Genomic DNA, 72,089 nt, shown 5'->3' with positions numbered 1-72,089 from the left:
GAAATAAATTCCTTCTTGACCCCAGAATGGCAGCCAAATTTATCCATGGATCAAGAAGCTATTACCCTACATTGAAAAATTATGTCCTTGAATACTGTTTTTGCAAGAATGCATCCAGTTGCTGTTTGAACATCTGTATGGAAACTGATAAAAACCACTTCTTCATGCAGAGAATTCCACATACTTACTCTTCTAACAGTAAAAAAAAAGTTGTATCAGGACAAATTATGCTTGCTTCCAGCACAATTATATCAATATAAGGCACATTAAATTAAAAAGTGAAAAAACTGATGAGTATGAAGACGACAGTCAGCTTATGCTTTTACTGTGAAAAGTCTCAATGTGTGACAAGTGCAGATCAGGAGAGCTTACTCCATATCATCCATTAAGTCTACTCCTCTAGCTCCAGACCTCTATGAGTACGTTGACACAGTGTCCACTGAACCTTTTAACCAAGTCAAGTTCCCGGGAAGACCCTGTTATAGGGAATTCTCCCGGATGCGTGAATGGTGACCAACTTGTATAATCCCCGCCAGTGGATGTGTGTTGTCTATCTTTATCCTATGGATGATGTTCCAGAGATAACTTTAGAAGCTTTCAGTAAGTGTGGTAGTTCACATTAGGCATGTGCATGGGGAAAATTTTCGGTTCGGTTCGGCAAATTTGAAATTCTGAATTTTCGCAATTCAGGACTTCGGCAATTCAACACTTCGGAACTTCGGCAGTTCGACACTTCGGAACTTCAGCACTTCGGAACTTTGGAATTTCGGGACTTCTATTGCAGCGGCTTAGTAGATAACTCCCTAATTCCCACGGTATTAGGGAGTTATCTACCAAAACGCTGAAAGACCTAAATTGGTCTTTCAGACAAATTTACTAATACTAAGTAAAAATGACTTAGTATTAGTAAATTTTGCCTGTGGCTGCTCACTGCGGGTGAGGGCCCTTAAGTAAAATGATGGGGGGTCCTATTGTTCTCCCCCCCGCCACCACCCCTGAGCGGTGGGTGGGGGCCCTAAATACTAATAAGGGAGGGGACCTAATGTCCTCCCCCCTGGTCCCCACCCCTGAGTGGCGGGTGGGGGCCCTAAATACTAAGGGGGGGACCTAATGTCCTCCCCCCTGGCCCCCACCCCTGAGCGGCGGGTGGGGGCCCTAAATGCTAATAAGGGGGGGGACACCTAATGTCCTCCCCCCTGGCCCCCACCCCTGAGCGGCGGGTGGGGGCCCTAAATGATAATAAGGGGGGGGACCTAATGTCCTCCCTCTTGGCCCACACCCCTGAGCGGTGGGTGGGGGCCCTAAATACTAAAAAGGGAGGGGACCTAATGTCCTCCCCCCTGGCCCCCAACCCTGAGCGGCGGGTGGCGGCCCTAAATACCAATAGGGGGGAGGACCTATTGTCCTCCCCCCGGCCCCACCCCTGAGCGGCCGGTGGGGGCCCTAAAAAAGTCCCCCCCAGGTGACTAGGGGTCCACAAACTCCTAGTCACCCCCTCCCCCCCGAAAAAAAATGATCTCCCTACCTACCTCCTCACCCTAAAAATAATGAGGGGGGGGGGGGCTTTAACTAAGAACCTCTAAAAAAATAAAAATAATAAATAACTTACATTCAATGTTTTCTTTCTTCTAAAATCTTCTTTTTTCAGCCCCAAAAAAGGGCAAATAAAAATCCATAATAACCGACGCAATAAAAAAAAAAAAAAAAAAATCCTTCTTCACCCATGGAGGGCTCCGCGCAGACTGAGTGGGGGGAGGCTTATAAAGGCTGCAATTAGGCTCAGAGCACTCTGGTGGGTTTAAGCCATCCAATCAGAGTGGTCTGACAGGTAAATGAAGAGACTGACACGCTGTGCAAAATGACACAGAGCACTCTGATTGGTGGATTTCAAACCAACCAATCAGAGTGCTGTGACAGGTAAATGTAGAGACTTACCTGTGAGTCTCTTTACCTGTCAGAGCACTCTGATTGGATGGCTTAAACCCACCAATCAGAGTGCTCTGAGCCTAACTGCAGGGCGGGGCAAGGCTTTATAAGCCTTGCCCCGCCCCGCAGAGTTCAGTCTGCGCGGAGCCCTCCATGGGTGAAGAAGGATTTTTTGGGGGCGCTCGTTTTTTTTTTTATTGCGTCGGTTATTATGGTTTTTTATTTGGCCTTTTTTGGGGCTGAAAAAAGATTTTAGAAGAAAGAAATGGTAAGTATTTTTTTTTTTTTTTACAGGTTCTTAGTTAATGGTACCCCCCTCATTATTTTTAGAGTGAGGGGGGTAGGTAGGGGGCTCATTTTTTTTCGGGAGGGGGAGGGGGTGACTAGGGGTTTGGGGACCCCTAGTCACCTGGGGGGAGGGGGAAATTTTTTTTAAGGGCCCCCACACGCCGCTCAGGGGTGGAGGACATTAGGTCCCCCCTTATTAGTATTTAGGGCCCCCACCCACCTCTCAGGGGTGGGGGCCAGGGGGGAGGACATTATGCCCCCCCCCCTTTATTAGTATTTAGGGCCCCCACCCACTGCTCAGGGGTGAGGGCCAGGGGGGAGGACATTAGCCCCCCCCTTTTAATAATTTAGGGCCCCCACCCGCCGCTCAGGGGTGGGAGTGCGGGGGGGGGAAATTTGACTTTTTTTTTTTTTTTTAACGGTGAGCAGCCACAGGCGGTATAGCGAGTAGGGGCATAATTTACTAATACTAAGTAATCTTTACTTAGTATTAGTAAATTTGGCTGAAAGACCAATTTAGGTCTTTCAGCCTTTTAGTAGATAGCTCCCTATTACCGTGGGAATTAGGGAGTTATCTACTTATTCATTCCTGTCATTACACTGACTGGCTAAGAAACTTATATTTTATATGAATGTATGTTACTTGATTGTTGTAAGTGTTGCAAATGCTTACAGGTGAATCCTGGCTATGTTTGTATACTTTTTATTTAAAATTGTATACAATGTAACATTCTTCTTCTTTCACTGGGACCTCGGCAATTCGGCAATTCGGCCATTCGGAAGTCCCAGAATGTCCGAATTGCCCGAAATTCGTCCGAATACATATTCGGACTGAAACGAATTGTCACAATTCGGGAACCTAACACGCTAACAGGTCACAGAAAGTAAAGGGTGCAATACCGGTCCTTAGAATGGCCGTGTTAAGCACACTAAGAATAGTCAGGAGTCAAGCCAAGTAAAGGGAGCCAGAAAACAGGAGAACGAGAAAGAAGCCGAGGTCAAAGGAATGAAGAATACAGGAAAATCGGAATAACAAGCCAAATAATCGGTAACCAGAGAGACGCACGAACAGACTGCAATACAGGTATCACAAGACCACAACAGGGCACTGAGAGACAGGAAAGGTAAGTATATAAATCCTATGGTTAATTCTGATTGGATAACTTCCAATCAGAATTAACAATCACACGTGGGAGATATTTACACCTCCCACCAGGGCCGTCTTTAATATGGATTGGACCCTGGGCAAACATTTGCTTGGGCCCCCTGAACCCTGTCGTCCCCTCCCTGGCATGCAATCATGTCCCCCACCCCAACGCAGAGGCGGACGTAAAGTAGTGTGGTGGAATCTCAGTAAAAATAAATTTACTAGGACAAGATTGCCACATGGTATGTGCACTTGCATATGTTGATGTATCGGTCGGTTGGTTGCACGTAGCTAAGATACAATCAACAGGGTACTGAGCAACTGTAGGAATACAGGATATACGAGTATTTCCCCTCCTCCATTGTGCTGGGCAAGCCATGTGGTCAAACAGGAATTTAGTCTCTATTCAGTTGATTAGATAAGAGTATGTGTAGGTTGAACTGATTATGGGAGGAGCTACATGCCTATATAAGGGACCTACACTGTATGATCAGGACTCAGACTTTGCTGTTTTTTGGTGACATTAGTCCCTCTGAGTCCCGGTCGGTGAATCGAATAAAGAATCTCTTCCTTCCTGAAGAAACCTGTGTCCATCTCTCTGTGCTTGGCTTCCGTAAGTTTCTCCTGTATCATTTGGTGCAATTGGCCGGGAAGCTCATCGTTCAACGGTAGCTGAGAAGCAGAGGCGTGAGACGGTCTATCTTTGCCCACGCTCTCTACGGCTGCACCCCTGAACTTCTGCGTGGACCTCCCTTCCTCTCGGCGCCACTGGTCTGTTGTCCAGGAGATCATCGGCCTCTACGTAGTAAGTGCTGGGGTGTCCCCGTCGATGAGTGTGAACCCAGGTTCAGGAACGAGGAGGTAAGACGACCACTGTTTTAGACGGTGGACCCACTAGGGGTATTGGATACCGATTGTGCGGTAGGCCCATAAGGGGTTATTTGTGTATGGAATCTGCCCCCTCCAGTGGAGGGAAGGAGCGAAGGCGCACCGCTCAATTAAACGCCCTGTAGTCAGCCCGTTTAATTTTGGTTTGGAGTCAGGCTGGGTTCTGTGGAACGAGGAAAGGACACGGATAAACCAAGCGGATAAACCAAGCCGGACACCGGTGTCTTGTCTAGACTAGCGTTCTAGGGTGTATATTACGTTCGCTAGGTCGGAGGGACCGGGAGACTAAGCGGCGTCTGTGTAAATTCGGTCCGCTAGATCTCAACCTATCTTGGCTAAGTGGGAAGGCGTGTAAATTTGGAACCCACTAGATTTTTGATAGAGTATATAGACTAAGAGGGTGCTGTTGTAAATTCCGCCCTCTAGTTCGCTATATGTGGTGCTTGGGCAGCGTGGCTAACCAAAACGGATGTAAATAGTTTTAGGTAGTCCATCGAGGTACTGGCCAATAGATTAGTTGGGAATTGTAAATGTGTTAAAGATTGTTGTAGTAGCGTGTATATCTTGCTAGATAGCGTGAGCTCTGCCGTCTAGCGAGAGTGTGAATAGTGTGTAACTGTATTATAGCGCACGGTACCATAACCATGTATAATTACTGATACTGTAAATAACTACTAATAACTGTCGTCTATGTTGTATGTTTAACACCATAACCACTACTAATTGAACTGTGACTTTAAATTGTACTCTAACCAATGCTAACCGTACTATAACTACTGTTTGTAAAGACGATGTTACTGGGGTATGTTATAGACGGGTAATTCAGATATAGGGAATTATAGCGTGGGTGACTGTATAGTTTCGCCAAAAGGCACAGTAATAGTTATTTAGTGACTGGTGTAACAGCTGTGTGTGTACGGGAATTCCCTGAGTGTTTTGTTGTGTGCGTTTCGCTTAGTAACTGTACCACGTGGTGCTGTTGCCAAGGGAACGGGTGTGACCGTTGGAAGTGTGTTTGTTTAGTTTCTGTTGGAGACGACGCTTCATTGTTGGTATGGGTGCGTCAGATTCAACGGTTATGGATCCCTTAGGATGTATGTTAAAAAACTTTAAAAAGGGATACACTGTGTATGATTTTGGGGTAAAGATGTCTCCAACACGCCTGACTACTTTATGTAGTAGGGAATGGCCTACTTTGGTGGCTGCATGGCCACCACGTGGCAGTTTGGATCCTAATCTGGTACAGCGTGTACACGTGGCTGTATCAGGTAGGCCTGAACTTTACGGCCAGTTTCCGTATATTGATTGTTGGAAGCAGGCCGTAAATGACTTGCCAAAATGGATCCAGGTATGCCACGAGGAACAATGCCGCCTCATGGTGGCCAGAACTCGCTTGTCCACTAAGGCCGTAATTACGCCCATTTTGGACACGCCTCCTGAATCCGAGATCCCCATGCCGCCCCCTTACTCCTCCTCCACAGGAAGAGGAAGAGGAGGTGCTGTTGGTAACGCTACTCCCCTTGCCCCGTTGTCCCCACCTACCCCTCCTCTAGCTCAGAGCCCAGCCCTCTTGTTTTAAACCCTCCCCTTCCGGTACCTACCTCCGTTAACCCCACCTATCCAGATTTGATGTCATATCTAGTTCCTGGTCAGGCTCCTCCTAGCCCGGCCCGGAATATTTTACTCACTGATCTCCCCCTCAGTAAAGCGTCCCCTTCCCCTCATCTTACTACCCCTCGACCGGAACCCCTAACTGACGTTTCTAAACGAAGCCCCATACTAACCCGACAACTGACCGGTACCCTCCAACCCCGACATTATAAAATGCCTCTCCGACTAACACCAGGCCCGACACACATTAACGGTGACGGCCAGTTACAACAGGCTGATCCTGTATTCGTCTATGTTCCCTTCACTACTACTGATCTATTTAACTGGAAGACGCATAACTCCTCATACACCGATAAACCTCAAGCCATGACGGATTTGTTTACCTCCATAGTCCAGACACATAATCCCACTTGGGCTGATTGCCAGCAACTGCTTATGACATTGTTTAACAACGAGGAAAGGACACGGATAAACCAAGCGGCAATTAAAGCGCTGGAAGAAGTGGCCCGTACACAAAATCAGGCCAACCCAGCAGCATGGGCCGCAGCACATTATCCAAATACTGATCCGGAGTGGAATGTCAATGGCGCAGATATGGCCCATTTAAAAGCATACAGGGACGCTATTATTGTTGGCATGAAAGCCGGAGGAAAAAAGGCGATTAATATGTCTAAGACGGCTGAGGTATTGCAGAAATGTGATGAATCGCCCAGTGCCTTTTATGACCGATTATTGGAGGCATACCGTTTGTATACCCCCTTTAATCCAGAGGCTCCTGAGAATTCCCGAATGGTTAACTCTGCCTTTGTCAAGCTTACAGAGATATAAAGCGCAAGCTACAGAAGTTAGAAGGGTTTGTAGGGATGTCCATAACCCAACTAATGGAAATAGCAAATAAGGTCTATATGAATAGGGAGACAGAGACGAAGAAGGAGGAAGAGCGAAAGATGCGAAGGAAAGCAGATATGCTAGCAGTAGCTATCGCAGGCGTAGATAGAAGGGAAAAGGAAGTATATAGGGGAACGGATAAAGGTGAGAATAAGTGGAATGGGGAACCTTTGAGTAGGAATCAATGTGCGTACTGTAGGGAAGAAGGGCATTGGAGAAGTGAGTGTCCACGAAGGGAACAGTATGAGAGAGACAGACCTAGGGCAGGATATAGCAGTAATTATAGAGGTAGAGCGAGATGTAGAGGAGGTCCTGTAGGAAATAGTGGGAATAATAGAGGAAGTGTTAGTGGAGATAGATATTACCCAGCAACGCAGAGACCCCGAAAGAGAGAGGATAGGGACTTTGTGGGTTTGGCTGACACAGTCATGGAGGACTATTGATATCGACCGGGCTCCATCCCCCTTGGCCGAGCGGAGCCTATGGTCGATGTAGCAATAGGGGGAAAAAGGAGTTCTTTCATGATTGACACTGGTGCTGAACATTTGGTGGTGACTGACCTAGTCGCTCCTCCTTCAGGAAGAACTATCACCGTAATAGGAGCAACTGGAAGGAGTGCCGCTAAACCGGTTCTTAAAAGTCGACTCTGTACATTGGGAGGCCACATAGTGAAACACCAGTTCCTTTATATGCCTGAATGTCCAGTCCAACTGCTAGGACGTGATTTGTTGTCGAAATTACAAGCACAGATAACATTTCTACCTAACGGAACAACATCTTTGAAGTTCAATGGACCCTCAGGTATAATGACAATATCTGTACCAAAGGAAGAAGAGTGGCGACTTTATACAGTGTTGACTAGCCAAAACCCTAAGAGTGATGAATCCTTGTTCAATATACCAGGAGTGTGGGCAGAGAATAACCCACTAGGACTTGCTCGTAATATCCCACCAATTCGTATCGAACTAAAGCTTGGGGTTTATCCAGTAAGCCTGAGACAATATCACATTCCACAAAAGGCCAAGAAGAACATACAATCTTATTTGGATAAGTTCATAAGGTATGGTATCCTAAAATTCTGTACTTCCCCTGGAACACCCCATTGTTGCCTGTTCAAAAGCCCGGTACAGATGAGTATCGCCATGTGCAGGACTTGAGAGCAGTCAATGATGCGGTAGTAAGTATACATCCAGTTGTGCCCAATCCATATAACCTGCTTGCTTTAATTCCGGGCGGGGCTACCTATTTCACTGTTTTGGATCTCAAAGATGCCTTCTTTTGCCTACGAATTGCTGCGGAAAGCCAGTGTATCTTTGCATTCCAATGGGAAAATGCTGTAACGGGCTCGAAACGCCAGATGACATGGACAAGATTGCCCCAAGGGTTTAAGAATTCACCTACCCTATTTGGATCAGCTTTAAGTCAAGACTTACTGGATTTCAAGTCCATCCCAGGAGAATGTGTACTATTACAATACGTAGATGATTTGTTGATAGCGGCAGTTACAAGAGAGATATGTCAGCAAGCAACACATGATCTACTGCACATTCTTTGGAAGGCAGGATACAAGGTGTCCAGGAAGAAAGCCCAGTTGTGTCAGCCAACTGTCAAGTATCTGGGATTCCATATCTCTGAAGGTCAAAGGATAATGGGGCCAGAGAGAAAAGAAGCTGTATGCCAAATACCAATACCCAAGAATAGAAGACAAGTGCGAGAGTTCTTGGGGGCAGCAGGCTTCTGTAGGATATGGATTCCCAGTTATGCGATATTGGAGAAACCTCTTCATGTGGCTATAAAAGATACAGAACACGATCCCTTCCTGTGGACCCCCGAAAAGCAAAAGGCATTTGAAGATGTGACGAAGGCATTGATGAGCGCCCCAGCATTAGGTCTACCTGATCATACACGCCCATTCTACTTATATGTACACAAGCAAAGAAGAATGGCTGTGGGAGTATTGACCCAGTACTTGGGATCATGGAAACGACCTGTTGAATATATGTCCATACAATTGGATGCAGTGGCCAGTGGTCTTCCACCTTGTCTAAGAGCCGTAGCTGCCGCCGCCCTGCTGGTAGCCGAAGCTGATAAGCTTACTCTGCGTCAGGAACTCTACGTGCGAGTCCCACACGCAGTACAGACGTTGCTAGACTATAAAGGCAATCATTGGTTTAGTAATAGCCGCATGACTAAGTATCAAGCTATGTTATGTGAAAACCCGAGAGTGCATCTAGAGACTGTTAATACCTTGAATCCAGCTACCCTTTTGCCACAACCTACTGAGAGTCAACATGATTGCCTGGAGGTGATGGATGAAGTGTTTTCAAGTAGGCCGGACCTTCGTGATTTTCCCATCCAGAACCCTGATGTCCAGTACTATACGGACGGCAGTAGTTATGTGAAAGAAGAGATTCGCTATGCAGGATATGCAGTGACAACCATAGACAAGGTGATAGAAGCTCGGCCATTGTCAAAAGGAACATCGGCACAGAAGGCAGAACTTATCGCACTCACACGAGCGTTACAATTGGCTGAAGGTTTGAGGGTGAACATCTACACGGACTCCAAGTATGCGTTTTTAACCACTCATGCCCATGGAGCTTTGTATAAAGAAAGAGGACTACTGAACTCAGAGGATAAAGAAATCAAGTACGCAGCTGAGATATTACAACTACTGGAAGCCGTGTGGGAACCGAAAGAAGTTGGTATCATACATTGTCGAGCGCATCTGAAAGGTGATGGTGATGTAACAAAAGGAAATCGGATGGCAGATAATGCAGCCAAGCGTGTCGCTGAATCAGGAAAACAGGAGTATGTGGAATGTATAGCTGCTCTCATACCGACCCCTCTGTCTCAATGGACTCCAGTTTATACAGCTCAAGAAGAAGAGTGGTTAAAGACTGAAGCTGGGAAGTACCTGGAGAACAATTGGTATCAGTTAGAAGATGGAAGAATAGTTATTCCAGCATCGCTAGCCGTAGAAATTGTCCAGAATTATCATAACGGGACACATTTCGGAAGAGATAGCATGGAAGAATCTCTCAGAAAACATTTCTACATACCAAGATTGTCCAACTTAACTCAAGCCATTGTACGAAGATGTGTAATATGTGCTAGGAATAATGCAAGGCAAGGACCAGTTAAACCACCAGGAGTTCAGTATATGGGGGGACTCACTATGTCCGATCTACAAATTGACTATACAGTTATGCCTAAATCTGGTGGACATCGCTACCTACTAGTAGTTGTGTGCACCTATTCAGGCTGGGTAGAAGCATGTCCTACTCGTACAGAGAAAGCAGGAGAAGTTGTGCGATTCCTGCTACGAGAAATAATACCCCGATATGGACTACCATGCTCTATAGGATCGGATAATAGTCCAGCCTTTGTTCACCAGTGCCTACAACAACTGACTCATATGCTTGGTATTAAGTGGAAGCTTCATACGGCATATAGACCTCAGAGCTCTGGGAAAGTGGAAAGGATGAACAGAACTATTAAGAACCAATTGGCAAAGATGTGTCAAACTCAACTTAAGTGGAATGTTCTTTTGCCAATAGCTCTGTTGCGCATTCGTAGTACACCTACCAGAAGGATGGGTCTCTCACCTTTTGAAATTATGTATGGGCGTCCACCTCCTGTACTTGGTAACTTAAGGGGGGATTTAAGTCAGTTAGGAGAAGGAATTACCCGGCAGCAGGTTGTAGAGTTGGGTAAAACTATGGAGGAGGTACAGAAATGGGTACAAGATAGATTACCTGTGAATATTTATCCACCTGTCCATTGTTATCATCCAGGAGATCAAGTTTGGATAAAGGAGTGGAACAGTGTACCGTTGGGGCCAAAGTGGAGGGGTCCTTATGTTGTTCTTTTGTCTACCCCTACAGCTATAAAGGTGGCTGAAGTGACTCCGTGGATTCATCACTCTAGGGTTAAACCAGCAGCAGTAGATTCTTGGCAAGCTACACCAGATCCAGAGAATCCCTGCAAGATCCGGTAAAAGCGTGTAACTCAGTCGGAGTGACGAGGAGATATTGGGACTTCTAGAGTAAACAAAGAGATCAGCAAGTAGGTGTTTTGACGGCCATAATAAAGCCTGACCACCTACCCACGATACATAGCCAGAGTGTCTTGAAGGGACCTCTGTGAAGGGAAGAGAGGACTTGAAGGACTCCATTCCTTGCAGCCCTTACATCCTGGAAGCTGAGGTGCCATCACACGGTCGAAGAATGAGGACAAAGATGTCAGGAGTGATGTGTTTTATGATGTATATATGTGTGTTTTTAATTATTCAGGAAGGTAGAGGTACCGACACACCTGGTTGTGAGGTTTGCATTAAGACTACAAAAACAGGTAATCATATTTCCCAGACCCTTATTTGGCATTCACAATATGAGTGTAAAGGATATGTATCTAAGTGTAGATACTTAGGTATAGATTATAGTTTATGCCATTTAGGAGTAGGAGAACCTAAGTGTTTTAGTCCAGAGTATCAACCCCGTACAATTTGGTTGACCCTTCGGAATGGAATCTCACAGGGGACCCTAATAAATAAGACAATACTAGAAACCGTACATTCTTCGGGTGTTCTGCTATTTGATGCATGTAAGGCGATATCAAGTGGTAGAAATCCGTGGAATGTATGCAAGGATCTTAAATGGGAAAGAACGTATGGGTCTAATGATAAGTATATTTGCCCCAGTAGTAAGAACAAGTATATAGATCCAAAATGCCCAAATAAGAATTACAATTATTGTCCATATTGGTCTTGTGTAGGGTGGGCAACTTGGGGACAGACAGTAGATAAGGATATGATTGTTACGAAGTTGCCTACCAAACCATATTGTAAGTCTATGGAGTGTAACCCAGTCCATATACTTATTAATAATCCTGAACAGTTTATAGATAGGTTCGGAAACTTATTTGGGTTCCAGATATATGGGACAGGTTTGGATCCTGGGACAATATTATTTATAGGGATAGAGACCGATACTGTGGCAGCCCAGACTCATCAGGTTTTCCAATCTTTCTACGAGGAGATGAGTGTAGAGAATAAGATCCCCCATAATGCTAAGAACTTGTTTATTGATCTAGCCGAGAGTATTGCCGGTAGTCTTAATGTAACCAACTGCTATGTGTGTGGAGGTACTAATATAGGAGACCAATGGCCCTGGGAAGCAAAGGAGGTAATGTATTCCGGTTCTGAGACAGATAACATCTTCTCAAGCTGATTATCAAATGAGTGTTAGAGCTAAATCTGAGTGGCGATTAAAGACCTCCATTATAGGTTATGTTTGCATAGCAAGGAAAGGAATAATGTTTAATACATCTGTAGGAGAATTGACTTGTCTAGGGCAAAAAGCTTATGATGATGATACAAAGAATACAACTTGGTGGTCAGCTTCGAATGTCTCAGAACCACCTAACCCGTTTGCAAGTTATACCAATTTAAAGGATGTGTGGTTTGACCTATCTGCTACATCTAGTTGGAAAGCCCTAGCAAATTTGTACTGGATCTGTGGTAAGAAAGCCTATTCGGAGTTACCACAGGACTGGGAAGGGGCATGTGTGTTAGGTATGCTTAAACCATCCTTCTTCTTGTTGCCTATTGAAACAGGAGAGACTTTGGGAGTTAAGGTATATGATGTGAATCATAGAAAGAAAAGGGGACCCCTAGAGATAGGTACCTGGGAAGATAATGAGTGGCCTCCCCAGCGTATTATAGATTATTATGGGCCAGCTACGTGGGCAGAGGATGGTACTTTTGGATATAGAACCCCAATATATATGCTCAACCGTATTATAAGGTTACAGGCAGTGGTTGAGATAATTACCAATGAAACATCGCAAGCGCTCAATCTCCTAGCGAAACATAATACTAGGATGAGGACAGCCGTTTACCAAAATAGATTAGCCTTGGATTACCTATTGGCAGTAGAGGGAGGTGTATGTGGGAAGTTTAACCTATGCAATTGTTGTCTTCAAATAGATGATGAAGGGCAAGCAATAGCTGAGCTTACTAGCCATATGGTTAAACTAGCGCATGTGCCTACCCAGGTATGGAAAGGGTATAATCCAAGTAGTTGGTTTGGTAACTGGTATGAGCAGTTTGGAGGACTTAAGGCATTGGTAGGTGGAGTCATGCTAATTTTGATGCTGTGCCTTCTCCTACCATGTCTGATTCCTTTGGTAGTTAGGTCTGTGCAGAGCATTATAGAGAATATAGCAGAGAGAAAGGCTGCTGCACAGATAATGGCTATATATAGGTATGAGGCTCTAAATCAGGGAGAACTAGTACAGGAAGAGGAATGTTGAGGGATTCATATCGTTAGGGAGTCGCAAAGTCTGGTCTGGTTCATAGCAACCTGAGGTGTAAGCAAACTATGGTTAAGTGATGCATCTGGAATTGTGAAATATCAGAAGCATCAAAGGGGGGAATGTGGTGGAATCTCAGTAAAAATAAATTTACTAGGACAAGATTGCCACATGGTATGTGCACTTGCATATGTTGATGTATCGGTCGGTTGGTTGCACGTAGCTAAGATACAATCAACAGAGTACTGAGCAACTGTAGGAATACAGGATATACGAGTATTTCCCCTCCTCCATTGTGCTGGGCAAGCCATGTGGTCAAACAGGAATTTAGTCTCTATTCAGTTGATTAGATAAGAGTATGTGTAGGTTGAACTGATTATGGGAGGAGCTACATGCCTATATAAGGGACCTACACTGTATGATCAGGACTCAGACTTTGCTGTTTTTTGGTGACATTAGTCCCTCTGAGTCCCGGTCGGTGAATCGAATAAATAATCTCTTCCTTCCTGAAGAAACCTGTGTCCATCTCTCTGTGCTTGGCTTCCGTCAGTTTCTCCGGTATCAGTAGAGAGGGCTCTGGTGCATAAATTATTTTGGGCAAGAGGGGGCAAAAGGTAGATCCCCATCTGTCATGCAACTCCAACAATGCTTTGACAGCTGGGGCGCTACCATTTTCCCATGCATGCAGGGTTGTATTTAGCACTGAGCAGTATTTGTGTATTTGAGTGTAAGCATGTTTTTGTATGGAGTATGTTTGTGTGAATGTAGGGGTGTGTTTGTATGTGGAGATGGCATTTAAATGCAAGTATGCATTTATGTGTAGTGTTGGTTTATGAATACACTGGTGTGTTTATATATAATTTTGTTGTCTAAAAAAAGAGGTATGTGTATATGTAGTGTTGAAGTTTGAATGCAGGTGTGTATTTGCATGTAGTGTTGAATGCTGAGATGTATGCACAAATACACATGCACTGTCACAAACACACACACACACGGATACACATACACACACAGAAACACTTGCAGATACACAGATATACACAATCATGCAGATGCAGCTATACAGACACATTTACACACACTGACACACACACATACAGACACACAACCTGGCACACATGCAGACACACAGATGCACACACTGACACACACGCAGATACAATGACAACATACAGACACACAGATACATAACCTGACAAATGCAGATACAAACACTGACACACATGCAGATACACACATTGGCTACATACAGATACATGCACAGGTAAACACACTGGCACACACAAAGATACATACATACATACTGACAACATACAGATACACACTGACACACACACACACAGACACTGTGACAGACATACATACTGGCACATACACAGACATACTGACTGGCACACCGACATACATACTGACACACAAACTGACACACACTGACACACACAGACATACTGACACACACACAGACATACATACTGACACACAGACATATACTGACTGACACATACATACTGACACACACATACATACATACTGACACACACACACATACATACATACATACTGACACACACAAAGACATACATACTGACACACACAGACATACAAACTGACACACAGACATATACTGACTGACACATACATACTGACACACACATACATACATACATACTGACACACACACACAGACATACATACATACATACTGACACACACAAAAACATACATACTGACACACACAGACATACAAACTGACACACAGACATATACTGACTGACACATACATACATACATACTGACACCCACAAAGACATACATACTGACACACACAAAGACATACATACTGACACACTCAATTATGTAACTGAGATATAGAATTTTTACGCGGTCTGGGTATTTCAGGCTAAACTTTGCAATTTATTCTCAGTTTCCCCAGTTTCCTGGTTTGGTAAATCCGTGTTTCTCATCTGATTGTCAGAAAAATAAACCATTTATAACATAGCAAAGAATGCATTAACATGGAAAGCCTCCAACTCCCCTTATATTTTACTTTATGTGAAACTGTGGCGGTGTGGGGTGACAGTGGCGGTGTGGGGTGACAGTGACATTGTGGGGTGACAGTGGCGGTGAGTTGTGGTGGTGTTGCATTCAACACACACACAGACATAATGACACACACACAGGCATACTGACACACAGACATACTGAAACACACACAGACATACATACTGGCACACAGACATACATACTGACACACACACAGACAGACATACTGACACACACACAGACAGACATACTGACACACACACAGACAGACATACTGACACACACACACAGACAGACATACTGACACACACACACAGACAGACATACTGACACACACACACAGACAGACATACTGGCACACACACAGACAGACATACTGACACACACAGACATACTGACACAGACAGACACTGACACACAGACAGACAGACATACTGAGACACACAGAAAGACATACTGACACACACAGACATACTGACACACACAGACAGACATACTGACACACACAGAAAGACATACTGACACACACACAGACAGACATACTGACACACACACACAGACATACATACTGACACACACAGACAGACATACTGACACACACACACAGACATACATACTGACACACACACACAGACATACATACTGACACACACACACAGACATACATACTGACACACACAGATATACTGACACACACACAGACATACATACTGACACAGATAGACAGACAGACATACTGACACACAGACAGACATACTGACACACACAGACAGACATACTGACACAGACAGACAGACATACTGACACACACACAGAAAAACATACTGACACACACAGACACTCTTCAGTTTCCTACCTTTGCAAGAGGCTTCCTTCCCTGGGGTCCAGTGTGCTGGCTGGGGTAGTTGGGAGTTGGGGGTCTGGCTCTGCTTGCTCCCCCTCCTCACTGGATGCTGGCTCAGCACCCTCCCGCGCGTCCCGATGTCTGTGAGGTGGGAGGAAGTGATTCGCAGACGTCACTTCCTCCCATGCAGCCGTTAAGCAAGGGCCCGGTCGCGATGTTAAAGGGCCACAGCGCCGACCGGACCCCTGCTGGAACATGCTCACTGGGTGGCCCTAAGTGTATGGGCCACCTGGTGGGCCCCCTTAGTGTGCGGGCCCCGGTGCAGCCGCAATACTAGCACCGCGGGCCCATTAGGTAGAGAAATGTTTTTTTTTTTTAATTTTTAATGCAGGCAGCGGGGCCCACAGGGCAGCTGCTTTGGGCCCCCCATGAGTAAAGGGCCCAGGGCAGCTGCCCCGTTTGCCCCTCCTTAAAGACGGCCCTGCCTCCCACTGTGATTATGGTACTGTGACTTTAACGCCGGGTCGCGTGACCGACCCTGGCGTTCGCATAAATGCGCGGGCGCCCAGCGTGCAGCGTTATACTTGCTGCCGCTGGGAGGCGAGGAAGACGCGAGCGGCGCCTGGAGCAGAGAGGACACCACTCGCTGACAGGTAGGGGAAGGGGAGACCGCGGGCGGCGAGGGACAGAGGATGAGTGCTGCAAGTGGATTGCAGCCTCCACTTATAGCCACATACCTCCGGTATCAATTGCACCCACAAGGACGGTGCGCCCTAGCTTGCTGCCTTATGGTAGCGCTGGCCCTGCCCCCACTCTCTTCATCTAGCAGCTGATAAGCTGCAGTGCTTGGCTCCTCTTCAGCAGGCTGGACAGGAGATTAAGGTAAACATTGCATCAGCCAATCTTCTATGAGTCTAGGTCACCTGAAGCCGGTGTTGGAATCTGGCTAAAAACTCTTCCATAGTGTAGCAAGAAGCAAATGATCCAGGGGTTCTCAACCCAGGATTTGGGGATTACCTGGGTGTGTCTAAGGTGTTTAGAAAAAAGGGGGAAAAAACAGCTTAGACTCTAAGGCGCTTTTTCTTTTCTTTTTCTAAACACCTTAGACACACCCAGGTAATCCCTAAACCCTGGACTGGTAGGGGGTCCTTGAGGACCAGGTTGAGAACCACTGTGTTGAGGTACCTTAAGGGAGCTGAACTTGCGGAGGTACTGAAATTATTTAATTCTATTTGACGGTCCAATAGAATGACCTCACAGACCGTAGTATAGCTAGAGCAAATGTCTGCGCAAAATTCGCAACAAAGTATTCGGGACCAATCAAAAACTGTTAAGGCGGCGCACTACTAATACGTGCCTTGCGCTGCACAACAAGCCTGGCACCTGGCAGAGAGGAGGAATGGAGGGGTGAACTACTGATCCCTCAGTTCCTTCCATACACATACAGACAAGGGACTAGGTGCAGTATGTAGCATTCAAATGCTGCAGAAAAAGGACGCTAATTTAATAAAGTTAGAACCGAACGAGAAACAATAAGACATCAATGGTGGACCCATGATAAGGCAAATTGCTTGCCAAACTGCCTCACTAAGGGGTTAAGGCTATTACTGCATACAACATATGTGCGTGTTATGAATAATGGAGGTAGCCATTCTAGCGCTGATGTCTTAGTGAACACCGGATATCAATAAAGTTATGTTAAAAAAAATCAATCTTTTTTTTTTTCCTGTTCAGCATCACACACCGCCCGTGTCTCCGCTGCACCTGACCCGGAAGTGACGTGTCTGAGCCGAGCTGCTGATCATGTGAATGGGATTTCAGGTAGCAGAGCGATTTATTGGTGTATTTTATAAGCAGGTATTAGAGGCAGTGATGGGGAATGGACTCGCTAAGGGCGATATCTGGGGACTGGCAGCTGGAACTTGTTACCACTGAACCATATGCAGTGTGTGTGTGTGACATGGCCATTATTATAAGAGGGCACATTGATGGGAAATGCGTTTATTTGTTTCAAGTGCTTAGCTTTCATGGTGTGTGGTTTATGGTGTATATGGTGATTTCTTATGTCTCGTTATTTCCTGTAAGTTAAGCTGGCATTCCTAGCATGGATAGTGTATTGCTAAAAGTAAAACCAAACATTACAGTGAAAAGGCAGACTTCAAACCTGGATTTCTTGTATGGGGACCAGGAAGGGGCTTATCCTCGTTGTAAATCAAATATATATATATATATATATATATATATATATATATATATTATATACACAAATACCCCCCCATTTGATTTACAAAGGGTGGATAAGCCACTTCCTGGTCCCCATACAAGAAATTCAGGTTTGAATACTGTATTTAAACTGTAATTTTGTGTGTAGCATGAATTTTAATTTCTTAAATGAACCTATATAGTATCAAAATAAGTTATTTTCAGAACTATCAGCTCCCTTCTGTCCACCCCCTATGCTCAGTAAAACAAAGATAAATAATGACTCATCTCAATGGGTCCATGCTGACATTACCCGCAAATCTCCTCCAATCCATTGCATCTCATAATGAAGCATTGGATTGGAGTTGCGCATCTCCATCTCCACATGCCACACTCCAATCAAGTAGAGCTATCCGCAATGTTTCGAGTCCCACACCGATTTTACTCAGTCTCGTTAAGGAAGTGCCTTTAGTTTTTTTTCCAGGAAAAAACATTTTGTGTTATGGGATTATTGAATAAAGCCTCACCCTAATTTATACTCTAGGATTACCAGCCTGTAGAGAAATACATTTCTTTGCCAGAAGCCACTAGTTACTGCTAAAATTCCTGTAAATTTGGTGAAAATATAAGCTCACCCCCCTGCTTTCAAACAGCACAGGAAGTTTCAATGGGTTATAGTTTTCCTGCAGTCGAGGATAATTGAGGAATGAATTGAGGACCTACTCTTTTACTGTCTGTGTTACATTGGCATGCTAGATTATTTACTGTATGTATGAATTATGCCCAAATGAAGACATTATGTTGCAATTTTTAGTAAGCTGTACTGCTAGTAATGCCCAAATGAAGACATTCACCACACCCACGATTTAAAAATAAATTTAAGAAAGTGCTCTTTAGTGAAGGGGAATAATAAACATTGTATTTTTTATGGATTAAGCCTCCCTCTCCATTACTACCCTTCACTTGTGGGATTGGGAGGGACATGCACCAAGAGGAGAACTTAGGTGGCACAGAGGGTGGTGGTGTGTGCCATCGGTCGACTTTCTCTAGCCCAATATGCATAGACTTAACATATTTTACCAGAAGGGACTGTTTCTATGTTGGTAATAGAGAAACACCTGGTATCATTAGATACCTGAAGTTCCTACCTATCAGCAAAGGCATTTTTAGTGGCATGAGGCAGACAGGTGAGCTGCATGCAGTAAATAAAATAAGGATTTAAATCCCTATAGACAGCAATGCAGTGTGACAAGGGTTAAATCCCTTCTCACACCAGGAAGACCAAGGTGTCAATCAATACAAGGTATTAATTGATACCTGGGTATCCTCCATGTCAGCAAGGGCCACAATTATTGCCTCCAGACTGACAGATGAGCTGTAGGCAGTGCCACTGCATGCTGTCTTTTAAATGCATTGAGAACACCGCAGCTGAGTGATCAAACTCTGCTATGGTGATTCTCTTTGAGTACCGTATATACTCGAGTATAAGCCGACCCGAATATAAGCCGAGGCCCCTAATTTTACCCCAAAAAACTGGGAAAACTTATTGACTCGAGTATAAGACTAGGGTGGGAAATGCAGCAGCTACTGGTAAATTTCTAAATAAAATTAGATCCTAAAAAAATTATATTAATTAAATATTTATTTCCAGTGTGTGTGTATAATGAGTGCAGTGTGTGTATAATGAGTGCAGCGTGTGTGTGTATGAGTGCAGCGTGTGTGTGTATGAGTGCAGCGTGTGTGTATGAGTGCAGCGTGTGTGTGTATGAGTGCAGCGTGTGTGTGCATGAGTGCAGCGTGTGTGTGCATGAGTGCAGCGTGTGTGTGTATGTGTGTGTTGCAGAGCCTTGGGGGGGAGGGGGGGGGCAATTTTATTATTTTTTTACATTATTTTAATTTTTTTTCATTATTTTTTTTATTTACTTATTTTTTTTTAATTATTTTCATATTTTTTAATTATTTATAATGTTATTTTTTTTATTATTATTATTATTATTTTATTATTAATTTATTTTTGTTTCGTCCCCCCTCCCTGCTTGCTAGCTGGCCAGGGGGGGGGGCTCCTTCCCTGGTGGTCCAGTGGGGTTGGTAGTTCAGTGGGGGGGCTGTGGGGGCTGCAGAGATGTTGCTTACCTGTCCTGCAGCTCCTGTCAGCTCTCTCCTCCTCCGCGCGGTCTGTGCAGCTCCCTCTGTCAGCTCCCACTGTAAGTCTCGCGAGAGCCGCGGCTCTCGCAAGATTTACACTGGGAGCTGACCGAGGTGCTGAACGGACGGCGCAGAGGAGGAGGGAGCTGACAGGAGCTGCAGGAGAGGTAAGTAACATCTCTGCAGCCCCCAGTCTGTATTATGGCAATGAAAATTGCCATAATACAGACTATTGACTCGAGTATAAGCCGAGTTGGGGTTTTTCAGCAGAAAAAATGTGCTGAAAAACTCGGCTTATACTTGAGTATATACGGTACCTTGTTTGTGGGAAATCCCCATTTAATTCGGAGCAGTACATAACTTTTTTTTTTTCCATACGACCGGGATCTAACATGCTGAAAACTGCCTCTGTTTTAGCTTAGAATTCCCTTTGCTAATATCAGTACTGATATTAGCAGAGGGGAATCCATTGGGTTTTGGATTATATTTATGTTTAGAATTGGATTTATAACTATGTTTTGGATTAGGGCAATCATTGGGGCCATTAATCCATCCAGATTTAATGGGACACTATATGCACCCAGACCACTTAAATTCCTTTAGTTGCTAAGACAGTGTTGCTTCCAATGAAAGCTTTGTTTTTATCAGATGGTCTCAGTGATGCGATTTACCTGTGATTATGTCATTGCATGCAATAATTTTCTATGGCAAACGGTGACAACACTGCACATACGCTCAGATGTCATGGAATGCTAGGGTATGAAAGTTGGAAAGTAACATCCCATGTATCTTACCCAGAGGACTTGGAGGTGTGGTTTCATGCCTTCTATTAAAATAAAGTCACTTGGGGCCATTAAAGAGGAATGAAAATACTGTAGGCATAATAACGTCATTATGATGATGTTATAGTGAGTACCGTGTTCTTTCAACTCAGACTGTTGTGTTTCAAACTCAGACTGGAACTGCTGCAAAGCCACTGCCGCAGAGACATACTAGGAATGGCAGATGGATTACTGTAGGATCTGGTAGACTTGGAGTTGTGGATAAAAGGCATATTGCACAGTCTGTTGCTCTACATAATTCATTTTCTGCACTTTCAGAGTGTAGTGGTGTTGTGCAGAGAGGCACTGAGGCTAGTGGTGTTGTGCAGAGAGGCACTGAGGCTAGTGGTGTTGTGCAGAGAGGCACTGAGGCTAGTGGTGTTGTGCAGAGAGGCACTGAGGCTAGTGGTGTTGTGCAGAGAGGCACTGAGGCTAGTGGTGTTGTGCAGAGAGGCACTGAGGCTAGTGGTGTTGTGCAGAGAGGCACTGAGGCTAGTGGTGTTGTGCAGAGAGGCACTGAGGCTAGTGGTGTTGTGCAGAGAGGCACTGAGGCTAGTGGTGTTGTGCAGAGAGGCACTGAGGCTAGTGGTGTTGTGCAGAGAGGCACTGAGGCTAGTGGTGTTGTGCAGAGAGGCACTGAGGCTAGTGGTGTTGTGCAGAGAGGCACTGAGGCTAGTGGTGTTGTGCAGAGAGGCACTGAGGCTAGTGGTGTTGTGCAGAGAGGCACTGAGGCTAGTGGTGTTGTGCAGAGAGGCACTGAGGCTAGTGGTGTTGTGCAGAGAGGCACTGAGGCTAGTGGTGTTGTGCAGAGAGGCACTGAGGCTAGTGGTGTTGTGCAGAGAGGCACTGAGGCTAGTGGTGTTGTGCAGAGAGGCACTGAGGCTAGTGGTGTTGTGCAGAGAGGCACTGAGGCTAGTGGTGTTGTGCAGAGAGGCACTGAGGCTAGTGGTGTTGTGCAGAGAGGCACTGAGGCTAGTGGTGTTGTGCAGAGCGGCACTGAGGCTAGTGGTGTTGTGCAGAGCGGCACTGAGGCTAGTGGTGTTGTGCAGAGCGGCACTGAGGCTAGTGGTGTTGTGCAGAGCGGCACTGAGGCTAGTGGTGTTGTGCAGAGCGGCACTGAGGCTAGTGGTGTTGTGCAGAGCGGCACTGAGGCTAGTGGTGTTGTGCAGAGCGGCACTGAGGCTAGTGGTGTTGTGCAGAGCGGCACTGAGGCTAGTGGTGTTGTGCAGAGCGGCACTGAGGCTAGTGGTGTTGTGCAGAGCGGCACTGAGGCTAGTGGTGTTGTGCAGAGCGGCACTGAGGCTAGTGGTGTTGTGCAGAGCGGCACTGAGGCTAGTGGTGTTGTGCAGAGCGGCACTGAGGCTAGTGGTGTTGTGCAGAGCGGCACTGAGGCTAGTGGTGTTGTGCAGAGAGGCACTGAGGCTAGTGGTGTTGTGCAGAGAGGCACTGAGGCTAGTGGTGTTGTGCAGAGAGGCACTGAGGCTAGTGGTGTTGTGCAGAGAGGCACTGAGGCTAGTGGTGTTGTGCAGAGAGGCTTGAAGACTATGGTGAGGCCTAATAGAAAGCAGTTGTTGTTGGGGGATTCCATCATAAGAGGTGTGGAGATGGACAATGGTGGTCTTGTGAGGTGTCTTCCCGGAGCTACTGCTCACAGAGACAGGAGACGTATCTGTAATATTGTTAAGCAAGCAAAGCAGGAAGGGGAATTGGATGTACTTGTCCATTTAGGGACAAATGACTTGGCTTGCAATGAGGTTTCAGAGGTTAAGGAAGTTTTTAGTGTTTTTGCCAATGATATACGGCAGGTTGCTTCCACACTGTCATTCTCTGAAGTTCTGCCTGTGCATAACACTCAGAACGACAGGCGGATGCTTATTAGGGACTTTAACTTGTGGCTTGGTGAATGGTGTCGGGAGCAAGGAATTGGCTTTATTGCTCATGGTAGCTCTGTTTGGAATGGAAATAAACTGTACAAAAAAGATGGTTTGCATCTTTCTCAAAAGGGAACAAATGTTCTCAGTGAGCAGTTCAGAGGTTTTGCTAGGATGTATGTAAACTAGGAAGGGGGGGGGGGGCAAAAGGGTGATAAAACATCAATCCAATTGTCCCCCAAAACAAGGACAGAAGGTGCCTGTAGCAAGTGTGTTAAAAAATGATAAACTTAGAGTCATGTCTACAAATGCTCGCAGTTTAGGGAATAAGATCCATGAACTTGTGGCAATAATGGCAACTGATAGTGTAGATTTAGTCGCTGTTACTGAGACATGGTATAATGAGAAAAATGACTGGGACATAGCAATACCAGGGTACTCTTTATATAGAAAAGACAGGGAAGGCAAGAAAGGGGGAGGGGTGGCCCTGTATGTAAAGGATAGCATAAAATCTAGCCTAATAAAGGTTAGTGAGGCGAACATAGAGTCTGTTTGGGTTACGTTAGAATTTGGTAATCACACAGTAACTCGTGTAGGTGTGATTTATAGGCCCCCAGGACAAATTGAAGAGTTAGATAATCTACTAGTTGAAGAAATAGCTAAAATGACAATGAAGGGGGAAGTTATCATCATGGGTGACTTTAATCTTCCTGATGTGAATTGGAAAACAAAAATAGCTACTTGTGCCAGGAGCACACACATTCTAAACTCCCTACTGGGATTGTCTCTAAAACAAGTCGTTGAGGAGCCAACTCGTAAAGAGGCCATACTAGATTTAGTGTTAACAAATGGAGATTTGGTATCAGATATAACTGTAGGTGAACGTTTAGGATCCAGTGATCATCAGTCAGTGTGGTTTAATATAAGAACAGTGACTGAGTCACACCACACAAAAACAAAAGTTTTAGACTTTAGAAAAACAGACTTTTCTAAAATTAGAATATGTGTAAAAGAGTCATTATTAGACTGGAGCAATTTAAATGGAGTCCAAAAGAAATGGGATTATTTAAAAGTCGCACTACTGAAGGCAACAGGAAATTGCATTAGGCTTGTCAGTAAAAGCAAAAAATTCAAGAAACCACTGTGGTACTCCGCAGATGTGGCCAAAATAGTAAAAAACAAGAAGTTAGCATTTAGTAATTATAAAAAAAAACCAGAGTGAGGAAGACAGAATGACCTAAAAGATTAGGCAGAAAGAGGTTAAGTTATACGGGCTTCCAAAGCACACACAGAAGAGAAAATAGCACAGTCAGTAAAAAAGGGGGACAAAACTTTTTTTAGATACATAAATGAGAAAAGAAAAGTAAAACAAGGATTAGTTAGATTAAAAACAAAAGAAGGAAGGTATGTAGATGAGGATAAAGGTCTAGCTGACTGCCTCAATTAATATTTTTGTTAGGTATTTACAGATGAAAATGAAGGAAAGGGACCTCAGTTAAGAAAAAGGATAAATGAGTCATTTATTACACGTGAGTTTACAGAGGAAGAGGTTCTATTTCAACTCTCAAAAGTAAAGACGAATAAGTCAATGGGACCTGATGGAATACACCCAAAGCTATTAAAAGAGCTTAGTGGTGTACTAGCAAAACCATTAACAGATTTATTTAACCAATCATTGATAACAGGAGTAGTCCCAGAAGATTGGAAGTTAGCGAATGTTGTGCCCATTCACAAGAAAGGTAATAGGGAGGAGTCGGGCAACTATAGGCCAGTAAGCCTTACTTCAGTAGTGGGGAAAGTGATGGAAACCATGTTAAAGGATAGGATTGTTGAACATCTAAAAACACATGGATTTCAAGATCAGAGGCAACATGGGTTTACTTCAGGGAGATCATGCCAAACTAATCTTATTGATTTTTTTGATTGGGTAACTAAAATTATAGATCAGGGTGGTGCAGTAGACATTGCTTACCTAGATTTCAGTAAGGCTTTTGACACTGTTGCACATAGAAGGCTTATCAATAAACTACAATCTTTGAGTTTGGATTCCAATATTGTTGAATGGGTAAGGCAGTGGCTGAGTGACAGGCAACAGAGGGTTGTAGTCAATGGAGTATATTCGAAGCTTGAGCTTGTCACCAGTGGGGTACCTCAGGGATCTGTACTTGGACCCATTCTCTTTAATATTTTTATTAGTGATATTGCAGAAGGTCTTGATGGTAAGGTGTGTCTTTTTGCGGATGATACTAAGATATGTACAGGGTTGATGTTCCAGGAGGGATAAGCCAAATGGAAAATGATTTAGGTAAACTAGAAAAATGGTCAGAGTTGTGGCAACTGACATTTAATGTGGATAAGTGCAAGATAATGCATCTTGGACGTAAAAACCCAAGGGCAGAGTACAGAATATTTGATAGAGTCCTAACCTCAACATCTGAGGAAAGGGATTTAGGGGTGATTATTTCTGATGACTTAAAGGTAGGCAGACAATGTAATAGAGCAGCAGGAAATGCTAGCAGAATGCTTGGTTGTATAGGGAGAGGTATTAGCAGTAGAAAGAGGGAAGTGCTCATGCCATTGTACAGAACACTGGTGAGACCTCACTTGGAGTACTGTACACAGTACTGGAGACCCTATCTTCAGAAGGATATTGATACCTTAGAGAGAGAGTTCAAAGAAGGGCTACTAAACTGGTTAATGGATTGCAGGATAAAACTTACCAGGAAAGGTTAAAGGATCTTAACATGTACAGCTTGGAGGAAAGACGAGACAGGGGGGATATGATAGAAACATTTAAATACATAAAGGGAATCAACACAGTAAAGGAGGAGACTATATTTAAAAGAAGAAAAACTACCACAACAAGAGGACATAGTCTTAAATTAGAGGGACAAAGGTTTAAAAATAATATCAGAAAGTATTACTTTACTGAGAGGGTAGTGGATGCATGGAATAGCCTTCCAGCTGAAGTGGTAGAGGTTAACACAGTAAAGGAGTTCAAGCAGCATCCTAACTATAAGATAAGGCCAGGGACTAATGAAAGTATTTAGAAAACTGGGCAGACTAGATGGGCCGAATGGTTCTTATCTGCTGTCACATTCTATGTTTCTATGTTTATTTCAAGACAAATATACAAAATTCTAAAATCGTTCCACATTGAAATTTTATTTCACTCCATGTATTTTTACCAAAAGAAAAAAGAGGGTTGCACTCAATCATGAAAATTTACAGGGTGCTAACTGAGCATGGGTAAGCATACCCTATCAATCAAATATCAAAAGAAAAAAGTCTCAGGCACCCACTGTTATATCTTCAAGCAGTTTTAATGGACCTGTAACTACTGAAAATAAACTGAAATCCTGGACGAAATCTTTATATTTATATATTTTTATATTAATTTATTTTTGGTAGTGTTTTATAATGAGGATTTATGTGTATATGTCACGTCAAATCCCCTTTTGTCCTTTAAAAACAGGGTATAAAATGTGTTGGTGCAATAAATGAACATACACATAGCAAAAATGCCTAAATTGCTTGCGTCATTAAGTGAAATCTGTGTCCTTAAGGACTTAAAGGCTTTTATATTTTTATGTTTAACCTTGCAACGCAAACAGAAAATTTGGAGGGAATAAACAGGTAGTGCTATCTTTATTATGTTTCTCTGGATGTCCTCTCCTTCTAATGCTGGTTGCATTGTAGTTCAGCTCATTCAGTATTGTTAGTGACTGAGCTGTGTGCATACATTTGATACGGAAGTATTTTTCTTGAGTCATGGAGTGTGGCTAAAGGGACACTGTAGGCACCCAGACCACATCAGCTCATTGAAGTGGTCTGGGTGCACTGTCCCAGGTCCCTTAACCCTACAGTGGTAATTATAATTACCTGCTAGGGTTAACTCCTTCTCTAGTGGCATTCTACCAGACCATCACTAGAGGGACTACCGGGTGCTTAGACGACCTTTGGACTTCCTCACGCTATGCATTAGGACTTCCAGCGTCACTGGAATCCCCATAAGAAAGCATTGTGCCACGCATGCGCATTAGGTCTCCCCCGCCGGCTGATGGTGGAGGAGGAGCCTGACCCAGCACCGAAGGAGATTAGCGCTGGATTCAGGTAAGTGACTGAAGGGGTTTCAACCCCTTCAGCAACGCGGGAGGGGGACACTGTAGGAACCTATAGTGCCAAAAAAACGGCTTTGTTTTCCTGGCACTATAGAATCCCTTTAAAGAGGCCAGCTTATGGTGCAACATTTTTTTTTTTGTGTGCAAAACCTTTAAAGATTTGAGTATGCTAACAAACTACACTATATTAATAAAGCCAAAACCAATCAAATGCATTAAATTTATATTAATAAATGCCCAAAATTTGTATGCGAGGTTGGAGAGAAGGCTCTGACCAAACCAGTACAAGATACTTGCACCTAGATTTACCACTATGGATATTTTTGCAACTTATTGCTGCTATAGTGAATAGGTGACTTTGAGCTAATTGCACCAAGGTATGCAACCTACTCCATTCTGGTGCTTGGAATGCTGCTTTAACCAGCTTTGTAGTGCAGGAATACTTGACCTGTAACTCTGAGACAATTTTGCATTTTTTTCTGTTCTGAAATACTTAATTGTTGGTAAGCCTTAAAGGAGCACTAAAGCATTAGGTGTCCCCTCCCACCCCCCACTATTTGCCATGTAAATAATAAAACAATTTATATACCTTTTTCCAGCACTGAAGCTCCATTAACACTGCTTATTTCCTGGCTCCTGCATCACAGAAGAGTGGCCTCCTCCGCAAATGTGCATCCAAGTTTGCATTAAATCAATGTTTTCCTATGGGGTCTTCCGTGTCAAATGACCAAGTTTTACTTGGTCAGTGCTATGGAAGAACCTTTAGAGGTTGTCAGTATGACAGACGCTAGAGGAGAATTTTATTCTGCAGTGCAAACATTGCAGTTTCCTAAAGAGACCCTATAGTCACCAAAACCATTACAGCTTAATGTATTTATTGTGGTGTCTATAGTGTATCCCAGCAGGCTTAGCACTGTAAACACTGCCTTTTTATAGAAAAGGCAGGGTTTATGTGGCTGTCTCTCAGCCAGTAGAAGTACTTCCTGGGTTTGGTCTTGCAATGTTTGCAGGACCTACTTTCAGATTTACACTCCCCCAAAGAGATGCTAAAGTTGCATTCATATGCAGTAGCCTCCCAACTCCTGAACAGCTAGCACGTCACCAGGACGTCAGTAATGCATGTTTGTATTCCTAAAGCTATAGTGTTCCTTTAAAAACTGTAATGTTTTACATTGCAGATGGTCCCGTAACTGCCTGTGTTTTAGTCCATTTGGAATTAACCTATTTCTTTATAGTATAAATAAGATTGAGTGGCGTGTTTGTTTTAGATCAGAGAAAGTATGATGGTGAGCACAATATTACCCTCTGAAGTAATGTGGGTGAGGACACTGTTTAATCAAAATTAAATTTAAAAAGTATTATTTTTGTGCAATCTATTTTAAGAGTGCTACTACTTTGACTGGATTTAGATTAAAAATTAATCACATTGTAATCAACATCAAGCAAAAGCATATTTAAGCTCACAAACATTACATTTCTACTGTAATCATAACTGACTTAACCCCTTAAGGACCGCTGACGGTTCAGGACCGTCAGCGGTAAAACGTGCGTTTGGACCGCTGACGGTCCTGAACCGTCATAACGGTTTTGGGCAACTTACCTGATCGCCGTCGGTCCCACGGCGGCGATCAGCTCTCCTCCCGGTCCAGGGGGACTGCCTGTCTGCCCGGGCAGTCCCCCCTCGGCAGATCAGGACTCCACGGCCATGTGATCACTCGATCACATGACCGCAATAGGGGTCTTTGTATCTGCCTGCAGGGGGACTGTCTGTGCTGACAGGCAGTCTCCCTGCAAGTAAAAAATCATAAAATAAAGTGTAAAAAAAAAAGAAATCAGTGTAAAAAAAATATGTGTATATATATATATGATATATATACATGTATTATATCTATATATACCTATATATAATATATGTATATATATAATATATATAATGTCACACTAAGTGTATTTTTATATTTATATATACGTATATTAATATAAAAATACACTTATATTTAAATTACACACGAATATATACAATATATATAATAACTATATATATGGTATATATATATTATAAAATACAAATAATATGTTAATAAAAATAAATAACAAAAAATAAAAATAATTTTTAATAATTTAAAAAAAATTATATATATATATTCAATTTTATTCTAACAGTATTTTGATATTGATATATATATATATTTATATCAAAATACACTTAGAATGTAATGATATATATATCTATGTATAAATAAATTAAAAATAATACGAAAATACATATGTCCACATACAAAATTACATTAATAATTTCATAAATATACACGTAGACGTCAAATATATAAATATGTATATATATTAAAATTCTACGTGCATATTTATGTAATATTTTTACCTAATTAAGTAATTTTAACGATTGCAATTTGAGGGACCTGCCTGCCAACCCAGGCCAAAAGTCCAGATAATTTAATTTGCTAGCACTGTGCTTAACCCTGTAACTTTCTATGACACCCTAAATCCTGTACATGGGGGTACTGTTTTACTCGGGAGACTTCGCTGAACACAAATATTAGTGTTTCAAAACAGTAAAACATATCACAGCGATGATATTGTCAGTGAAAGTGAAGTTTTTTGCATTTTTCACACACAAACAGCTCTTTCACTGAGGATATTATTGCTGTGATATATTTTACTGTTCTGATACACTGATATTTGTGTTCAGCGAAGTCTCCTGAGTATAACAGTACCCCACATGTAGAGGTTTTATAGTGTTTGTGAAAGTTACAGGGTCAAATATAAGGCTTGATTTTACTTTTTTTTTTTTTATTGAAATTTGTCAGATTGGTTAGGTTGCCTTTGAGAGCGTATGGTAGCCAAGGAATGAGAATTAGCCCCATGATTGCATACCATTTGCAAAAGAAGACAACCCAAGGTATTGCAAATGGGGTATGTTCAGCCTTTTTTAGTAGCCACTTAGTCACAAACACCGGCCAAAGTTAGCGTTTTTTGCATTTTTAACACACAAACAAATATAAATGCTAACTTTGGCCAGTGTTTGTGACTAGGTGGCTACTAAAAAAGACTGGACATACCCCATTTTAAATACCCTGGGTTGTCTACTTTAAAAAATATGTACATGTTAGGTGTGTTTCGGGGATTTATGACAGATAACGGTGTAACAATGTCACTATTGATACATTTAAAATATATATATATTGAAACAGCAATTTCCTACTTCTATTTATAGGCCTATAACTTGCAAAAAAAAGCAATAAAGCATGTAAACACTGGGTGTTTTTAAACTCGGGACAAAATTTTGAATCTATTTAGCAGTTTTTTTCATTAGCTTTTGTAGATAAGTAAAAGATTTTTCAAGTAAAAGTCCAAAAACATGTTTTTTTTTTTATTTTTCACCATATTTTATTATTTTTTTTAAATACAATATATGACATAATATAAATACTGGTATGTAAAGAAAGCCCTTCTTGTCGTGAAAAAAACAATATATAACTTGTATGGGAACCGTAAATGAGAGAGCGGAAAATTACAGCTAAACACAAACACCACAAAAGTGTTAAAACTGCTCTGGTCCTTAACGTACAAACATCGCAAAAACAGGCCGGTCCTGAAGGGGTTAAACATTTCTAGTTGACCGATATCTGTTCTTGTTTTCTCTTTATTCGGTTTTCCTTACAGCTTAGTGATACATACAGAGTTTTTGTCTGCAGAGATGTTTAATGATCTGGACTATGAACTAGAAGAAGACAAACTGTAAGTATCTCGAAAATGTATCACTTGTCACTGAAAATGCCGTTATGTGCTGTTTGAATCAGTAGATCGAAATGTCATTGACCATTCTAACTGTATAGTTATACAAGTAGATTTGTTATTATAAACTGCATTGCAAGGTGGTGTACGTTTATCCTTTGTGTGCAGAATTGATCCTCTGTCATACATTGCAGTGATATCTGCTAGTCATTGTTACATTACCTGCAAAAACATTTTTAAAGTGTTTTTTATTGTTGTTGTTTTTTCCTCTATGATGTTTTCCTGCATCTAGGGTACAATGAAGTTTGTTTATTTTCATTCAAAGTAAGTTCATAGATGTTAAAGGCAGTATGTTAATATTACTCTTTGAGCTAAAAAAAAAAAAAAAGCAGGTGAACATTTTTTTTTTTTTTCTCTGATATGTACCGCTTCCTCTCTCTTATGCTTTTCACACCCTCTCCAGGGGTGACACTGATCTAACTAATCAGTGACCTATACTTAGGAAACTTTAAAAAAGTGCATTTAGCTTGCCTGACATCTTTCCACATGTGTAATTGGAAGATCTTATTACTTTGCAACTTCATGACTGAGCGAGAAGAGAGGGAGTTTGATAAATGTGATGCATCAGAGCAGGCTCTGGTGTCTGGTTTCTATCTTCAGTTGCTGTACAATGATACACTGTTTCAGTCATTAGTGGAGGTGAATGTTTTAGAGATTGGCCTGGGGGTGGGGCACTTGTTTAAGTTCTTGCGGGGTTTTAAAAAAAATAAAAGGATTTTGTAAGACGGCCCAGGTTATACCTAGAATAACAAACAACACTACTGAATAACATGATTGCACTGCTATAGGACGTCAGCCTCGTATAGCTGACAACCACTTCAGCTCAGCTTGTTTACACACCCTAAAGAGTAATATCAGGTTGTCTCACTCCGACCACTACATCTGGGGATTCTTCTTTCTGAAATTGTTTATCATACTTATTTGTACAGTCTCTCCATATGTTATACTGATACCGGAGAAACTGACGGAAGCCAAGCACAGAGAGATGGACACAGGTTTCTTCAGGAAGGAAGAGATTCTTTATTGGATCACCGATCGGGACTCAGAGGGACTAATGTCACCAAAATACAGCAAGTTCTGAGCCCCGGACAATAGTGCAGGCTCCTTATATAGGCACATAACTCCTCCCATATTAAGCTCCACCCGCACATTCTCTTGACCAATCAATACAAATAAGAATTAACTTCCTGCTTGACCGCATGGCTTGTCCAGCACAATGGAGGAGGGGAATACTACATCCTGTATTCTTGCACATGCTCCGTACACTACTGATCGTATCTTGCCTCGTGCAACCAACTGATCGATACGTCAGCATATGCACGTACACATGCCACGTGGTAATCTCGGCCTACTAAATTTATTTTTACCGAGATTCCACCACAATACAAATGCTTATATTGTGATGCCAACTGCCTACTGCATTGAATTATGCTATCCATATAGGTGCACTGTTGTGTATCTTTTTCTTGTTCGAAATGTTGAATACCATACCCAGTCGCACCACATAGCTAACTGCCTGACCTAACACATCACATAGCACCGGCAGATTTCATGCTGACCCCGCGGCACAGATTACTGCCTACACCTTTAACACAATTCAGAGACAAACACCCGAACTATCGGCATGTTATGCACAAGGTAATGCCACATCCGCAGGCTAAATGGGCAACGCACATATTTATTTTGCTTACAACAATTATGTACAGTAAAGTTGTTTTTCAGTCCTTACTCCTACACACACGAAGGAACACCGAGGCCCAACCTCAGCCAGATCCTACAGTTCTAGTTCGTTTCTAAATGTATGAAGCTGCAGTTTAACCAGTTTCACCAGTTTGATAATGCCTTAAACGAAATGATACACCTGTTGAATGTTAGATCAACAAAATTTTAAAAAAGTGCCTGATTTACAAATGCCATACCTCAATGTACACTTATGTTTCAATTGTACCTTGACACTGCTGTTGTGGCGTGCCAAGGCTGACCTGTTAACTATTATGCACGGTAAAAATAAAGAATTTAAAAAAATAAAATAAAAAGGGCCCTAGTGTCACCAGAACAACTGCAGCAGGCTGCACGGGAAAAAGCAGTGTTTACAATACTGCCTAGGAACACCTCTAGTAGCCACTCCTCAGATGACCACTAGAGGTGCATCCTGGGTCAGTGCTGCACAGTCTGCAGCACTGACGTTCAGCAGCTCCATGCTCTGCATGGAAATGCTGAACGCTCCTCATAGAAATGCATTGATTCCATGCATCTCTAAAAGGTGAGGCAGATTGGCGCTGTTCTGCATTTTTCATGCACAATAGCCTCCCAGTGCTTTTCTATGGAAAAGCATTGGATTGGCTGAGATCATCAAATTAGATAATCTCCGCCAAGAAGACGAGAACGGAAAGACCTTAGTAGCATATGAAAAACAAAGGTGAGTAAAATCCTTATCCAGGGCAAAGGGGTCCGGACACAAACAGTGGTTTTACAACTATAGTATAAGGATACATGTTTGTATTCCTGACACTATAGTGTTCTTTTAAGTGGTGTATGTCCCTTTTAATCCTAAATAGTACCTGTTAATGTTACCCGCAACTACAAACCCAACTCTAATCTGAAATCTAAGTAGTATTCTTAAAGGCAATATACTTATACAGGTGGAGCGCAAACTCCGTTCCAGACTCTCAGAAAGATCTTGAGATAACTTCAACTCAGATGTATATGGAAATAGAAAACCTATAATAGTGAAGCACAGCAACACTTAAATACATTTATTATACACACTAGACATAAAACACTCCTATCCACATCAAAGGGTTGGAGTCCTAGACATAACAGTAATAGCGAAAAAAATAGCCTCTTACAAGATTAAAAAAAGTGAGTATATGCAGTCCCAGCTGCTACTCACAAACGCTTAGTGGTGCCCCTGCCCAGGCTCGATTAACACAGCAGCCGGCTTCCACACATCCTCCACGGATAGGTACTTGCACTGTGCTCTCCGGTCTCCAGTGACTACGAGCGTCGGCTTGGCGTCTTCTGGGTGCTTGAATAGCTCCACCCACTTTTGCGTCAATACGTAACCTACGTTGTTACGTCACTGCGTCGTCTACGCGTTTCGCCGTAAAGCTTCCTCAGGACGTCAATCAGTGATACTCCAGTCCCTTGCAAGTCCACTATTTAAAGAAATCCTCTTGCACTCTATTGGATGAGTGCAAACAACCTCATTTGTATAAGTGCCGCTATACATAAAAGTCCAATGAGCAGTCACTACCTAAACATTTAACTCCCAGTCCCAGATACAAGTTACATTGGCAAAATGGAGAACACCATTAATTAAACACTGTTATAATCTTTGTAACCAATTTTTTCATAATGCATCTTTACATTTATTATTACAAACACATAAAACACCCTATTAACTAAGAAAAAAAAGAGAGAAAAACATTGTTTATACTTAATCCACATAAAAAAAGTCTTTGTGCACCTACATCAATAACACCTTCCCAACTACATATCCATACAGTGCATTTTCCCTTAATAAAGTGCATATTCTGGTAAAGTGCTCCAATTTAAAGTGCCGAGGGGAACACCAGCTCTAAAGTGCATAATACTGTTCTTAACGTTTAATAAGGCGCAAGTAGTCAGGCTGTCATAATGGTAAAATAAGGAGCATTATCAATAAAAATTGGCACCTTATTAAAGGATCCCGTGTTACATGGTATTCTGCCTACGCAACCCAGATTTGTACATAGGGGTGTCCCGAATATGAAAAGTATTTTAACGTTTAAATCAAATAAGGGAGACAGTAAGGAGTTGGGTTCCATGGACAAATTTATGGGAGTAAAGAATGTTTTTTATAATTGTGGGATGTGCAATGTGTGTAGAACCACGGGGTCTCGGAAGGCATTTAGTGACCATTTCACTACACAAGTTAAGTCTTATAAGATAAAGGAATGTATAACGTGCCATACAAGTAATGTGATTTATATGCTCACATGCCCCTGTGGATTGAGATACATAGGACTCACCACACGTAAATTGCACACTAGAATAGGGGAGCACGTGTACAATATTCGTAGAGGCTTTGTATTACATCAGGTTTCCTTGCACTTTAAAGCGGCACTGTCATGCCGAACTTACCTTTCCTCAATCTCTTCCTCTTCTCCCCCTCTCTCAGGATCTGTTATTCTTTTCTTTCTGTCTTCTTTAGTTTTCTTTAAAATCATAAGACAAAGTAGGGACTCTTTGCCTTATGGAGGATTCCTCCGCTTGACCAGCTCTGACCAGCGACGGAGCAAAGTCTGCTTCATTTCCGCTGGTCAGAGAAATTTTCCCATAATTCTCACCTTTCCTCAGTGTTCCCACGATGCTTCCTGTCATTTTAGACGAAACTGCCGAATTGCGTTCTAACTGAATGAGAACAGTATGTTCGTTTCTTTTAGAACGCAATTCGGCACTTTGTTCGGATCGCAATTTCATTCTAATGAATGAAACTCCGATCCTATTCATTGCCGCGGCTGCATCTTGCAGCCGCTTAGTAGATAACTCCCTAATTCCCACGGTATTAGGGAGCTATCTACTAAAAGGCTGAAAGACCTAAATTGTTTTTTCAGCCAAATGTACTAATACTAAGTAAAGATTACTTAGTATTAGTAAATTCTGCCCCTACTCGCTATACCGCGAGTAGGGGCATGTCTAGTAAGCAGTGAGCAGCCTGTGGCAGCCTGTGGCTGCTCACTGTAAAAAAAAAAAAAAAAAACACCTAATAACCTCCCTCCCCCTTGCGCGGCTGGTGGGGCCCCCCTAAATAACAATAAGGGGGGACACCTACTGTCTTTCCCCCCCACCCCCCCCACCACCTGAGCGGTGGGGGCCCTAAATAAAGATAGGGGGTGACCTACTGTCCTCCCCCCGGCCCCCACCTCTGAGCGGTGGGTGGGGGCCCTAGATAAGAATAGTGGGGGGGGGACCTACCGTCCTACCCCCGGGCCCCCACCCCTGAGCGGTGGGTGGGGGCCCTAAAAAAACAATAAGGGGGGGGACCTACTGTCCCCCCCCGGCCCCCACCCCTGAGCGGTGGGTGGGTCCCTAAAAAAACAATAAGGGGGGACCTACCGTCCTGCGCCCACCCCGACCCCAGCCCCCACCGCTGAGCGGTGGATGGGGGCACTAAATGAAAATCCCCCCCCCCCCCAATCAAGGTGACTTGGGGTCCCAAACCCCTAGTCACCCCTCCCCCCACCCAAATCAAACTATCTCCTACCTACCCCCTCACCCTAAAAATGGTGAGGGGGGGAATAAAATAACTAACCTGTAAAAAAAAAAAAAAATTAAACTTACTATTTGACGTCTTCTTTTTTCTAAAATCTTCATTTCATTTCCAAAAAAGGCCAAATAAAAAGCCATCATACCCGTCGAACTTAAAATAAAAAACCTGACGAAAAAGAAAAAACCCGAGCGCAAAAAAATAAACCATCTTCACCCATGGAGGGCTCCGTGCAGACTGAGCTACGCAGGGCGGGGGAAGGCTTATAAAGCCTTGCCCCGCCCTGCAATTAGGCTAAGAACACTCTGATTGGTGGGTTTAAGCCAATCAGAGTGCTCTTTGTCATTTTACACAGCGTGGGAAAGTTCTTTGGAATTTTCCCACGCTGTGTAAAATGACACAGAGCACTGTGATTGGATGGCTTGAAGCAGTGCTCTGTGTCATTTTACACAGCGTGAGAAAATTCCAAAGAACACTGTGTAAAATGACAAAGAGCACTCTGATTGGCTTAAACCCACCAATCAGAGTGTTCTTAGCCTAATTGCAGGGCGGGGCAAGGCTTTTCCATGGGTGAAGATGGATTCTTTTTTTGCGCTCTGGTTTTTTCTTTTATTTTAAGTTCGATGGGTATGATGGCTTTTTATTTGCCCTTTTTTGGGGCTGAAAAATGAAGATTTTAGAAAAAAGAAGACGTCAAATGGTAAGTTAATTTTTTTTTTTTTTTTACAGGTTGGTTATTTTATTCCCCCCTCACTATTTTTACGGTGAGGGGGGTAGGTAGGGGATAGTTTGTTTTGGGTGGGGGGGGGGGGGGGTGACTAGGGGCTTGGGACCCCTAGTCACCTTGATTGGGGGGGGGGATTTTCATTTACGGCCCCCACCCGCCGCTCAGGGGTGGGGGCCGGGGGGGAGGACGGTAGGTCCCCCACCATTCTTATCTAGGGCCCCCACCCACCGCTCAGGGGTGGGGTCCAGGGGAGAACAGTAGGTCCCCCCCCCTCTCTTTATTTAGGGCCCCCACCCGCCGCTCAGGGGTGGGGGCCAGGGAGGGACAGTAGGTCCCCCCCTTATTGTTTTTTTAGGGCCCCCATCCACCGCTCAGGGGTGGGGGCCAGGGGGGGGGACAGTATGTCACCCCCCCTCTCTTTATTTAGGGCCCCCCCGGGCCAGGGGGGAGGACAGTAGGCCCCCCCCCTCATTATCATTATGGCCCCCACCTGCCGCACAGGGGTGGAGGCCGGGGGGGGGGAGAGGAAGGACAGTAGGTCCCCACCCGCCGCCTGGGGGGAGGACAGTAGGTCCCCCCCCCCTCGTTATCTTCATGGCCCCCACCCGCCGCTCAGGGGTGGGGGCTTGGGGGGGAGGACAGTAGGTCGTCCCCCCCCTCATTATCTTCATGGCCCCCACCCGCCGCTCGGGAGGGGGGAGGACAATAGGTCCGCCCCCCCCTTATTGTAATTTATGTAATTTTTCATATTGACATATTGACCCCCATAGAGTGAGGAAGGACATGGGGGGGCTTATGAAGCCGGTAGCTCCCTCCTTGTAATAAACCGAACGAGCAAACGAACACTGATACTCAGTGTTAGTTTGTTCGTCTGATTTTTTTTTTTTATTCATTCATTTGTCTGTCTGATGAATGAATGAATAGATGAAATTCCCGTTCGCATGTCCAGGTGTTTAACTGGGCATGAGCGGGAATCTCACAGTCTGTCTAGTGTGGGCAGATGACGTGTCCCACAGGGACTTCACCTACCCACACAAAGATGGCGGCGCCCTGAATATAGATCGGGGCAGAAAATAAAGATTAAAAAAGAGGTAATCTGGGGGGGCTTAGGGGTATTTGGGGGTGACTAGGGGGTCAATTGGATGTAGTGGAGGCGGGAGGGGGGTTAAAAAAAAAAGGGATTCTGCATGACCGTGCCGCTTTAAAGAACACCACAATAGTGATCCCTCTGGTTTATCATTTTTGGGCATTCAAAAAGCACTTTACAATTGGAGAGGTGAAGATCGCACTAGGAAACTGGGCCAAATGGAAATGAAATGGATTTTGAATTGTGTCACTTTTTATGAATTACTCCACTTTTTTATTAGGTTTTGTTGGGTTTTTAAATTTTAACTTGATGAGCTTTTTGACTAAGGTATGTTTGTAATAGAGAGTATCATGACATATTTTGTAAATTGTACTCATATCCTGACAACTTGCGCCTTATTAAAAGTTAAGAACAATATTATGCACTTTAGAGCTGGTGTTCCCCTCTGCACTTTAAATTGGAGCACTTTACCTGAATATGCACTTTATTAAGGGAAAATGCACTGTATGGATATGTAGTTGGGAAGGTGTTATTGATGTAGGTGCACAAAGACCTTTTTTATGTGGATTAAGTATTAACAATGTTTTTTCTCTCTTTTTTTTCTTAATTAATTGGGTATTTTTTATGTGTTTGTAATAATAAATGTAAAGATGCATTATGAAAAAAATGGTTACAAAGATTATAACAGTGTTAAATTAACGGCATTCTCCATTTTGCCAGTGTAACTTGTATCTGGGACTGAGAGTTAAATGTTTAGGTCAGGGGTTCTCAACCTTGTCCTCAAGGACCCCCTACCAGTCCAGGGTTTAGGGATTACCTGGGTTGAGAACCCCTGGTTTAGGTAGTGACTGCTCATTGGACTTTTATGTATAGCTGCACTTATGCAAATGAGGTTGTTTGCACTCATCCAATAGAGTGCAAGAGGATTGCTTTAAGTAGTGGACTTGCAAGGGACTGGAGTATCACTGATTGACGTCTTGAGGAAGCTTTACGGTGAAACGCGTAGACGACGCAGTGACGTAACCACGTAGGTTACGTATTGACGCTAAAGTGGGCGGAGCTATTCAAGCACCCGGAAGACCCCAAGCCGACGCTCGTAGTCACTGGAGACCGGAGAGCACAGTGCAAGTACCTATCCGTGGAGGATGTGTGGAAGCCGGCTGCTGTGTTAATCGAGCCTGGGCAGGGGCACCACTAAGCGTTTGTGAGTAGCAGCTGGGACTGCATATATTCACTTTTTTAATCTTGTAAGAGGCTATTTTTTTCGCTATTACTGTTATGTCTAGGACTCCAACCCTTTGATGTGGATAGGAGTGTTTTATGTCTAGTGTGTATAATAAATGTATTTAAGTGTTGCTGTGCTTCACTATTATATGTTTTCTATTTCCATATACATCTGAGTTGAAGTTATCTCAAGATCTTTCTGAGAGTCTGGAACGGAGTTTGCGCTCCACCTGTGTAAGTATATTGTCTATTTTATTTGTGTGTGGTTTGGGCACACACAGGTGTGTAGCAGCTTGTTGGTATTTGAACCCTAAATATTAGGGATATTGTTACCATTAGGTGATGAGGAATCTTTTGCACATTTTGTTTCTTCCCCCTTGTATTTTTAATTTTTATTTATTTTTATTTGTTTTTTTCTATTTGTTGATACACTCTTGTTAGCGCTTTTATATTATTGATATGAGTATTCTTAAAGAGACACTCTAGTACCCTGAGGGTGCCTTCAGCTACTCACCCTTTTCCCCCGCCGGGCTCCCTTACCTCTCCTCCCGCGCCGACTTCCGTATCCTTGTCTGACGTCACCGGCGCCGCATACGCGGCACTGCCGCGCGCGCATTCAAAGTGTCCGTAGGAAAGCATTTTTCAATGCTTTACTATGGACGCTCTGCGTGATATGCCTCAATCATTGCCGATGCGCCTCTAGTGGCTGTCCGGAAGACAGCCACTAGAGACTGGCTTAACCCCAGATGTAAACAAAGCAGTTTCTCAGAAACTGCTATGTTTACATCAGGCTGGGAGGGACCTGACACCAAGATCACTTCATTGAGCTGAAGTGGTCTGGGTGACCATAGTGTCCCTTTAACCTTAAGCAACCTAGAAAATCCTAAACCTAAATATATCCAACTAACACCAAATCCAAAAATGATCTCCAAACCCACACTTAAATCTTACCCATGACTGCAAACATAGATACTGTCCCTAAATCTGCATTCTTTTCTTAAAGGGACACTACAGTCACCTGAACAACTTTAGCTTAATGAAGCAGTTTTGGTGTATAGAACATGCCCCTGCAGCCTCTCTGCTCAATCCTCTGCCATTTTGGAGTTAAATCCCTTTGTTTATAAACCCTTGTCACACCTCCCTGCATGTGACTTGCACGGCCTTCCATAAACACTTCCTGTAAAGAGAGCCCTATTTAGGCTTTCTTTATTGCAAGTTCTCTTTAATCCCCTGCTATGTTAATAGCTTGCTAGACCCTGCAAGAGCCTCCTGTATGTGATTAAAGTTCAATTTAGAGATTGAGATACAATTATTTAAGGTAAATTACATCTGTTTGAAAGTGAAACCAGTTTTTTTTTCATGCAGGCTCTGTCAATCATAGCCAGGGGAGGTGTGGCTAGGGCTGCATAAACAGAAACAAAGTGATTTAACTCCTAAATGACAGTGAATTGAGCAGTGAAATTGCAGGGGAATGATCTATACACTAAAACTGCTTTATTTAGCTAAAGTCATTTAGGTGACTATAGTGTTCCTTTAATATCAACTAGAACGTTGCACTCCTAGCAATAAATACTCACCATAAGCCTAACTCTATTAATCCTAACCATTTTTCTACAAAATAAAAAATGTTTTTTTTGTGCTTATGACAGCCACGCTCCAGTTTTCCTACCTTTCTAAAATGGAAATGTGGCTTTTGTTATATGCTGTGACACTGCCCAGCAGACACCTTAACTAACAGCAGGGCTGCCACTCCAATATTGTGTGAAAGCACAGGACAACTTGTTACATCATTCCAGCACTCAGATCAGGGGAACAGGGAGCCTAGAAACTGTTTGCTTGAAAAGCTGTGCCTAAAATATAGCATAGTTCTGTTAATTTATGTTTACGTGTAAGAAATGCATATCAAGTGTAGATGGCTTATATCAGTGTTCCCCAACCCCCGGGCCGCGGACCGGTACCGGTCCGTGGATCAAACGGTACCGGGCCGCCCAGGGGTGTGGGGTGTGCGAGCCTGCCGGCTAATGCAGGGCTGGCATTGCCCAAGTGCCAGCCCTGCAATGTGCCTGCGGACCGGAGGGGAGATCAGAGATCTCCCTCCCCGGTCTGCAGGCACATTGCTGACAGCCGGCAGGGGAGGGAGTGAGAGAGGACCCGGGAGCTCTTACCTGCAGCTCCTCCGGGTCCTCCTCTCGCGAGATTTGGAGCGTTGCCGCGGTAACCACGGCAACGCTCCAAATCTCGCGAGAGTGAACTCTAGCCCTGTAACTGGGCTAGAGTTCACCTCACCACCAGGGACTCCCCACCGGACCACCAGGGACTCCCCACCGGACCACCAGGGACTAAGAAATGTCCCCCCTCCTCCCAGTAAAGGTAAGAAGGGAGGGGGGACATGAATATATTAATTTTAATTAAATAGATAAAAAAAAAGCCTCCCTACCCTCCTTACCCCCCATACACACACTGCCCCCATGCACACACTACACACACACTACACACACTGCCCCACAAACACTGCCCCATACACACACTACACACACAGCCCCACAAACACTGCCCCCATACACACACTGCCCCACAAACACTACACACATTGCCCCATACACACACTGCCCCACAAACACTGCCCCATACACACACTGCCCCACAAACACTACCCCCATAGACACACTGCACACACTGCCCCACAAACACTGCCCCCATACACACACTACACACACTGCCCCATAGACACACTGCACACACTGCCCCACAAACACTGCCCCCATACACACACTACACACACTGCCCCCATAGACACACTGCACACACTGCCCCACAAACACTGCCCCCATACACACACTACACACACTGCCCCCATAGACACACTGCACACACTGCCCCACAAACACTGCCCCCATACACACACTACACACACTGCCCCCATAGACACACTGCACACACTGCCCCACAAACACTGCCCCCATACACACACTACACACACTGCCCCGCAAACACTGCCCCCATAGACACACTGCACACACTGCCTCACAAACACTGCCCCATACACACACTACACACACTGCCCCACAAACACTGCCCCCCATACACACACCGCAACTCTCACACACACTGCCACCCTCACACACACTGCCACCCTCACATACACACTGCACCGCTCACACACACATACACACCATTTTGAGTCTGTCTTTATGTGACTGTGTTTGTGATTTTCTGACTATGTATGTGTCTGCGTGTTTTTTTTAATATATGTGACTGTTTTTTTTTGTCTTATTAAATTAAAACAAGCGGGCCACGGAAAAATTATCAAACGTTTACCGGTCCGCGGCGATAAAAAGGTTGGGGAGCACTGGCTTATATCATTGCAATATTTCTGTTTGTTTCTTCGATTTCCCCAGGTCTTGGATTTGCTAAACAAGTCACTACACCTATTCACACTTTTTTTGTTAGTTAAACATAACAGCGGATTTCATTTGTTTGCCCCTGTAACGGACCGTTTCACTTACAAGAGGATAAAACCCAGTTTAGGCGATAATCCCCTTTCCAGATGCACAGGCAGCTACTGCAAACACCATTCTCCCGACTGGAACCACACGAACACTGGAACAGCTGAACAAGAAAAGCATACAATCGGCTTACACTCTTGGCAGTCAGCTTACAATCCAATCCCCCCCAAGAACGAGACGACACTTCATTTTGAGGGTTAAGCAGGAACTCTAGACTGGGACACCCAGTCTGGCTTTTATTTCCAACTCACACATACAGGCCACACCCAGGGGGAGGCATAAAAGAACCAATGACATAGATGTTACCTCCCACACATCCCCTCCCCTTAGTGTGACACATAATCCCATTATGCATACAGAGTAAAATATACTTTTACACAACTTTCATAACTTTAAAACCATACATCACATTCACATAAAAATCCATATCCACAATCAATCCATTCAGGGGAACAACATATTAAAAAATGGCATGAATCCGACCAGGGGTTTAAAAGTTACTAAAAGTATCTTTTATTCCCCCTGGCTCAAACAGTAAAAGTAAAACATCCCCACAATGCATCCTGGCTTCCTCCCTTCTGCCCTGGAGATAATTGGAGAAGAAATCTAATTATCCAGGCCTAGAGGCAGACTCCATTAACCACATGGTTGCAAAAAGACAGTAAAAGACATAAACTTACATACTGATACATTTAACACATAAAACACACAGTTCTACATATCCCCAGTTTAACTGAACACATAAATACCTACATAATATTTAAGACAGTATTACTGTGATATGTTACAAAGTCTTAAAGGGACATTAGTCCCAAAAGTCCCAATATGTCCATTGCTGATTTTAAAGGGCCAGTAGCAGCAATATAAATTATTACATGCCCAAATATAGTGTTTATAGAGCAATATGTCCATGGGCCGTAGTCGCAGGGCAGGAGGCTAGCAGCCAGGCCTCTCCAGTTCACAGTGGCGAAGCTGGTTTCGCCACAGCCCCGTGCACTTTTTATTGATGTAGTTTCTGCTTCTTCTAGTGGGATCCCAACAGTTCCTGGGACAGTGACATTGAAGAAGGACCTTCAGAATGTTATTGGAATTAGCATAGGAGGTGGTGCCCAGCACTGTCCATGCCTTTATATCGTTCAGGTGTGTAGTGCTCCTTATTTTACATTTTTATTTATTTTTATTTTTAGAGTTAATGGGTTAATTCAATAAAATTTTAAAATGAATATATGCAACACAGTAACAAAAGGAAAGTTGTTTTTAGGAAATTGTTAATTAACAACTATAACATGAGAAACATCTAGGTATTGTCATTGTCAAAATTGTATCATGTAGAAATGTAACTGCTAAAAACAAATGCAATCCAGAAATGCACTATATGATTGTGCTTTTTTTTTTTTTTTTTTTTTTTTAATGGCCTACAATAAATTAGAGAATACTGGTGTGTAGCAGTTAATCCACTCTAGGAAAAACATCAGAACTTTACAGTAATAAAAAGACAACCATAAAAAAGAGGGGAAGAACAGCACAACATACTTTACATCTTACATGTAGGTTTGCCTTTGCCTGTGCTTCCATTGATGGAGCCCTACGTTGCTTAATGATGAGGAGAACCACGCTTTTAGCAGCATTTTATATCTGTACTCTAATGCTTTCTTGTAATGGTGGGTAAGGCAAGCTGTGACATGTAATAACAGGGCTGCTGGGTCAGTTTTTCCACAAAAAGAGAAAATAATTCCTTCTTTCCACCATAATGCCATTTTTTTTCCTTTGATCATAAACCTGTTTTTACCTCCAGGCCTTTTTAAAACCTATTTATATCTATAAAATCTGATAAAATAATTTCTTCCTGTAAACAAACCTTTGTCTGCTGTAGGTAAAATCTCCTTTTTTGAAGACTATGAGTGTCTTTTGGTACAGTCCAGATAAAGAAGAGGTTGCCAGAGAGCTGTTTGTACTGGCCCAGTATTTATTTGTAGAATCTTATCAGGTCTGTCCTGAAATAGCTTTTTTCCTAAAGTAAATAGTTTTTCTTCACAACTAAAGTCTTTCATTTCCCTTATTAGTTTTGTAGCACTTATCCTTCTTTAAAAGAGGTGCCCAAAATTGCATACCATATTTAAGAGAGAACATCATATTTCCATCCTGTAAATTAGTATTTTATTTTTTTGTAACAAATAGGTATTTGATAATACCCCTGCTGCACTGGATGGCACAATTGCTGCAGGCGATGAAATCACTGGGGTGAATGGGAGATCTGTTAAAGGCAAGACCAAAGTGGAAGTGGCTAAGATGATACAGAATGTAAAGGTGATTTCTGCTTAATAGTATTACATTGTATTGCTTATACATCATGGAATTTGAGTGCTTTTTCATAACTTTGCATAGTTCTATCTTGCACAATAAATATACTCCAGATAATGTAAGTTCTATTTTCCTTTATTAAAAGCTCTGGAAGTTGTTGTTTTTTGTTTGTTTGTAAACCCTTGTGTTGTAGTCAGCCTTTGATTATTGTCGGTAATGAGTAACAAGTTACGAAAGGACTAGTGTACAAAGAATTGACAAGGTGAACTAGGTTCAGGCCTCATCAGACTAGCAAACACAAAATGTTTTGGTAATCAAGATCAGGAACAAAAACAAGTATCTATTAATTTCCTAGTTCTGTGTTAAAATGAAAGAAGTGCATGCCCCATTGGGTAAAAAAAAAAAAGTATGATTTAAGTTTTAGTAAATACAAATGTTAACTTACAAACTCTCTTTGAGGAATAACCTCTATCCGCAAATGTAAAGTTAATACCAAGTTCTCTATGCCCTTGCCTTCCGGTGTGGATGTAAATTTTGATAAATAATTTTAAAATGTTCAAAATAAATGTCTAGTTGTTGCAAATTGTTCTGCACAGATGAGGTCAATGTGATTATAACAAGGTTTTATGACTGACATGTTTTGTGTTTTTCAAAGGCTGTTTTGAGCCTAGTACTTAACACAATTTTAAATACTGCTGGTTTTCAATTCCTTGTCAGAGGAAGTGCTTCTAGCATTTTGATGCACCAAGTGATTGGTAGGTTAATAAAATGTCATATTAAAATCTCTATTTTTATAATAATTTTTAAAACATGTTGATTAATTTAGCACATCAAAAAGATTGCAAAACTGCTTCTTGGTATCCTGTTTACATGCTATATAAAAAAAAAACTATGAGCCCAAAATTATAATCATATCGTATTGGTGGATATAGTTTTCAGTGTTTGTACAAAAGTTCTAAATGCGTGTCCTATATCAGCTGGATATTATCATATATGCAAAATATTAACATGGGGGCAGAGCTTGCTACTAAACGAGAGCAGACGCATCTTCTTGTATTCATTGAACTTTAATCACACTCAAAAAGCTGTTGCATGCACTAGCATGCTATGAGCAGGGGAGATAAGAAATTCTAAATTAAACACAGTGTGCATTAAGGGACGCTAAAACAATTATTTTGTTTAAGGAAATGTGTAGTGAGCCTGTGAGAGTCCCAGCTAAGGCTGCATAAACAAAGCGATTTAACTCCTAAATAGCAGAGACTTGAGCTGCATCAGTCATGCTATATTTGGTACTTTGAGGAAAAAAAAAAATAGTACTTTAAAAGACTTTAAATATATTTAGCAGCCCTAATACATGGGTTGATATACTCTAGTGTCACAGCTTTTGACCAGTGTGATTGAATGGATTGTCCAAGCTGAAATTAATGTAGCAATGTGATTTAGTTACTGTAAATTATTGTTTACTATATTTTAATTCTGCTAGGGAGAAGTGACCATTCATTATAATAAATTGCAAGCAGATCCGAAGCAGGGGAAGTCATTGGATATTGGTAAGACTCTTTGTTTAGTCTGCAACACAGCTTCTGATGTACTTTATAACCTTTTGCTAACATTATCTATATCATTGATAGTCTATCTTAACTGCTTTATGTTTTTGCACAGTTTTAAAAAAAGTGAAGCACAGACTGGTAGAAAACATGAGCTCAGGCACTGCAGATGCTCTTGGCTTAAGCAGAGCCATCTTGTGTAATGGTAAGTTAACCAGATGGTGGTCTTTAATTTATAAATCTACTGAAAATTGAAAAAAAAAAATAAGATGCCTCTAAAATGCATTTAGAAAATAAACCTTATCCTAAAGTAAAAAAATAAATAAAAATTAAGCGGGGCGGAGCGAGCACTGAGCTCCGGGAGAAATGTGGGAAGCCTCTGACTACTCCTCGGATGATAGTGCGGGTTAGGCCGCCGAAGCAACAGCAAAGGGAGGGAGCATCAGGACATAGAGTGCTCCATCTCTTCAACAAATGCCGGTGAGCAAAGCAGACATCATTAACCTGCTCAAGAAGCTCAAAGCCGAATCTGCAGCTGACGTGGCCTTAATCGGGGAAGATTTTGGCGCCATGACAGCCCGCATACAGGCGGTGGAGATAAATGAAGCGGCTTCAGCTGCCAAAATTGAAGCCCTGCAGAGCGAAATTACCCAACTGAAACAGACTAGCACTATGCTGGAAAATAAAGTCGTGGCACTGGAAGATTCTAGACGCCAAGTAAACCTCAGGATTAGAGGAATACCAGAGGAAGTGCAAGACGCTGAGGTCACACAATTGCTGCAGATTACTGGCAGATTACTGGCCTCCCTTCTATTACCAGCTAAAGCGTAGTCTGTTTTACTGGAGTTTCATTTCTGTATACCTAAACCTCAAAGAGAAGAAGTTCCATGGGACTTACTTATCTGCTTTCAATCGCTCTGGGGCAAGATGCGAGTCCAGGAAGCAGCCCGTGCAGCAAACACCTACAAATTCGAGGGCGCTGACCTATCCTTCTATAATGACCTCTCTAGGGCCACTGTAACTTGGCGTCACACCATGAAGGAAGTCACTCAGCCCCTGAGAACCAAGGGGATACAGTACCGCTGTGGACCAGGGCGCAGGCTCTCTGTCAGTCAAGAAGGCGAAAGAGTGCACATCACACAAACCAGTGACTCTGAAGTTTCTTCAGGCCTTGGGCATATCTCAGGAGGCAACTACAAGCAATACCAGCGACTACCTCCAGGCTTTGGGACGTTAAGAAAATCCAACCATTCTTCTCAAGAATGAGCCGTGCTACAGGCACACCAAAGCCGACAACCTGAACTCGCATTATAAATAGGAATGCATGTTAGAGGCTTATGTCCCTTACGCTATTGTTTTATACTATTGTTTTAAGTTATTGCTTTGTTTTGATCTCATTTATACCATTACGTTAAAGCGGGCCCATCAACCAACATGCTACTTGCATATCTCATAGAAATGTATCTCCCAATTCGCTCATACCCCCCAAAAGGAAGCTCCTCCCAATAAGCAAACAATTTATTTTTTTACCTATTACCACTATGCAAACAAATGCTAGTAATTACTTCTATAACTATTTATTTGTATACCGCAGAATATATGCTCTATCTAGACTCTTATGTTCACATGTTACCTGCAGTATTGTACGCAACTGTTGCATTTAAAATGTAGCCAAATGAAGCAAGATGACAAATGTACACATTGCTATGCTACAATAAAAAATTATAAACGAAAAAAATGCAAAAAAAGCTTTGATATAACAGTCAGATGTTGGAGTTGAAGAAAACAAAAATAAAGAAAAGTAAGTAAATAAAAAAAATTGTCTAAGGTTCCACGGTCTAAACAAGTGACTACATAACACAAGAATCTCAGACAGAAAAATAAAAAGCCTATAAGAGTAAAAAATACAAAGTATGGGGAATAAGAAAGCAATGTCCAAAACGTTTTTCCCCTAAAGATCCTCAGTTAGTGTGCTCCCATACCAGCATCTTATGTTTCCGTTTAAAGTGCTCAAATTCCCACCGAAATTGGATATAAGTGATTTCCAGCCCGCCCATTATACATTGGGAAAGGAAAATTGCTTTCCACAATGTACAAGGGGTGGCCTGGAACCTTCTTACATTTAATATTGGTGGATATATTTAGTTTTTTATTACATACGTATAGTCACTGGGATTTCCCATTGGTAGCCCAAAACAGTGGCAAAGAAATTGAAATTAGAAGACCAATCAGTGAACTTCTATGGACATTTTACTTTTAATATCATATATTAATTTCACATTTATAATATTTTTTTAGTTTATAGGGAGCAGTGCTCCTGTCTACCAGACAGCCACTGGAGGCGTTTACTGTAGTTTCACGGCATTTGGCTCTGTGAAACGACGCTGGAGGACCTTGTAAGGAAACCAAGTGTATTTAAACCTCCTTCGGTAGTTCCCATTACAAGCTAGTCCCTCACAATGGAGCCTGATGGAGATGGGAATGTATCCTGAACCACAGTCAGAGGAAACCTAAGGGACATGAGAGAGGAGCCATAAGTGACTGTAAAAAAAGTGTATTGCACTTTTAGAATAGTTTATTATTTGAATAAGTATGCATATGTACTACTATACTTTTATATAGTAGTCTAGGTTGAAAAGAAGACTAAAGTCCCATCAAGTTTAAACCTGAAGCCCATTCTTTTATGCTGTTGATTCAAAAGAAGACAAAAACCCAATTCTAGCCATTTCCAATTATGCCACAAATAGAAAAAGAATCCTTCTTGACTCCATAATGGCAGATTTCTTATTGCATCAACAACCTGTTTACATACATATCGATTATATCCTTGAATATTCTGTTTATGCAAAAAAATCTATAGAATCTGATAAGGCAACCTTCTTTAGACAGAGAATGTCACATATTTATTGTTCTTACTGTAAAGAACCTTTTCTTCTGTATGAATGATTGGGATTTTACTCTTTCCAGACAAAGGAGAAAGTAAAATTCAAGTCACTGGAATTAGGTGTTGGATTATATATGCGTAACAATTTTAATATCTTCATCATTATCTTTCCTGGTAAAATATTTTTATAAATAAATTCTGAAATGTATATATTTTTTTTCTACAGATGGTTTGGTAAAAAAGCTTGAAGAATTGGAGAAAACATCTGAATTCTATAGAGGTAAACCTAAAATTCCCCATTAATAAAGCGCACCCTATTTTATTGTATGGCTTTACGCCAGATGCAGCCTTCCTCCCCTCTGCCCCCCCCCCCCCCCCCCCTTCCACCCCCCCCACACACAAAACCACAAAATGAACCTACAAACTCAGCCTACAATCACCCACCCTATCCCAACCTTGTTCCTCTTCTGTCCCATAAAAGACAAGACACCAGCAAATATATAAAAGTATCTGTATATTCACTTGCTGTACGCTAAACAAACACATGGCATGTTACCCTCTACTCATGGGCTGCACTGGAGGTGCATCAAACTGGCATTCTGACTTTGGAGTGCATGTGTGTAAGTGATGAAACACACACCCTCTTACGGGGCTGCTCTTAAAATGCCTAGGACAATTTTTGTCCCAGGCCTGATTCTAAACAGAAAATGGTAGTGGGCAACTCGTTGAAGAGCATCATAAAATCATTGTTACCTTGTGTCAATGAAGTATTATTAATTGTATTGTAGATTGTACAGGGGCATATTCATTTTGTGTTGCAGTTTAACACAGTGCAGCATGCTAAAAAGTAGCTTAGATTTACACGTCGGTCAGCGAAAAGAAAAATCACTTCTTAAACCAAGGAACATCAAATACAAAGTACCAAGTAAACATGGTGACTAAAAATGGGTCCAGGCTTTAAAAGAATGTTATCCCATGCAACCGGAAAACGAATCCTCGTGGCTTTGTAAAAAGCAGTGTGTCAAGTAACTTACCGACTGGAGAGAGAGAATAACATTACATTGCACTTAGCTTGAGCTACATAGCCCTGTTGAATCATAACCGGCTCATCAGCATACATTATTCTAATTCTGCTGCTTTCAGATAATCTGAGTCCCATCTTTCCTTTGTCTCTGTTTCAGAGCTTAAGTTAAAATTAATGTGAAAAAAATTAATAAATATTAAACAAAATAGTGTCATAACTAACCAAAGTGATGGTGTTTTATGCAATGTAACAAACCACCTCTTTTACAGGTAGGATTTTGTCACTGATCTTGCAGTAACCACAGCCTTCTAGGGTATACAAAGTCCAGGACACATTCAGCTTGGTTTTCTTTTTTTTTTTATTTGATAGAAAAAAACATCTGCTTTAAATAATAATAAACAAAACAAAATTCCTTGCTCTTACTTGAGCTCTTACTAGACAGAAATCACTATCTGTAATTGGGTGGCTTTCCCACTTACCAATTTTCCAAAAAAACGAAATAGCTTTGCAATAAACACAATAGTTGTTCTCTCTCCTTCAGCTCTCCTAGCTGGCTTTTTCTCCCTCCCCTGCAGCAGGCTAATCTCTTCTTTTAACCCCTTAAGGACACATGACATGTGTGACATGTCATGATTCCTTTTTATTCCAGAAATTTGATCCTTAAGGGGTTAAAGGCCTGTCTGCTAATTGACCCGCTACAGGTGAGTGCCAATTAGTTAATTCTGAAGCTAAATCAAAATTCTGGTCAGTACACAGAAACTAGTGCTGTTGGAGCATTGGCCCACCCTGCTCTCCAAATGCTCCACCCCAGGGACCCATACCGTGTTTTGTAGAGCATCCGCAATGTTTATTGCAAACTTTAACCTCTCTCACCGCGGCATTTAACTAAAAATTCTCTGGCTGCTGTTTAACAAATCAGGCCTGATATATCTTCCATCAAGCACTATTCCACTTTTCCGCTCACAGCATATACTCACAATGCATATCATATATTAATTTCACATTTATAATATTTTTTTAGTTTATAGGGAGCAGTGCTCCTGTCTACCAGACAGCCACTGGAGGCGTTTACTGTAGTTTCACGGCATTTGGCTCTGTGAAACGACGCTGGAGGACCTTGTAAGGAAACCAAGTGTATTTAAACCTCCTTCGGTAGTTTCCTCCCGAACCGCCAGAGCCTAGTATATATAGCTCTCCGTTCGGTAGTTGCAATAAACGAAATCCATACGAAATAGCAATAGCTTCACAAGATAATTCCCTTAGTAAAGCATACGAATTCCAAATAACAGCCAAAGTCAAGAATCTGGATACAAGATGAACTGGCTTTAATTCACACACACAGCCTTTTATGCAAGTCCCCATGCAAGGGGACATCCCACAGGGAGGGACAACATGTAACCAATCCCGTATAGTAAAAACATAAAGCACACCCAGCACAAACACATAATTCCCTCCCCTAGTCCTGGAGATAATCATTAAAATAAGTAATAACTTGATTATCTCCAGGCAGAAAAATCACTGTTTTCCCCAATATCTGGAACACCCCTTTTTACATGGAGTATCCCCACAAATAATCCCCCCCCCCGATCTGGGTGACCAACATATTCAAATTTCGCCCAGATCGGTTCAGGGGTTCTCAAAAACCACAGAAGTCCTTTGTGACCGGTTCACCGTGGGTGGGCTGCCCAAAATAGTTCCACAAGTTTGGGTGGTTTTGCCGGTCACTTTAGAAAAAGGAGAAAAATGAACAAAAGTACCGAATAGATTCCCCTGGCTCCTAGCAGCGATTGTTCCCCTCATTCGTATGCACAACCGTACCGAATAGCGCTCTTCTAGCTAATCGGTACATATAGTTCCAGCGTTCGTGTGTTTGAGGGCAGTCGAGTGTCCGATTTTAGTTCCAGACGCTCGACGACCAAGTCCCGCTGCCTTTGTTCGTATGAAAAAAGATGGCCGCGGTTTTCTCAGCCACGTGGCGTTCGGCAGTACGAACGCTGGCCGCACACGTAGAGGGTTTAATTGATGCCGGTTTTGAAGTTAAATGAGCCAGGGGGTGGTCTTTGTTCGGCAGTTTCATCTACCGACTGGAAACATGAAGAAATAGAAGGGAAACATGCAGAAATACCGAATACAAGGGTGATTTCTTCACAGACCTCACACTTTTTTTTTTTTTTTAATTCTTTATTTTTGTAGTGCATATAGATATAACAACGCATATGTGGTGCCCCAACGTCAATCCAAGTACGCTTCAACGACAATTATTACAATGGGGTACATGGTAATTTCTGCACAATTTAAAAATAATAATTGAGGTCAGTTCGAGTGCGAGTAGCTAGTATGTAGTTCGACTACGTAAAACAAACGAAAATTAAAATAAAGTCATGCATATAGGTTGATCAAACAGCAGTTCCCTGAAACTTGTACAAAATTGCACTGGGCTGATATTGAGTAGTATAGGAGTAAACTAGATTAATTTCTCGTGCTTATAATATGTACAAGGCATTGTGTGAGACTCTTGCCTGCCTGGTTTTCTGTGACTATAGATCGTGAGTGTCTCTTGCATAGGACCTGTTGGGCTAAAGATAAGTATGTTATGCTCTACCTACATGGGCTGTAGGGCTCTGTAGGGCTGGAAATATTGCTGAGTCATGTTTATATTTACAGTAGCAGTAAATTATGAGGGAACATTCTAATATCGATTGTAGCATGTGATAAGACTTATACAAGTTAAGCAGTCATTGAGGAGTAGACGTTGAGGTCTCTGTGACGTGTGGTAGGTTAAAGTAAGGCCGGGTTAGAAAGTCGTGTTAGGCAATGTTTACCAGTCTGGGGCTGGGCTATGTGGGTCAGTAGTGAGTGTCCGTCCGTCTAGTTCTGGCCAGACGGGTTTAGGGCCTCGTCTTGTTGTATGCTGCGTCTGGGGTACCTCGAGGTACGGTAGGGAGGGGGGGGAGCGGGTCGGGTTCCGGTTCAGTTTATTGTGGTGAGAGGTCGTGATGGCGGTAGTGTAGTCTGGGTGTGGGCCCTCCGTCGTCCGATTGATCTCCCACTTGGTTTTATTTTTGTATAAAATAAAATAAAAATAATAAAAATAAAGTTGTAATTCGATTATACAATAGAAAATAGTGTTCCCGGTAAGGGGCCTGTCAGGCTCAAGTCGTGGCCGCCGCATAGGTCTCCGTGGCTCTCTGTCTAGGCTTGAATTCAGCAGCGTGTACTGGGTCAAGGCCTCGAGAGGTTGCAGGTATCGCCCTTCCGAGGGAGTCCATGTATGTCGTGTATTACATGCGTTGTTTCTCCTTTGGTGATGTGCAGTGTGTTGGCTGGGCCCCAACGGTATCGGAGCTGGTGTGTGCGTAGTAGGGAGGTGAATGGTCTCAGTGCTCTCCTCCACGCCAACGTTCCTCTCCAGAGATTAGCATAGAAGGAGAGCTCCATCTCCTCATCTATTCAAAGAGGTAGGTTGGTTGGCCTTTGATGGCTGCTTGTACTGCTGCTTTGTCCGTGCGGCTGAGGAATTGAATAATCAGGTCTCCAGGAGCTGAAGTTGGTGCCTTGATTGATTTTGGTATACGGAATATACTGGTTATTCGGGTCGCTTTAGCCGTTTTGGGGTTCAGAAGTGCAGTTAGTAGCCACCTAGTGAAGTGCGGTAGTTCAGCTTCTGAGATGTTTTCTGCTACTCCCCGCACTTTCAGATTGTTTTGGCGCCGTCTATCTTCCTGGGCGTCGAGCTTTCGTTCCGTGAGGAGATTTTGTTGTTGAAGCTCTGAGACCGCCCGTTGCAACTCCTTGATATGGGTGGACTGGGTGTTAGAGTGGTTTTCTACCACTCCCAATCTGCTAGACAGACCGCGCAGGTCGTCTCGTATTGCGGCCACCTCGATGATGGTCCTCCATTAGCCTGCCGATCGCTTCCTTTGTTACTGGCGTGGAGGCCGCCGTGGGCGGCGGAGGTATCTGTGGTGCCGTCGAGGGCCCCCGCGGCTCTGCTAAATACTCCTCCTCTGCTTCGTCCGATGTTCCATCCTCAAAGTCGGAGCAGCCGCCATGTAGGGATGCCATATGCCATATTGGGGCCTGGGGCGCTCGGGCCTGTTTCCATAAGTCCTCAATGTTCATGCCCTGCCGAGGCTTGTCGGGCTTCTGTTTTTTTGTTTTGCGGCCCATGTGGATTGGGGGATGTAGGGGTACCCCCTGATGTGTTAGTAGGGTGGTGAATCAATCCCACCTTTATCGACTGTTTTGCTCTTTTCTTCCCGGAGCTCCTCGGCCATGCGTCTGATTTCTTCAGTAGCTAGACTACGCCTCCCAGGACCTCACACCTTTTAATGTCCTTTTAATGTCATTTACTTTTACGAGTTAGCACTTTATTATTCTATGATTGCTCTGATATTCCCCTTTCAGTAGCTATCTGTTTTTGTTTCTGTCACGTGCCATCCTTACTTCTGTCTGTGTTTTCTATATCTCCCGTGCTGAAAACTATATTTATTTTTTGTTTTAAGGTATGATGGAACACACCAAGCGACTATTAAGAGCTTTCTTTGATCTTTCTCAGACACACAGAGGTAATGTCAGCTGTCGTTTTTCATTGTTTCATTAATGTTTTTATTTCCCTAGCTTTGCTTTGGCTACATCATCTGTATGAATAATCGGAGGATATTTTAAACGGAACTGTCACTTCCAGAGAAAACTTAAACAAATAAAAGTTTTTTAAGGGGATAATTGGCACTTAAATAGTATATAACAATATTAAGGTTGTATTGTAAACTGGAAAACAATTTGCAGAACCTGTTTGGAGTCGGCCCTAACCTACATAAAGGCATTTTATATGTTGTTGGATAGTTAAATTTAGTAGAAGATCCACTGGGAGACAGCAGTTTACACTATCATAGATAGTCAGGAACCAAATAAAGTTTAAAGTTTTATTGTTACTGAAAATAAAAACCGCAAATAGAGAAGTAAGTGCATGTTACTTTACGGTTATTCCTCAATGTGTATATACCCCTCTAATAGCCTTATTGATAACAAATATGTTAATTGTCAGTTTCCTGCCTATTCCCAAATGTGGTATGATATGGAAGTGCTTTCCACCACCTCCATCATATAGTGGCACATCCTGTTGCGGCTTTTCCAGGTAATAGCTGCCATTACTAAGATGGCCTTTCGTCCACTTCCTGTTATTCAAATCCATTAACAGGTCAACTACTGTTGGAGGTCATTATTGGTTTATGCTATTAACTGACGATACTTAGTCAAAGTCACCTCTATTGAATTATAATTTGAAATGAGAATCAAACTAAATTTGACATTTAAGTCCAAAGTAGCCGAACTGGAAGCATAATTGACATGGAAAACTTTTCCTGTTGGCTATTATGGCCTTACATTTAAAATTCGCTTCGAATTCCCAACTAATCTCATTTTAGTGAACTGTTACAGTCTAGTAGCACTTGGTATTTTCTGCTTTATTGGAGGTCTTGACCATCTTTGCTTTGTAACACCAGAGTTGTCATGTAGAAATTGTGTGTCATATACATATATTATGAGTATATTACATAGAAATATTTTTTTTTTCTCAGCTTTTGGGGATGTTTTCTCAGTCATTGGTGTCAGGGAACCTCAACCAGCTGCAAGTGAGGCATTTGTGAAGTTTGCTGATGCACATCGCAACATTGAAAAGTTTGGGATTGGTCTTTTAAAAACTATCAAACCAGTAAGTAGAATGCTCTGAAGTAGTTAAAATAGAAAATGTCTAGTTTAAGCACCAAAACGACTCCAGTTTAGTGTTGTGGATGTTGTGCATAGATAATGCACCTGTAGTCTCACTGTTTAGGAGTTAAAATACTTTATTTCTAATCCCTGGCCACACCTACTAAGGCTGTCGATCACATAGGCTCCCTACACACTTCTTGAACTGATACATTCAGTATTCGTACTAGTGTTTACTCACAAATTTAAAGATTGTCTCTGTGATGAATTACTCCATGAATCCTTTTCCTCTCAGCCCTCTGAGTTTTAAATGATTTGTCCATGGCACTGCTGGTAAGGAGATGCTTATTTAAAAAGCTTGTTGCAATTCTTGGTGTTCAAGTCATCATGCTCATGACTGCCATGGTTGTCTTCCCTCAATTTCCTCTGTCAAATTTTACTTTATTTTACATATTGTTGATGGCTTGCCATGTAATCCTGAGAAGCAGGGGGCACTCGTCATAGTAGTCCGCTGCACAATAGAGAATAAGTATGGGGAAGGAATCTTGTAGACTAAAAGTGTAATATTGCGAAGAGCATAATATTGTTCAATAAGGCATAGTAGCAGGAAAAACTCAAATGATATTCATTTTTTTTTTTTTTTTTAATTCTTTATTTTCGTTGTGCAAGTGATAACAATGCATCTTACACTGCCACAACGGCATATGCAAGTACAGTTTTGACACAATTGTACATAATATGACAGTTTGGTCTCGGCACAATTTTTATATTATAAAGATAGTCAAGCTATTATAACACGTTTGATGCGGGTTTCGACAATTTTAGCATTCAGAGTTACACGAGTAAGAGAGGCAAGAGACGTGACCCGCTTAAAATAATGATTTGCACGCTATATAGCACGTTTAAGTTTCATGGGATTAATTCCCCGGCCATAGGTCTCCATGCATTCTGCCAGTACGTTAACATATTAGCTGGAGCAAAATGGGCTTGGGTGGAACATACATATTGGTAGGGCCATTATCATTAAGTACGTTAAGCAATGGTATTAGTACAGTACCCTATCTCCTGGAGTGCATGGTCAGGTAACATACAATTCTAGCATAGGATATAGGTATTTTGCAATTGTGGGTGCTTTAGTTGTGATCAAATGATATTCTTGCAGATCTACTGCAAGGGTTGAGATAGATAAGTAACTATCACATAAAGCCATTTAGAAAAAGTGCCCTTTATGAACGCATCTTTTCTGTGCACTAAACCTTTAGTTTGTCTTTGGGGTTCAGAAGTGCAGTTAGTAGCCGCCTAGTGAAGTGCGGTAGTTCAGCTTCTCAGATGTTTTCTGCTACTCCCCGCACTTTCAGATTGTTTTGGCGCCTTCTATCTTCTTGGGCGTCGAGCTTTCGTTCCGTGAGGAGATTTTGTTGTTGAAGCTCTGAGACCGCCCGTTGCAACTCCATGATATGGGTGGACTGGGTGTTAGAGTGGTTTTCTACCACTCCCAATCTGCTAGACAGACCGCGTTCATAAAGGGCACTTTTTCTAAATGGCTTTATGTGATAGTTACTTATCTATCTCAACCCTTGCAGTAGATCTGCAAGAATATCATTTGATCACAACTAAAGCACCCACAATTGCAAATAATTTATAACATAAATAGTAAGGTCCATAATAGTGTTATGTTCCACTGACAACTGGTAGTTTTATCTGATATTTAACACACTTTTTCTTTTTTTCCTCTGACAGATGCTGAGTGATTTAAACACTTATCTAAATAAAGCAATTCCTGACACTAAGTTGACTATCCGTAAATACCTTGATGTAAAGTTTGAATATTTGGTAAGAATTAAATAAAAAAAATGTTTAGTTATTTTAGAGTCTAATTTGGTTTCTTGAAATACTTCCAAATGTGTCAATTTCTTAAAGGGCCACTCCAGACCCCTAAAGCACTTACTGAAGTGCTTTAGGGTTTAACTGGCTATCACCATTGTCCCTATCACATAAAAACTTACCTGTTTACAAACTGCTCGGACATACGACCAACTCTCTTGCGTGGAGAATCCCTTGAATCGGAGTCTCGGGAACTCCCCCAAACATAGATTCAAGGGATTCCCCACGTTAGTAAGCTGGTCTATGTTCGAGGGAATTTCTTCTGAACATAGATTTGAGGGATTGCCCACACTATTATTATTGCCATTTATATAGCGCCATCAGATTCCATAGCGCTTAGCTAGATAGCTGGTCTGTGTTCGAGGGGATTCCTTGAACATAGACCTGCTCTCTAGCTCATGCGAGACTTGGTTGTTGCGCCGGTCTGAGGCATCCTCTCTTAATGACCTAGCCGTAGGAATGGAATTCAGATGGTAAGTGAAAAGGGCTCGTAATACCATAATTGCTTTCCCTTGGCGTTCTAAGGTTAACTGTAGCATCCACAGCAGTCATCATTTAAAATATAAAGGACTTTTCAGGTTGCCTTGATGACTAACAAATGGGACATGTCTCCAATAATGTTTCCTCCCCTGCAAGATCAGATTTGCAATGGTAGATCGACCAACATTCACTAGTAATTTTAACTTGTCATAACGTCTGGCTTTGATTTACTTATAATTGGACTACGACTATTTATTATTTCCTTCTACCGCCAATTATAACACATTGACTACATTGAAGTATATTTTAAAGTGGAGCTGCAAGAACTATTATGCAAAATATATAAGGCAGTTGTAGGAAGGGTAAGTGGCTCGGGCACATTGAGTGGAGGATGTATTGCTTTTGGGAGTTGGACTTAAATAAGAGGAGAAACTTGTCCCTTTTAATTTTTTTTAATAGCTATTCCAAATTTTACTTCCTAACTACTTTAGTAAATACCCTTGAGAGACTTGAGTATTGATTTTGTTTTAGTTCAGTACCATGTCTATACATTTTAGAACTTTACTTCTGTATTAGTCTTTGCCGTGTGATTCTTTGTATCTTAAAACCTTTTAGTTAAATAAAGTGTTATCTAAAGTTTACGTTGCATTCATCTTACAGCTTATATCATCTATGTATAGTTTCCTTCTTATTACAGAAAAAAAATACTCTTGTGTAAATTTATATTTAAAAATAAAATTTTGGAAATTATGTGTTTTTCAGTCCTACTGCTTGAAAGTGAAAGAGATGGATGATGAAGAATACAGCAGTATTGTAAGTATAATCATTGTTTGATATTATTGTCAATTTTGTCTGCTTCAGTTCTGTACTGAAGCAAGGAGTTGGCAGAATAAGTCCAGGAATCTGTGTTAATATGCCGTCTCTAGATCCTAGTGGTGAAATAAGGCAAGGTGAGAACATCAAGCAGACATCCGCACAAGCCAAAGCATATATATTTGCCAAAACATACTAAGACCTATTAACTTCATTGTCTTGTTCAACATCATTCCATGTTAACCTTTTGCCTTTGATCAAACTCTCCTGAATTCATTCTGGTGACTTAATACCAAATCTTCAGTATTAGTAATGTTTGTGCGCACTGTGTTCTGTTATGTAGGCACTGGGAGAACCTTTATATCGTGTTAGTACTGGTAATTATGAATATCGTTTAATCCTGCGGTGTCGGCAGGAAGCACGTTCACGTTTTGCAAGGATGCGAAAGGATGTCTTGGAGAAAATTGAACTTCTTGACCAGAAACACGGTGAGTTCTATGTTTTAGTCTTCAGAACATTTCAATGACTTTCTGTTCATGGCGATGAAGATGATGTGATTATAATACTGTGTTTGCAAAGCCTCATGTGCTGATTCACACTTTAAATCGTATCTGTCATTTTCCAGTATTTCATAATAATATAATCTTGATGAAATACTGATTAAGACTGCTTTGGACAAAGAATATAAAATGGTGAGAGCACTCTAAAACATGCAGTTAGACTTATTACCAGTATTGCCTTGAATTCAATTCTAAAAGACAGCAAGACATAAAAAAGAACATAGGGTAATATTGTCAAAATATAAATTTTGTTCATAAAATACTGGTAAAACTCACATGCTTCTGAGTCACTTAAAAAAGCTGACTCAGACTAAAAGCTGTAGTGGAGATGAAGATCTTTTAAACTGGACGTCTTTTGAATGAGTTCCCTCTGGATGTTGGTCTTACAATTATTCCAGGATGCAAAATCAAAATAAAACTTGTTTATTTAATAAAAACAAAATTATTGAACTCAAATTTAAAATAAAGATTGTCCATACAGAATTACCACGCCGCGTTTCGGCGAAATAGCCTTTCTCAAGTGGTGTAATGTTCATCTCCATGATTGCAGCTTATATTTCAAATCTTGGCGCTCTTTTCCGCGGTGTCCGGGTCTTTTACTTCCGCTTTCGTCATTTTCAGTCGTCCGACGTGTCCCACACGTCTTGACGTCATCTTCAATCGTCCGGCGTGTCTCACACGTCGTGACGTCATTCCGGCACCGTAAACCGGAAGTGTTACGGGCGCCATTTTTAAAAGTCCTTTCGATGTCTAATTTGCCAGGTTATATTAAACAGTCATAAATATACAATTATATACACAAATTTTATAAAAAAGGACACCTCTAAACAGAAGGGAAAATATATATTGTTAGACAAGAGGGAATTATATATAAAATGCATAAAAGAATAGATATAAAAAGTATATATTTAACTAAAAACTTCATAAACTATAATTTACCGGACAAATATTCTAAAAAATCATATTTAAAAAAAAAAAATATTATATAATAAAACATTATAAAATATTTAACATTTCTATATATAAGAATTAACCTCAAAATCTATATTTAAACCGCATGGGGACAGGGTTTGCATATTAAAAATCCATTTCATTTCAGTTTTGTTTAAAAGATTTTCTATATCTCCTCCTCTCCAATGTACTTTAACCGCTTCTATACCCATAAATTCAAAATCTTGCGTACTGCCACCATGAACTTCTAAAAAATGTTTAGACACATTATGTAGGGTATATTTTCTATTAATATTATAAATGTGTTCCCTAATTCTTATTTTAAGTGGTCTAGATGTTCTGCCTATATACTGATATCCACAGGGACAGGTAATCATATAGATAACATTTTTAGAATTACAGGTTAAAAAAGATTTAATATCATAAGATTTTTTATTAAAAAAATCAAATTTAGTGACATTTTTATGTTTCCTTAAAGTGCAACCTCTACATGATCCACAATAATAAAAACCGTTATCTCTTTTAAACATAGTTAAGAGTTGTGGATTTTTTTCTTTCTCTAAAAAGCTTGAAGTTAAAACCTGTTTAAAATTCTTTGCTCCTCTAAAAATAACTTTAGGTTTAGTTCCTAAATACTGTTTTACATCTTGGTCCTGCTCCAAAATGTGCCAATTTCTCCTAATTATTTTTTGTAATTTATCACTATTTGAACTATAATTAAAAATAATAGGTATAGTAGGATCATCATCCTTTTGTTCTTTTAATTTATATTTTAAAATATTTTCCCTTGGTTTTTGTCCTACTTCTTCTTTCAAGCATTTGAGCTCGTTTTGACTATACCCCTTTTCCACTAATTGATTAATTAAAATTTGTGTTTGTTCATCATATTGTTGAGTTTCTGTGCAGTTTCGCTTAAGCCTTAAAAATTGTCCCTTAGGTATGTTCGTTAGCCATGGTTTAAAATGACAGCTTTTTAGATTAATAAAACTATTTACATCTACCAATTTAAAAAAAGTCTTGCTTTTAATTTGGTTCTCCTCAACATAAATACTTAGATCTAAAAAATTAACTTGTTGAGAACTAATTTCATATGTTAAATGAATATTCCAACTATTTAAATTTAGATTATTTAAAAAAACTTAAAAGGGACTCTTTTGTTCCTCTCCATATAATAAAAATATCGTCTATGTATCTTTTGTCTTTTGTACAGGACCAGATTTGCCCCAAGCTCTGATTTGGAAAAGATCTCTAATTCTTCCCAATGAGCCATAAATAAATTTGCATAGCTTGGGGCAAATCTGGTCCCCATAGACGTTCCCTTTGTTTGCTGGTAAAAATTATTCTCGAGGGGGCGGGGCCGGACCGCCGAGCCGGCTGGTCGCACCGCCGAGCCGGCTGGTCGCACGTTAGACCAGCTCCTGCAGCCTAGCCTTTGAACAGGCAATTTTAAGCAAATTTTCGCACAAAACTTGCCGGCGACGGTGGCCCTCGACGGGCAGAGAGCCCTGGGGCCCAGGGCGAGGCTGGCCCTACAGGCTACAGTCCCCTGGACGAAGAAACCTATCCGACCTTTTTGAGGCCTACTCCAGAGGCGAGCGGGATGGACGGCCGTTGCCCTGCCGCTTACTGCTCGGGGCTTAGAGTCGGACCCGCGGGGATGCCGGCCCCGTTCCCCCCCCCCCATGGACCGGGGGGGTGATCCCGGTCTACACCTTTTGAGATCCAAACTACCAAGCCAGCATCCTGAGTCTCCCGCCCGCACTGCAGACCGCATGTCGGGCCCAAGATGGCCGCCAAGCTCCAACCTGCAAACATGGGAAAGCACTTCCCGCTCAATCAGCTCACGTACGCCGAGACCACTGGTGGAGCACGGAATGCAGCAACACCTACCCTGTACTATCCACCTCACCTGGGAGAGAGGCTGAAACGACGGCTACTCAATCCACCAGGCGCATAGCAAAGCGACTTGTTCACCGGTGAGCCAGCCGTCGGACCCCCTGAGAGGGGACCTGCACTGCGATACAACGCCATATACCACACACCACGCAGAGGGAATCCCGACCGGGACTACACAAACCCTAGAAAGTCGACCGGGCTCCCTCAATCCGGACGGCAAAACACGTCGGAAGAACGTACACTCACCAGCTCCCGCCATGACGCCAAGGTACGAGCCTACAGAGACTTACCCCACTCCAGCATCTGTTGAGAACTGCCCAAACCTCTCTGGACACTCCACAGCTGAACCTAGTGCCTGGAGACAAGCATCTACGTTCCTGAAATGCTTCACCATATGCCAGATTATCCCATCTTGCAATTAAGTTGTTTGCCTTAAATTGTATACTTTATTAGGCCACAGGGCAATATAGTTTTGTCAGGGCAGAGGGGGGGAGAGACTCTGGGACACTCGTTAATACTAGCGTGTAGCTAATCGCTTATTGTATTCTAAATCTTGCGTGCTCTTACTATTCGTGATAAAGCACCGAATCTACTACGCTTAGAATGCATAGAGCCAAATAGATTAGCTAGAGAGTTTTATACAACCCTCAAACGTATGGAAGCAACACTTAGAAATAATCGTCTGTCAAATAGATTGCTAACATATGCACAAATCGTCTAGCTAAGCATGTATAACAAAAAACAAAAATTTTGTGCAAGTTCCTTATGCCACTGTTTAACGCATCTGTAACCTCATGAAAATGAACGCTGTTGTAGCGTATGACAATACTCTGTAATCACCTGCACTACAAAAATAAAGAATTTAAAAAAATAAATAAAATTATTCTCGAACCAAAAGAAATTGTTGGAGAGGATTATTTGTATCCCTTCTATAATGAAGTCTATTTGTTGGGAGTTTAATTTTGTCTCTTTATTTAAAAAATGTCTAGCAGCCTCACAACCCTTTGCGTGTTCTATAATGGTATAGAGGCTGCTGACATCACAGGTAGCCATAATTAGTCCATCTTCCCATTTTAAATCACTTAAAATCTGTAAAAGTGACATGGTGTCTTTAAGATAAGAGGGACATTTCTTGACTGGATCTTGTAAAAAATAGTCTAAAAATTGAGACAAAGGAGATAAAAGTGAACCGATTCCAGAAACTATTGGTCGTCCCGGGGGATTTTTTTATATCCTTATGAATTTTGGGTAAAACATATAGGACGGGGATTCTTGGAAATTTTACATTAAGAAAATCGTATTCTTTTTTTATTTAATATCTCAAGTTTTAATCCATAATCTAAAAAAAAATTAAATTTTTTTTATTTCTTCTAAGGTTTTTTTTGGTAATAGTAGATAGGTATCTTGATCTTTTAATTGTTCAAAAATCACTTCAAGATATTTTTCTTTTTTCCATATCACTACCCTTATCTGCTGGTTTAATAATGATAGTGGAATCTTTCTTAAAGTCTTGTAATGCTTTTCTTTCAAGTTTTAAGTTATTTTTGTTGTTCTTTTATAGGTTTTATTTCTCTAAGTTCTTTAATACAGCTCTTTTCAAAAACCTTCATTGCATCTGACTTTAAATAACTTGGGAAGAAATTAGATTTATTTTTAAGAGTGGTAGGTTTAAATTTCTCATCATTATTTTCCACTTCTTCTATTGTATTTTTAGGGAACTTTTGATTAAAAAACTTTTTTAAACATAATTTACGTGTAAACCTATTAATATCTAAAAATGTCTCATTTATCGATATCGCAGCTAGGAGCAAATTTAAAACCCTTATATGAGATTCATCTAAAATTTTATCTGACAGGTTAAAAATTCTTATGTCCGTTGAGGTCTTTTTGCTATTTCCTCCCTTCTCCTTTTCTCCTCTTTTCTGTTTTCTATTTCCTCTTCTTGTTTCCCCCTTTTTGTTCGGGTTTGTGTCCTTAGATTCCCTTTTATTCTGCTCATAGTCTGGCCTAAAAAAAGATCTTCCTCATTTAGGTGTTGTAAGTGACTATATCTATTAGAGACAGTTATAGGTTTTTCTTGTCTCCTAGGAGGGGAATATTTGGAATTTCTGTCATAATTGGTCCTATTGAAATTATTCCTATCATAATTGTTCCCTCTAGAGGAATTTCTCCTTTCTCCTGTTCTAGATTTCACTTGGATCCATTCTCCCTTCTTTTCATATTCCTTTTTTTGTTGATGTTGATTTTGTATTGGATATCTTTCCCCATATGTTTTATAATTTTGTTGGGGTAATCTGTCTTGTTTTTTTAAATTTACTTTTGTGTAATTTGTCTTTGTATTTTTAAAACCATTACTTTTTTTTCTGTGGTTTTATTTGACCCTTCAAATAGTCTTCCTGGTCTCTTTTCAGTTTCTTTTTCTTAGTTTCAATTACTTTTTTCTCTATACTTTTTATTTTTTCTACTATTCTTTCCATCAAGAACTTAAATTCCTAATTTTCTATGAAGGGTTCAAGTTTTTTCTGGAGATCATTAATTTCCTCATTCATCTGATGTAAACTAAGTGTCCGTTGTTCTATAATAATACCCATCATGTGTCTTGCAAAAGACTCTAGGGCTCCATCCCATGCCTCCTTAAATCTCTCGCTTTCATTCTCGGAGGTGGGGGATTTATGAAATCTTAGACCCCTAGGAGCTACCTTCAATTCCACATATTTCTCCAATGTAAATACTTCCCATTTGTATTTCATTTCTTTAATGAGTAATCGTTCTAAACTGAAACAGATTGTTTCTAGATTTTCATTTATTTTATTCAATCTGTTTTCTGATATTTCATTGGTTAAATCAAATCTTTGATTCATGTCACCTTGCCAACTTTTTCGCAAATTAAAGATTGACATTATGATAATATACAATTAATCCCAAAAAGAGTGATAGTCAATACAATAATAAAATAGAGATGTGGGAGAAAAAGTACAATTTGGTGCTACTATCACCTAGTGTGAATCACTCAGCCACACAGAGTAAAAGTGTACAAAGAATATAAAATGGTGAGAGCACTCTAAAACATGCAGTTAGACTTATTACCAGTATTGCCTTGAATTCAATTCTAAAAGACAGCAAGACATAAAAAAGAACATAGGGTAATGTCAAAATATAAATATTGTTCATAAAATACTGGTAAAACTCACATGCTTCTGAGTCACTTAAAAAAGCGGTGGTACAAGTGGTGTAATGTTCATCTCCATGATTGCAGCTTATATTTCAAATCTTGGCGCTCTTTTCCGCGGTGTCCGGGTCTTTTACTTCCGCTTTCGTCATTTTCGAAGACCCGGACACCGCGGAAAAGAGCGCCAAGATTTGAAATATAAGCTGCAATCATGGAGATGAACATTACACCACTTGAGAAAGGCTATTTCGCCGAAACGCGTCGTGGTAATTCTGTATGGACAATCTTTATTTTAAATTTGCGTTCAATAATTTTGTTTTTATTAAATAAACAAGTTTTATTTTGATTTTGCATCCTGGAATAATTGTAAGACCAACATCCAGAGGGAACTCATTCAAAAGACCTCCAGTTTAAAAGATCTTCATCTCCACTACAGCTTTTAGTCTGAGTCAGCTTTTTTAAGTGACTCAGAAGCATGTGAGTTTTACCAGTATTTTATGAACAATATTTATATTTTGACAATATTACCCTATGTTCTTTTTTATGTCTTGCTGTCTTTTAGAATTGAATTCAAGGCAATACTGGTAATAAGTTTAACTGCATGTTTTAGAGTGCTCTCACCATTTTATATTCTTTGTACACTGTTACTCTGTGTGGCTGAGTGATTCACACTAGGTGATGGTAGCACCAAATTGTACTTTTTTCCCACATCACTATTTTAAGACTGCTTTGGTATTTCATTGAAAGTCCAATGTCATCCAAAGATTTCATGGTAAAACCTGTGGTTGACAAAAGGCGTCAACCTTTGTAAAATCCCAGCAGCAGCCACCAGTGACAACTGTGGGATTCAGTCTCTGTCTGTGGAGGATCTTGCTGGAACCTTCATATACCTCGGTTTTGTCCACTTGGGCATGTGCGAAAATGTGTAATGGGGGTGCAATGAAATGCCAAGAGCAGAACAGGACTTGCATCATGAAAATAGTCAGGCTGAGGTAATGAAGACTTCCCCACCCATGCACCCCGTGGTTGCCGAACCCACACCAGATTTATATTGTATACATAGGTTTTATATATGACTTCATGCATATTCTGAATTCTTGGATATAAATGCATGCATTCTTAATCTGTGTAATTATTATTTGGTTTTTAAATTGTCCTCCTTCTAGTACCATCTTCTACACTGTTTTTTTTTTTTCTCTCTCTCTTCCCCCTCACTAAGTGATCCTCACACAACATATTTACAACCCTCTATGACAGTTGTTCCCAGCCTTTTTTCACTTGAACACCCCTTGGCAGCCCATTCCCATAAATTGTACCCCTCATATTAGCAAAATGTTTGTAATTAATTTCAAATGTATAAGTTTCTCTTTGCCTCAGCTCCCATGCTTCTCCATTATTCCCCTGCTTCTCCTGTACCCTAGACTCTCACATATACAATCACTGACACATTTACAGAGAGACACACAGATACAAACACTGACACAGATGTAGATGTAAAGATGCGCAGATACACAGAAGCACAGATGTAAACACTGATGCACATACAATTGCAGAGACACACTGATATTCACACTAACACACGTGCAGATAGGCATTAAAATACACATACAGATATACACACACACACACTAACACACATTAGGATGTTCAGGCACACAGATACAAACATTGAAATAGGTGCAGACACACACTGACCCACGGAGATATACGGACACACTGACACACCTACAGATGCTCAGACATACAGATACACACACTGGCATAAACCTATAGACATACAGATACACATACACAGAGTTACACAGATTCAGACATTCAGATACAAACCCTACATACATACACAGAAAACTCACTTACAAGTCAAGATCCTCCCTTGCGGCTCAGAGTATGTTTGAGCTGGGAGGAAGTGAGAGGCTCGCACTTCTTTATGTGTTGTTTTTGTTGAGAAATGCTTTAGACTTCAGAAAGGAATGTTCTCCCAAAAGCTTGTCATTCCAAAATTATGTTAGTCCAGTAAAAAAAAACAAAAAAAGAGTATTACAAAATCATTTTATCTGTTATTTATGTATCTTCTCTGTTCTAGTGAGTTGAACTACTATTCATATTTTCATTTTGCTTCAGTTTTTTTCTATTTTGGGGTTTTTCTTTTTTTTTTTTTTTTTTGTCCGTTTCTATGTACTGCTGGAAATAAGCAGAGATATTCCTGAGTTACATGTATATTAGTTTGTACACATTTATTTGTGTGTCATTATTTTTTCTTTTCTTTTTCTAATTCTTTTTATTTTAGCTGTGCTAGTTGCATCCAAATTTGGATATTTGTGGGGTGGGTTTCCTCACATTTTATTTTCCAATTTTGTTCAGGCTGACAAGTTGCATGAACATAGGTTGTCTATAGAAAGCATTCTTCTTCTTTTTAAAACCTTATACAATGTGCATAGGTGCACTAAAACTCAAAATATTATTTATTTACAGGGCCACTAAAGTAACCAAAACAACTTTAGCTTAACCCCTTTGTGACATTAGGGCAGCTAAGCCGTCCTATATAAGATATAAATAAACTTTGCATTAAAATGAGATATAGTGCACTCAGGGGTTCTTGATGCTTTTTATTCAGCACATTTAAAAGTTGACTTTTATCAAGACCATGGGGAATGAAACGTCGACTTTTAAATGTGCTGAATAAAAGGCAGGAACTTTATTTTCTTACCAGACCCCTGAGTACACTCTTCTTGTTTTTATACATTGCGGCTGGCGTTGGCACCCGTGCAGTTACAAGACCGGGGAACTTGAGTGCTGAAAACGTGGATTTGTGTATATTTGTTGTTTTGGTTTTTTAAAGTGTATTTTTTATATAATAATATATTGGTGGTTCTGCCTGACAAACCAGGTATTAATTCAAGATAATTTAATTTGCAATCCCTTTATTTGAACATGTTACGTTCCAAAAACCCCATAAAACCTGTACACGGGTGGTAATGTTGTACTTGTGAGACATCGCTAAACACCATTATGAGTATTTTAGAGCAGTAAAACGTAAAAGGGCATTTTTTTTTTTGTGCAAAATGCAAAAAAACATGAAAACTAACTTTGTAAAGAGGTGTAACTGGGGCTGCGTGGACAGAAATAAAAGTGATTTAACTCCTAAATGGCAGATAATTGAGCTGTGAAACTGCAGGAACATGATCTATTCTATACACTAAAACAGCTTCATTAAAAGTTGTTTTGGTGACTATCTTCACTCTAAAATTTGTTTTACAGATCTTTGTGTCAAAGTGTTGGGGGAAAAAATTATACATATATTTATTTTTTAATGGTATATAAGTAAATGTTTCCTTTTTTTTTTCCTAAATCGATTCTAAGTATGGACTCAAAACGAAGAACGGATATATGATTGACAGACCAATTTTAAGTTACATTTTTAGAGTACCTAGGAGCCAGAATTGGACTGAATACATATTATTAAATGGCAAGCAATTAGTTTGCAAGACTCATCAGTTTGCACATTGTGAGGTTTTTCATCTTTGGAGTACCAAATATATTTTTATCACAGGGCGTATACTAATATTTCAACAGATATGATATGTAAGTTACTCACGCACTCTCTTGTACCTCCACAGTTCAAGATATTGTGTTCCAGCTCCAACGCTTTGTCTCTGCCATGTCCAAATATGATGACCAGTGCTTTGAAGTCCTGAAAGAGGCAGATATTTTCCCTATTGAGGTGGATCTGGCTCGCACTACCCTCTCTTATGGCCAGGTTAATTCAATTACCGATGAAGCTGATGAAGACGACCTTGAGAAGATGACTGAGGCAGAGAATGGGGAAAAACTCATTAATGACCAATGACTTCAAATGTTGTTTTTTATATATAGAAAGATTTGAACTGTATTTATTAATCTTCTTTGCTCATATGTACATTGTATCACTTCAACACTGGAGTAATGAGAATATAAAATGTCTAGTTAATGTTTTTATTCTTAACTGTTGCAGGAGATGCCGCTGTTCACTGCAAATGTAAAAATACATTTCAATGCATTTAATGATTATAATCTGAGTCTTGTTTTGCTACTCAACGATAAGTTATTTTGTAGTAAAAACAGATAATGGGGAAAAAATGACCCTCTGTAAAACAAAAAAACAAACAGAAAATATGTATTGTTTCTTAGAGCATTAGAACCTTCACATGTAAAACCACTTACTCCATCCTATGTCTCCTATTATTAATCAAGCGTCTTATCTTGCCAAGCTAAGGAAGCATTAACAAAAAAAAAAAACTTGTCCTTGCTCTGTTTGTGAATGCTATGAATTATTTTTGAAGATGTTGAAGCACTATAGGGTCAGGAACACAAACATGTATTTCTGACCCTATATGGTTAAAACCACCATCTAACCACCCTGGCCCCCTCCTTCCTCCCTAAATGTAGTAAAATCTTACTTGTATTAAAGTCTGAAGCTGCTGGCTTTGTCCCAGTTTCCTTTAGACCTGCCTGCTGACATCAGCAGAAGTGGTAGCCTGATCCAATCACAGTGCTTCCCCATAGGATTGGCTGAGACTGACAAAGAGACAGATCAGCGGCAGAGCCAGCACAATTCAAACACAGCCCTAGCCAATCAGCATCTCCTCATAGCGATTAATTGAATCAATGCATCTCTATGAGGAAAGTTCAGTGTCTGCATGCAGAGGGAGGAGATACTGATTGTTTGGATGCATTTAGGGCAACCACGACCCAGGAAGGATCTCTAACAGCCATTTGAGGAGTGGCCAGTGAAGTTAGAAAAATAAGCCTGAGGTTGGACATAGTTACTTGAATACAGCTTGTGTATGGCATGGTTTTAGGCATATATTAATGGGGTAAGTAATAGAATTGGGGATCACGGTGAGGCATGGCATGTGATTAGGTAAACCGTATGGTATGGGTTTTAGGGAGTTAATTAAGGTATAGCATATAATTAAAGGAATATTGCTGTAAGGCAGTGTTTTCCTCAACCAGTCCTCACGCCCAGCTGCCGTCCAGCCCAGTATTTAGGGATTACCCAGTTATATCCAATCCCTAAATCCAGGACAGGTAGGGGGCTGGGCATGAGGACTGGTTTGGGAACCACTGTTGTAAGGTAGTGAGTCTAAATTGTGGGATAATGGTAGAATGAAGATAGTTGTTGATATATTAGGAAATGTATAACCAGAAAATTATGCAATTAAATATAAGTAATCACAGCTCTATTATTAATTTTCCCATCTTCATTTTTAACTGGGCACATATCAGTGCTCTCCAACAGACTTAAAAGTTATTTATCTATGTAGGAGACTGCTATACATTCCTTTCATATAAACATTCAGTAAAGTGATTAGATTTAACTTTTCTAGATCTTAATAATCTTACATTTTAGACATCTCTCTAGTTCAGGCTTCCCCAAACTGCAGCCCTCCAGAGATTGCTGAACTACTACACCCATGATTATATGAATGAAATAGGCTGGGAATCATGGGAGTTGTAGTTCAGCAACATCTGGAGGGCCTGAGTTTGGGCAGGCCTGCTCTAGTTGAACAATCTAAGAATATATACCCACAAAAAATATTTTAACTTTTTTTTCCCTTCAAATACAAGATTGCGATTTTTTTATTTGTAACTATATGTCAAGTTTAAAAAAAAAAGTGTATAACTAAACAAAAAGCAAACAAACAATGCCTACTTGCTTAAAATGCTTTACTGAACACTATAGTATTCGGAATACAAAGCTATTCCTACTAAGGTGACCGGATCCTCCTTTTTTTTTGTCCTTGAGCCATGGCCCAATCCCTAAAGATGTCCTATATTTTGTGGTAGTAAGAGGATGTTGATGATTTTCTTGACTTTAGTCATGTGTCAATCACCTGTTAGTTTTTCCCTATTCTAGAGCAGGCCCCCAGATCGAGATTGTGAGGGTCTGGATGGACTGCTGGACCTTCTGGTCCAATCTCAGAGGTAGAGACAGAGGTAGAGACAGAGGTGTTGCTAGACTCAAATGGCCAAATAAGTATTATAGCAATAATCATCGTTTTATTCTGCCATATGTTCCTCAGCACTCAATTAATCAGAGGAATTGGGGAAAGCACTCTTGGGAGAGTGCATCCTATGCTTCCGCCTGATGGTCCTGCTATCTTGAGAAAAATC

General features: G+C 41.4%; 1 protein-coding gene across 4 annotated transcripts; it reads left to right on the top strand.

The window, feature by feature from the left end:
• Positions 1 to 17,136: 17,136 nt before the first annotated feature.
• On the top strand, positions 17,137 to 69,977 carry PICK1 (protein interacting with PRKCA 1). Of its 4 annotated transcripts, none has more exons than XM_063427582.1 (13): positions 17,137 to 17,159; positions 30,792 to 30,866; positions 43,747 to 43,858; positions 44,897 to 45,025; positions 46,503 to 46,569; positions 46,682 to 46,771; positions 49,677 to 49,730; positions 54,980 to 55,042; positions 56,054 to 56,187; positions 57,924 to 58,016; positions 59,310 to 59,360; positions 59,704 to 59,848; positions 69,554 to 69,977. In XM_063427582.1, exons 2-13 carry the CDS (start codon positions 30,826 to 30,828, stop codon positions 69,781 to 69,783), a joined length of 1,209 nt encoding a protein of 402 aa, XP_063283652.1. In that variant the 5' UTR covers positions 17,137 to 17,159; positions 30,792 to 30,825; the 3' UTR covers positions 69,784 to 69,977. The 4 variants fall into 4 exon arrangements, with proteins under 4 accessions (XP_063283652.1, XP_063283650.1, XP_063283651.1 ...); XM_063427580.1 differs by lacking the exon at positions 17,137 to 17,159 and adding an exon at positions 17,714 to 17,771; XM_063427581.1 differs by lacking the exon at positions 17,137 to 17,159 and adding an exon at positions 17,750 to 17,807.
• Positions 69,978 to 72,089: the final 2,112 nt, after the last annotated feature.

The sequence above is a fragment of the Pelobates fuscus genome, chromosome 7 (assembly GCF_036172605.1).
Source record: "Pelobates fuscus isolate aPelFus1 chromosome 7, aPelFus1.pri, whole genome shotgun sequence".
Classification (NCBI taxonomy): Eukaryota; Metazoa; Chordata; class Amphibia; order Anura; family Pelobatidae; genus Pelobates; species Pelobates fuscus.
The sequence above is the reverse complement of the archived record's forward strand: the minus strand, read 5'-3'. Positions and strand labels throughout refer to the sequence as shown.

Coding starts and splice junctions, on each gene's coding strand:
- PICK1 (XM_063427578.1), top strand. Junction 30,867..43,746: donor GAACTAGAAGAAGACAAACT/GTAAGTATCTCG, acceptor TGCTTCTTCTAG/TGGGATCCCAACAGTTCCTG. Junction 46,570..46,681: donor GGGGAAGTCATTGGATATTG/GTAAGACTCTTT, acceptor GTTTTTGCACAG/TTTTAAAAAAAGTGAAGCAC.